The 72,089-nt window shown below is 44.9% G+C and overlaps 2 protein-coding genes and 1 long non-coding RNA gene across 3 annotated transcripts; all 3 read left to right on the top strand.

Annotated features, from left to right (window-relative positions):
- The first annotated feature begins 7,539 nt into the window (after positions 1-7,539).
- On the top strand, positions 7,540-27,345 carry LOC115530017 (uncharacterized). The gene is made up of 2 exons (XR_003973682.1): positions 7,540-8,044; positions 25,902-27,345. It is a non-coding gene; the product is annotated as an uncharacterized LOC115530017 (long non-coding RNA).
- Positions 27,346-67,466: 40,121 nt separating this feature from the next.
- On the top strand, positions 67,467-68,989 carry LOC115529049 (uncharacterized). Its single transcript, XM_030337481.1, has 4 exons — positions 67,467-67,504; positions 67,763-68,452; positions 68,593-68,779; positions 68,875-68,989. The coding sequence occupies exons 1-4, from the start codon at positions 67,490-67,492 to the stop codon at positions 68,949-68,951; spliced, it is 969 nt and encodes a 322-aa protein (XP_030193341.1). The 5' UTR covers positions 67,467-67,489; the 3' UTR covers positions 68,952-68,989.
- An 82-nt stretch (positions 68,990-69,071) lies between these two features.
- On the top strand, positions 69,072-70,829 carry LOC115529985 (uncharacterized). The gene is made up of 3 exons (XM_030339140.1): positions 69,072-69,339; positions 69,596-69,742; positions 69,847-70,829. Exons 1-3 carry the CDS (start codon positions 69,072-69,074, stop codon positions 70,104-70,106), a joined length of 675 nt encoding a protein of 224 aa, XP_030195000.1. The 3' UTR covers positions 70,107-70,829.
- The last annotated feature ends 1,260 nt before the right edge of the window (positions 70,830-72,089 follow it).

The following is a 72,089-nucleotide window of genomic DNA, read 5'->3' on the forward strand; positions in this document are numbered from 1 at the left end:
GGACGCCCACAACCCTGTGTTAACCAACCCCGAGTTGATTGAACTAATGCATAACCGCTGCTGTGGAACCGAAAACTCTGGGTTGGTCGGCACAGGGTCAATCAACCTAGAGTTCAGCGTTAACTCAGTGTTTGTTAAACCTCCGTTCGTGGAACACCCCTCTGCTCCCGGGCTCTGACATGCAAATCCCTTATATGTTTGTTGGAGATGATGCCTACCCTCTGCGCCTTGACTTGATGAAACCATATCCATTCCGCAACATGGAACATCAACAGAGAGTCTTCAACTACAGACTTTCCCGTGCACGCAGAGTTGTTGAAATGGGTTTGGAATATGGGCTAACAGGTGGAGAGTGTTCCTCACTAATATAATGCTTAACCCTGACAAGGTGCAGAAGATGGTTTTTGCTACTGTGTGTCTCCACAATTACTTGCGTCAGGTGAGGTCTGACCCATACACACCTGCAGGGCTGGCTGACACAGAGGACGAAAACCACAGGCTTGTGGAGGGTACCTGGCGAGGAGATGGCCTGGGAGCCATGCTCCCTCTTCAACCTGGAAGATGTGGCAACAGCTCCATGGCTGCCAAAGCAGTCAGAGACAATATGAAAAGTTACTTTGTTACGCCAGCAGGCAAGGTTCCCTGGCAGGACAACTACATTTAGAGTTTTTTAAACTGTTTGTTTATGTACTGATTTAGTTTGAAAATACAAATGGTGTAGCTATTATTCATTTGCTTTGTGCTTCGTTTAAGTACCTTATTTATTTATTTATTTATTTTTGTTACAATAAATGGGAACATCACCCAAAAGAGATCAACTTTGCACATAGCTAATTTTACTCCTCAAGCCACCATCAGGTAACTAATCAAAGTTTATTTTTTGGTAGTCACCACAAATGGACTCATATAGTATCTTTGCATTATAAATGTACATGTAGTTTATTTTCAATAGGTACAAACATTAGAGAATAACAAATATAAGCTATAGGACAATCATTAAAATACAACAAAAAGAAATACATTAAACATCATACATAGTTTATGGGTCTTCATCCAGCATCCTCCGATAGCTGGTGTATGGCTGAAAATTTGTGTCTGTGTATGTGAGAGGAGAGGGGAGTTGTGGCGGGGGGATCTGGCCAGTTGAGGGTGGGTGATAGGGATGTGGCCTTGTGTATGTTGGAGAGGACATGCTGAGTTCAGACTCCTGAGCCTCATATAGAGCTGCCATTATCTGGCGCTTCACCCTTGTTTTTAGTATTGGGTTGTTAATAGTCCTTAGCTCCGCTGCAACCTGTATACCAAAAGTGGTGTCGCTGTCTGTCTGCACTGGCCTGTTTCTATTTTCCGCTATGACTTTAGACATTTGCTGGAGGATGGTGACTTTTTTGAATTTCGATTTCATCAGGTGACTGGACTTTTTTGCGTTTCTTGGCCAGATTTGGAGGCTCAGGAGTACAGGCATGTGGTGGTGTTGTTCCAGAAGAGGCAACTGGCTCCAGATCTTCTGGCAGCTCTGACACCTCTGACGCACCTTCTTCTGCCTCAGAGTGGATCTCCTCCACAGCCAGGCTGTCTTTCACTGACATGTGAAGCTGTAATAACAGGATGAGATGGTATTTTCATATTTATTCTGTTTATATCTGTTAATGAAACTATTTCAAATAAAGTAACAATCAGGAACTACAGTAATAACTACAGCAGTATAGCACCTACACTGGTCTCTGTAGCACGCTGGACGACATGTGCTTTTAAAAAAAATAAGGACTTCAGCATCCACTTCTGTTTGCTGGTTAAAGCTGTGTTCAGTCAGCTCGCTCTTTATTGGTTAAATTCAATATTACGTCACGTTGGAGACTCCCGATTGTCGGCTTCCCCCCCACACAAGACGATTTGACACCACAACGTTCTCCGCCGATAATCGTAAATATTGAACATGTTTAATACTTACGATTATCGGCGCCGACTGATTTCGGAGCCGATTGTCGGCCGAATTTCACTCTTAACACACCACACACTACAAGAGAATCTTATAAAATAATCTTAAGAGCTTAAGATAATCGGGCGATGTCTGTCCGTGATCGGAAGGGGGAAAATCGGGGCAAAATCAGCCCGATTATCTTTATGTGTGTGGCAGGCTTAAGTTAAAAAATAGGAGCACAGGAAAAAAAATGGGGGCACAATAGGTTTTTGTTTAGAACATTTATTAGCGTGCAGAAATTGCACACACCAACAGAACCCACTTACTAAAGCAAAATTAAGACAAATAAATAGACAAGATTACATTCAGGCTACACAAAACAGCACCGATTTTGGCTTCCACCGTACCAGGGTTATTGGGCTGGGTGTGATTTATATAGAAATCGGGCAGCGAGAATGCCTAGTGGACTCGATGTGTTTCACCACAGCATCGTGTTTCAGATTAGGGTTCCCCGTTATAAACAGAGAGGAGCCTGCCATTGCCGATGGGGCTTCCTTACAAAATGTACAGAACATTTTCATGTTCTTAGCATCATAAACTAGCCACCCGAAATCCTTCAACCAGTCGGGGGTTGAATTTGTAGACTTTATCGTCTACCATAACAGCATTAACTTTTTCCACGCAGTCTATTCATAATATTGTATTGACCACAGAAGAGGCAGTGAATGAAGTATTGATTAGACAGCGATTTAGATACCTAATAAACCGTTGGAACACACAAGACTGGTAACCATAGCAACGTAGGTAAACAAACCCTGCTAAACCCTCCCGTAGCGCTCCCCGCGCTACGGCTATCCGGAGGAGCACAGAGCTTTTGGCCGTGATATTGTATATACAATACAATAATATTACATTATATACTATTCTATATAGAGCTCGGGTAGTCGCAAACGGCAGCAATCACTTTCTCCTCCATGCTGCGGTTCACCCCGGACTGCACTGCAGGGAACGGTTGGCCGGTTGAAAACTGATTGGCTGTTACGTAACGCACGTCACTCAGTGGCCACGCTGTTGAACGCTGATTGGCTGTCATCACCCGAATGTCGCGGCAAAGTTTAAATATTTCAATCCACCTGAAATCCACGTGAACGAGCTCGCCCGTGCCGGGCAAAAGTCTCGCGCTGCAAATGGAATCGCTGCTTTGTATGGAATCGTTTCGCCCCTTCGCGTTTGGTGTGAACGCACAGTATAGTGCGCTGTGGAGAAGTCACTCGCACGCGTGCTCCTGTTTTGTTTTTCTCGTTCGCACGCCGAAATATTCACCCGCAAATGCGAGTGAAATGGGCGCACTGTAGAGCCCTGCCAACCACGTACCTATGCGAGGCCGGGTTTTCGGCAATGACTGCAACTAAAACAAAATTGCGCAATAGATTGGACATTTCAAACACGCTAAGGGTGTCACTGTCTTCCATCACCCCCAGATGGAACCTATTCTGTGGCCTCACAAACGCGTGTTAAGTTCCCTTACTGACATTTTGTGTTGTGCATGTTTACACTTGATAGATGTTACTTCAAGTTTAGTTCAATATATTTATGTTAATAGTTGTTAATTTTTCACTTGTTCAAGTTCACCTTCTTTTTTAAGAGTTTGTTACCTTCAGTGTTCATAAATAACTGGAACTAGTTATTTTAAATGAATGCATGCACAACACTATATGAAAATATCAACAAATTGGCAACCTCTGCGCAACATAACCCAAACCCCCCCCGGCCCGCCCCGACGGTCCGTGACATTTTTTGGAGAATCAAACCGGTCCTTGGTGCTGAAAAGGTTCGGGACCCCTGATTTAGAGGGATTGTACATGATGTGGTCCAGTCTAGCTCTGTCTCTGCCAAACACCATGAGGCCATCTAGTGGTGGGCACACCACTTGGTAAATAGGTAATTATATTTCAATCAGTAAATTATCATATTGAATATATATAATGAATGAATCACACAAAAACACTCACACACATTTCTAAGGCCAATTATATATTAGACACGCCGTACCGATCTAAAGGTAAAGTGGGCTGATATATGATAGTCGCTAAATAGATTGAGTAAGTACAACAGAAATGGGATCAAAGAAATAATAGTCCTTCAGGTTGCAAGGTATTCTGTTTAGGTGTACCTTAGGTGATTGTTGCAGGTTGGAAATTCTTTATTAGGAACAATCCCTTGAGATGAATCATCTCGTTTTCAAGGGGGTCCTATAAACTACAATATGGACATTTTATCGTACAATTCAGCAAGACAAGACAAACAAAACAAAACAAAACAAAGCAAAACAAAACATAAGGACATAGCACATATATCATTGTGTCATAAATCTGTTAAAATGATGGTTATTAAAAACATGAAAACATGAACAGGTGGTCTCTAGATGGGAGGATAGTGCAGTTTTAAACAGGTTGAATGATGTTATGGAGCGAATATGGATTGGTAGATTGTTCCAGTCACAGGGAGCTTTGGATATAAATGCTTTTTTGCCAGATGATGTAGGTGTACTGAAGTAGATTTGTGAACAATGCCTGAGTTGATGTGATGATGTGTATGGTACCAAAAGTTGTTTTAAGTACTGTGGATAATTGAAGTAAATGCATTTGAATATGAATTGTAGCCAGTGCTGGTGTCTTCTTGAGGTGGGAGATGGTAAATTGAGAGTTTCATAAAGGGTGCAGTGGTGGGTCATGTATGGACAGTCGAGGACAAATCTGCATAATTGATTGTAAACTGAATTGAGCGGAAGAAGGTGTGTTTTAGGGGCGGTCTGATAAATTACATCTGCATAATCAAGTATTGGTAGTATGAGTTGTTGAACTAGTCTCTTTCGTACTGTAAATGTAAAACAGTTTCTATTTCGGTAGAGAACACCAGTGCTGAAGTTAATTTTCCGGGCTATGTTATCTATATGGCATTTGAATGATAAAGTTGAATCAAGCCAGAGACCAAGATATTGTTTGTTTAACCCTATGCAGTAGTGTACCATCGAGGTTAGTTTGTGCTTTGATATTCTGATTGGTCCCGAAAAGCATTGTATTTGTTTTGTTGATAAGTGATTTATTTTCTCTGAGCCATTATTCGAGATAATTGAGGTTAAATTGCAATGTTGACTGAGTTTGTAATAGGTTAGGTTGTGACGTGTATATGACTGTGTCATCAGCATAGAGTTGAACGTTGCAACCAGAGAAAATGGAAGGAAGATCATTAATAAATATAGAAAACAGAAGTGGTCCTAGTGTTGAGCCTTGTGGCACACCACGTTCCTGAACTGCAAGGTCAGAAGTTGTGCCCTGAATGACAACACAATGTTTTCTATTGTGCAGATATGAATTAAACTAGAGTAAAGCGTTTCGTGAAATACCAATGGAATATAATTTATCCAGTAGAAGGTAGTGGTCGACAAGGTCAAAAGCCTTGGTAAGGTCAATAAAGATTGCACCGGTCAGTTTACGATTAGCAGATGCAGAGTGTATGTCATTGGTGAGTTTCAGTAAAGCGGTAGTTGTGGAGTGATTTGGATGAAAACCAGATTGAGCAGGTGACAGGATATTGTGTCTGGACAGATAATTAGACAGTTGGTTATATACTAATTTTTCGAAAACTTTAGCTATTGAGCAAATGATTGAAATTGGTCTGTAGTTATTGGGGTCAAGTTGATTACCTGCTTTGTAGAGTGGAGTGATTCGTGACCATTTCCATATGGAGGGGATGTCATGGGTTGATAGTGATCAATTAAAAAGGTCACAAAGAGGGTACATGAGAATGTGTTGAGCAAGTTTAAGAAATTTGGCTTCTACGCCATCTAAGCCGGGACCACTGCATACTTTGAGGTTATTAATTGTGTTCAGGACTTCAACCGGTGTAATTCTCCTGAAGGAGAATGTGCTGTGGCATGGTGGTGTATTGTTAATGACATAGGGATCAGCTGTGGGAGTACAGACTGAGGAGAAATGTTGATTGAAAGCTTGAGCTACAAGAAGAGGATTATGTAAAATTGTGTCGTTGACTTTTAACTGAGTATGATGAGCGGTTTTATCTGGTGCGTTGGTTAATGTTTTAATTTTTTTCCAAAATTGTTTAGTATTTTTATTTTTTATCATTATTTTTTATCATTGTTAAGTGATTCATTGTAATAATTTGATTTAGAGTTTCTGGTCAAGATTTTGCTTTTATTTCTTAGCAATCTGTATTTCTCCCAGTCAGCAGGATCTCTTGTCCTGCGATACACAGCCCAGGCTTTGTCTCTCAGCTTGAAGGTGCTAATGAGATCAGATGAGATCCACGGAAGATGGCTGCCCTTAACTTTAATAGTTTTGAAAGGGGCATGTTTATCAATCATTTTTGTGAATTCTGAGTGTAAGAATGCCCATGCATCGTGAACATTTGATATGATTTGGTACCGGTCCCAGTTAATTGAAATAAGATTGTTAATGAATGCATCAACATTGATTTTCTTGTATTGTCTAATTTGGATTAGTCTCGGAGGGAGCTTAGGTAACTTTATTTTCCAGATGCAAAAGATGGTACAATGGTCACTGAAGCAGTCGGACATTATCCCAGATTTAATGTATCTGTTCGGATGTGAGACCAGAATCCAGTCAAGCAAAGATTGACTTGTAGGTGTGACCCGAGTGGGCTCACTAATTAGCTGTGTTAGGTTCAAATTCCTAATAGTATTTTTAGCTGTATAAGAAGATCTGTCTGCCCAGTCCTTATTAAAATCTCCAAGAAGTGCCAGCTCATTTTTGTCCTTGATGGAGTTAATAGTAGATATAATACACTTGAAGGATTCAGCAGGAGCTGAAGGGGGTCTATAAATGTTTCCAATGGTTAAGTATTTGCTCTCATGTAGGAGGATTTTCACAAAAATACCTTCAAAGTGGACCGGCTCAACTGTGGGCACAACCAGCTTGGAGGCAAGATTGGATGAGACATATGTGATAACGCCTCCGGCCCTTGTAGCTCTATCTGCTCTGTATAGGACATAGTTTGTTAATTTGATTTCATTGTTCGATATCTCGTCATTGAGCCAGGTTTCTGATAATGTCATTATATTCGGTTTGTGTTGTTCAACCCATGGCCTCAATAAATCAATTTTATGTTTGAGGCTCCTGATATTTATGTGTATTATTTTAAGACCTTTTACACTGTCCATATTGGTATAAGTTTAAGAGTACTGTCACAAAATCATAGAGGACTGTCACGACATAACCATAAGCAAAGATCACAAAATATAAAGTGTTAAACACATAAATGACGAATACATATATAGACCAGACAAGCAAACAAAGAACATCAACAAACATATAGACAGGAAGATCAGGTAACGGAAAAAACAAAAAGCAAAAGTAACCCAAGGCCACCACAAATAGCCTTAAACCCATAGGCCCAAGGATGAGGGTGAGTAGCCCAGAGTTAACCAAGCTTCCCAAGCCAAAAATAAATAAAAATATAGAAATAGAGAGAGAGAGGGAGCGAGAGGGAGAGAGACTGAGTCATGTTCATCAAAATCGTCTGAGAGAGTGGAGAGACAGATGAATACATACTTGGTAGATGATTGACAGAACTGACAATGACATCATCAGCACGCGTCAGTGTTCTCAGCAGCTGGTGAAGCATGCCGGTGTTTTCTGTTTTGGAGCCTGGAGAGTGCGACCCGGGGGATCCCTGTGATCCTCATGAAAACTGGCCTCTTCGCCCCCATCCAGCCAGTATGTGATGCGATAATTCCTGTATAGCTTCCCATCGATGTACAGTTTATCAGCAAAAAGGCGAGCCCTTTTGTTTCTTTGCCTCGCCTCTGCCATGATCGGATAAAGAAGCCTGCGTCTTCCATGATCTCAGCTGGAAACTGATCGCTGATGGCATAATTGGTTCCCTTCAGTTCCCCACCCTTGGACATAACAGCGTACTTCATTTTAGAGTCGATGGTTTTGGCCACGATGGGACGGGGCCTCTGCTGGTCAGCTTTGGCTTTACCCAGGCGATGGACTCGGGAAAAGTGGACAGCTCTACTTCATTAACGTCCATTTTCAGGTTACCGGACAGGAATGTCTTTAACAATTCTTCAGATTTCTGGTGAGTTTCATTTTTTACTTCAGCGAGTCCATGAACGATAATATTGTGTCTCATACTTCTGCACTGTAAGTCAAGAATGTCATTAGTCATGTTGACTTTGTCGTGTTGAAGTTCATCTGTCAAGCGTTTCAGATTGTTTACGTCAGTTCTGAGAGAGGCGTTGTCAGCCTTTAGCACCTCGATTAGTGAGTTGTTGAACTCGACAGAAGCTTTCAAGTCTTTGACATAATTTGTCAGTTGTTCGAGTAGATTAAGCTTCTGGAGTTGCTGTTGTATGGCCTTTAAAGACTCACGTATATCGGAGTATGACTCATCCAAGTCACTTGAGACCAGCTCACTTCGAGTGCGTTTGCCGTCGGGTTTGTTGTCCGCCGGCATTATGTTTTTTTTTGGTAAAACGCGTCGATATAAGCTTCCAGTTCCTCTACTGTCTCATCATCATGTAGATCCAGTTTGAGAAATGTTTGGCTGATCTCCGATCAGGTTGTGAAAAATGGCATATTTGGGAATTTTGGTAGAGTGTAGCTCAGCACGTCATGCTGTCGACGCACGAGGAGGGGTGAGTTGGAGAACCATGAATCTGACCAGTCGCCTGGTTTGTGCCAACTAGTAGAATATTGACTCACGTGGGGGCCTAGAAAGACTACTGACAAGCGTAAACATTGGAGACATTGCCATACAATAAAATAAACAAGGAAAAAATAACAGAATAGCGGGTGGATGTGAGTGAAAGATTTTAGGATTTTGACCTTGTGGCAACCCCTTTCGTCGGCGGCGGGGATTCGGGAATTAATCATTGAAGCAGGGCTGCAGTGCAACAGTTTTTATTTCCGGCCACTCACAAAAAGGGAAATCATACACAAACTAACGTTCTTCCGTAATCGGGAATAAGGGTGCGGGACCTCCGGGTCCAGCCCTTCCTCGGGGTCGGCGGGGAAACAGCTCCCGACGCAACCGGATCACTCCTGGGGGGGGAAACGTTCTTTAGTTAACGTCGGGTCAACAACACGTCTCTTCCCGGTCAGCCCTTCTCCCCGTCCCCAGCCCTTTAAGCTCCTCTCTCGTCCCCGTCCCCCAGGTGCCCTCGATGTCCTTGATTGCCTGGGCCCGCTTGATGCCCCCTCCAGTGCAGCTGGGTGGAGGGGGATGTATCTCCCTTCCACCACCCGTCCACGGGGAGGGTGCTGAAGCGGCTGGCCCCTGGCCAACGGCGTGGGGTTGCCACAACTTATGACGCGGGAGTTTGTTCTCCCTTTTGACACTGACTGAACATCCCTCTAGCTGGCAGAAGGGGACGACTCTTCCGGTCTTTCCCACTGTTGTTGATGTAGGGTCGAGAAAACAGCGTGTATTTAACTAGTTAAAGGGATGGTTGGAGTAAATTCACCCTTGGGTCCTTTCCAGCCCCCAGGAACAGTGCATACTTCCGCAATCAATCAGTGCTCAGCGGCCAAGTCTGGTATTGCAGCTGTTTAGGCGGGCTGTGGACGGGTCCCTCGATTCAAGGGGCCCAGAAGTAGATATCTCCGTTCACTCCAATACAAGTGGGGAAGAGTGGCACTCTCAATGCTCAGAGTGGCACTGAGCATTGAGAGTGCCGTTCCACGGCATTGAGAAAAATAAGCCCCTTCAGGTCAAAGCAAGACACCTCCGTTTCGCGTCGGTGTCTGGTTCGCCCTGTCTGGGGTTATTTTCCCGATAATGACCGGCGTTCTATTATCCCTGACTTAACGTAAATATTACTCTATATGTGGAAGGGAAAATAGCTTTATTTGTAATTACAATATTATGCTGCTGAATTTTCAGAGACTCCAACAGATATTTCATTTTGCTGCTTTCATGGGAGCCAGACCACTCTCTATGGGAGCTCAGCTCCACTGGCTCCAACCTAACTCGAACCCTGCTTCCATGGTCGGTAAACAATGCGACTGCGATCGCTCAGACCTCTCACTTATGATGCTACAACGCTAACAATGCTGAAAAACAAGAATATTTCTGCTTCTGGTACGTCCCGAAGGCGTGGCTAGGCTCCCATGATGCAGAAGCATATCTCTCCTTGATGTTGCCCTGCGCCATTGAGCTGTTTACATAGGAATGAATGGGCGCCATTTTGGAATCCGGTGTCCATTCTATAATGTGTCCATTGCTGTGTTCCAATATCCATACTATCCATACTTACTAGCCTTAGTTTGAGAAGGGCATTCCAATTCAGATCTAGCGAAAATAAGTGTACTGAAAGGACCCGGATGGTGTTCTCAAAACGGTCAAATCGCGAAGTGTGGATCGATGTACACTTTTCGTACTCAAAGGCAGACATCTTAGCTACGTAGCGGAAGAGGGCGGAGCCAGGCTGAGCCAAAGTCAGTGCATTTTCCACATAGCCTGCATTAATAGTCATTTTGTAGTTTTCATTCTTTGTTTGCAACCACGTGATCAAAATGACGTAAAAAGTGCTTACGTCACGACGGCGGCCATCTTGATAGGGAAACAAGCGAAAACACAGGCGTCTTCTAGCAGCGAACACAATAGTGCGATACAAATGTCTGAATATTTCTCAAATTTAAGCGGGGGGTATAAGGGGAAGATACCAGCAGAAAGTTAACCTGTTAGGTTTCGATCCCTACAAGCTGAAAAAGTCGGATTTTAACGAGGATCATGCCCTTTTACCTAAGGTGACCAGACGTCCCCGATTTCCGGGGACAGTCCCCGTTTTCGGTGATCTGTCCCCGGTCAAAGCTGTCCCCGGAAATGTCCCCGATTTTGACAGTGAATGGGGGAAAAATGCGCGCAGACTCAAACACCAGTTATTACGGTAGTAATTTAACGCAGCACCAGAGAAGACGTCGTATGACGTACAGACGTTATCAGGACGTACGACCAGACGCAGCAGCGTCAACAACAACAATCTAGAGGCGGCAAAAAGGAAAAAGAGAAGATCAGCGGTCTCATAAATGGTATGTTGTGTATGAACTTATTTATTTTGTGTGAATTGGCAGTAGACTTGGCTGTGTGTGTGTGTGTGTGTGTGTGTGTGTGTGTGTGTGTGTGTGTGTGTGTGTGTGTGTGTGTGTGTGTGTTAAAATAAGTGGTAACGTTAAAATAAGTATGATTGTTTATCTGAACTGAAGACCTAACGTAACGTTATAAAAGTCAGTGAACGTTAAAATCATGACAATGTTTTCATATCGGTCATTAGTGAAGCTGTAATGTTAACGTTAGCATGAGATTACCAGGTTATGACATTGTATGTGGCTCTGTTTTGGAAGAGGGGGAGGTGGAAGACTGCTTTGGTAGCATATGATTTTCCTGTAGGCATAGGGACCTGAGACTGTTAAAATAATAATAATGATGACATTATTTATTAATAATAAATTAATTAATAATCAGTCAATGGTTGATAGTTGTGTGTGTTAGGCTGCTGTTTTTTTTGTCGGGCTGTGTGGGTAACCAATGACTGTAGTAGTTATAAATGCAGACCATTTGATTAGCTGATGCCCTGAGTCACTGTTTTATGTCAATGTTTTTAGTAAAGGTATAATAAATAAATAAGTAATCAACAGAGTGAAGGAGAGAAGATGAAAAGAGCAGGAGAATAGTATGGAAAGGCAGAAATATAGAAGTAAACAACAGAGGGAAGCTAAGGAGAGAAGAAAGAAGGGTGAAGAAAAGAAAAGCATTGAAGGAGAAGAGAACAGACGAGAGTTTTACATCTTTTTATATGTTTTGACTTGGTAATTATTACTAATTACATCTTGATATTTACTAGCTACTGGTCTGGCAGCTGTCTTTGCACATGACACTTAACTTTGGAAGAGAGATTTTTTTCTCATGTATTATTCTATATTTGTGTTTTTGACACTGCTGTGCACTACTGATACATGATATTTGTGGGTGCTGATATTTTGATTTATTAACCTTTTGCAGGGGCGCCACCAGGGATGTTGGGCCCCATTAAAAGATATCACACTGGGTCCCACCATCACACACACACAGGCAACGCCAACCATGTGCAGTTTCTGTAACCACACCTCTACCTGTGAAGGCTTCAATTATCTTATTGTCCGATACTAACTTTACAATATGACATTGAGTTGTGATAATATAACACTGTGAAGACATGAAGGAAACATTCTGCATACTGATAGTGTTTGTTTAATTATAAATTTGATTTTCCATTAAAATCCATTAATGATGTTTTTTTATTAACATAACTAATGTTCTAATATTTTTTCAGGGCCCCTGTCAGTCACTGGCCCACAGAATTTTCCTAACTTTTCGCCCACTAAGCTGGTTAAAATAAATGAAAAAGTACTTGTCCCCATTTTTTATTTCATAATGATAATATGTAAGGATTTTTCACCGCCGCATTGAAAATGTCCCCGAATTTCAGTTCAGAAATCTGGTCACCTTACTTTTACCGAGCGTAGATTACGGGTTAAGGGTTTCCTGGTAAAAACAAACTTGGAGCTGCAGGTGCAAAAACTCGCAAAGAACCTCTCACAAATTGATTGAGCCCCAAATCTTACCAGTTATGAAGTGATTACCACAAATACGAGTGTTGGTGAGATTTATTTGTGCCATGTCGCCCCGGTAGATGTTCGAAATCTAAGCCGCTCCTCGGTCAACTCACGCGTCCGCTCACTCTTGATCACTTTTGGAATCCTAAAAAAGCTGCAATTCCCATGCTTGTTTCGCTAATAGCGAAACAATTGAGGTTAGATACGCGCTTTGCGATTGAATGACCTCCACTCTAATGTGACTGAAACAAGTGTAGGGGGGCGCAATGTTGTGATTGCTTTCCTACCAAGATGGCCGACTTCCGGTTTGGTTACGAATTTTAATTAGCTGTGACGTCAGTTGCAAATAGTGTTGCTACCCGTCCCGTTTTTCCCAGAATTGTTCTCTTTTCTCACCAGCTGTCCCGGGAAAAAAAAAAATTCTCCCGGGACACAATTTGTTCTGTTTTTCGGGGGAAAACTCAAACACCTCATTTGATTACTTTCGTTGTGTAGTCTAATACGGTTCCTGTGCTTCTATGGCTCTTAAAATTGTCCCAGTTTTCTTCCCGAATGGGGCGTCACGTGACCGTGACGCCCCATTCTTGCGCTTCTCAGACAGAGCGGGAACACAATTTCAAACATAAACATATTAAAGTGGAGGAAAGTCACTGTGAGTGGAGTCGAGTGCTGCGTCTTCATTTGCAATGGGAGGAGAGGCTGACGAGGAAGGAGATGGAGCAAATAAAACATGCAAGCCACCAGTAGGAAAAAAACGGTATACGGTCAACGGTAATCTGATTTACACACAGACCATTTTTTCCTAAAATATCCATAATTTGCTCATAGATAGCACGGCTAGTTTCATGGGGGTCTTCATAAAATTCCAATAGCCCATATTTTTTCTATTGATTATTTTTATTTTTTATTGGATATCCAGCTGCAGCAGCACAGTAGCATAGCTATTCTTCCTGGAGTCCATAAATGAAGCTATATTACCCATACATTCCGAGTCTCGTACAAACAAACACATACTAATCTAATCAATCACATACGTATAATCAAATACACACACACACACACACACTCACAACACCAAAACAAACAAGAAATACAAAAATATAAATGTTGAAATAATAGCAATGTTGAAAGTTTGTGATCAAGTCTCATGTGATGTCTCTCTCTGTGTTCTAGTCTAGTGTGTTGACATGACTGCTGGACTGAAATCATCTGCTGGTGTAGGCCTACATCCACCCTGGTGACCCCTGAACGAATACATTTATTAACATGACTTTGTTTCCGTCTCCTTTGTCCGAATTGTATGTTCATTGGTCAGTCTGAACTGGTAATAATGGCCGAGCCCTCCGTCCCAAACATTTGATCGAGTGTCCCTTTTTTTCCCAAATCCAAGGTGGCAACCCTAGTTGCAAACGAAGAATAGCTTTTATAGCTTTTTATAGCTGCTAGGCGTAAAGAGTTCACCGCTCAAAGCGGGATGTTTATTGCGGGGGAGGATCCGCGGCGGCAGTCGTGATCGCTGACACTCGCTAACACTGACATCTGAAAATTATCGCACTTAGTAAGTACGGATAGTGTACTACGTTTAAGTGTACTCATGGAAGTATGGATATTGGAAAACAGCACATGGGTCCTTTGCACCATGACATCCTGCCAAATTCCCCTCAGAAGCATTTTTACCCTTGGTCGAACATTGGTGAAGTAGAGTTCTCAGCCGACTGGCGCTAATGGTACCTGTCCTGTATCTCGTAAATTAGCCCACTAATAATGCTTGGAATGTTACCACACTTCGTTAGTAGTACAAATAGGGTCTGTAAAGTTAGAAAAAATAAAACAAGGAATTGTAAAGTAGTTAGTACACCAGGAGTTTAATAAAAATAACACAATAATAACAGCTTCAACTGTCTGCTGCTAACGCTATCCCTGCGTCGATGCCACTTCTGGGATTTGGGGAAAGCGAGTAAAAGTTCTCAGCAAAACTCACAAGTAAACGTAGTGGTGAGTCAATACATTTCTATGGAGTGCTGAATTCACTAGCTTTTTCCTTACACTTTTACTGTCCATGTTCGCTGTAGTGTTCGAAGTCCAAAGATACTTCCAATTTTACACTTACATTTTTTTTTACATTTTTTGGGGGGGTGGAGGGAGACCAGTGCATATACATTGGTCTCCCCCTGTAGATGCCCCCCCTGGGGCATCTGAAATTTTGGAAGGATAAGATCACCAGTGTCACTGCAACAACGTTCTGCCTAATCCCGCAACTCACTTCACGTTAGATACGTCTGCTGTCTCCTGCCATCACAACAGAGTGATGGCAATGGTTTCAGTGATGGGTAGGTGGGAGATGGTAACCAGAAAAAGTGGAGTTGGGCCGGTGCCATGTTCCAAAACCACAGAGGTCAGATAGACATTCTGAATTTCCTTCAGAAAACACAACACTGCTCTAAGAGGATGTTAGGCAAGCGCGCTCTCTCTCTCTCTCTCTCTCTCTCTCTCTCTCTCTCTCTCTCTCTCTCTCTCTCTCTCTCTCTCTCTCTCTCTCTCTCTCTCTCTCTCGCGCTTTTTCTGTCTGCCCTCATCCAATCCATGTGTCTGTCGTCTAGCCTTTTCAAAACAAAGCAGGATTATTTCAACACAGACATGTTGAAATAATCACATGTGCGTTACGGTGAAGATGTGTAGCACACAAGTTAGAACTAGGCCTTTACAGTAACTCCAATACTATGCTTACCTTGAGACCAAGAGCGCACATGTTCTTCTTTATAATCGCTGATCTTCCAGTTGTTCCACAATCAATGCATATTGGGTAAGCTGAGCTTGTCATGCGCCATCGAGAAAATTTAACAAATGTCACCCAATTGCTGGATGGTTCTTCAACGAGGGGATGAGGAGATGCTGGGGCTCAGTCCGCTCTGTTCGGTCAGAGACGAGGAGGTCTATTCTGAACATTTAGATTGCTCCGTAGTACAAATGGAAACTATAGCCTTGTCTTAATAGAGGGCAGGCTAGAGTCATCTGCAGGTAATGGGATTCAACCAGAGACAAACAAAACCGCCTCCCAGCCACGGCAGGTCATCTATTTGGTGGGGAGCTGTTGGCAAATTTCCCACGGCATTAAACGTGCATGCAGGAACCAACCAATGCCTTGACATCAAAATGTACAAAACACTTTTTGTTGCTGTGGTTGGTTTTGGCTTCTAAATTGCCAGGGAATCTTGATTTCATGTCTAAAGGTATAATCCTGGAAAAGTGGAAAGCAGGATTATGCATACAGGATTATACATTCATTTCCATTCAGTGAAATTTTGTTTTTTCATTTGGCTATCATTGATAGATATGTTCAATGTTCAATGATATTAAATACAGATTCATGAAATACTTTGTGGATAATGGATATCATGCCAGAATCGTTCTATCTGGGATACGAAACAAAGCCATCGAAGGCATCAGGATGAAAAAAAATTCAGTGTGACAACTATATTGTTTTCAGTTGATTCAACTTTAGTTCTCCATATAAATATTATAGTTCACAGGTGTCAAAACAATCGAAAGGAACGTCATGTTAATATAGCTCTGCCCTTGGCTCCTGGCAGAGATTGCTTTGACCAGCTGCAATAAAAAATACTTGCTTCTATGGAGTCCCTTTAAAAATTTGCCATCTATTGTGATCCTAACATTGTAAGTAGAAACATTTATTATTTTAAATGAGCGTGCATTTACACTTTTATCTTGGTTCAGGCTAAAAGTACACCACCATATGGAGTCCTTTGTGTTTTCATGGCCTTAAATTATATTTCATCACAGATGCAGTACCTCCCTCCACCAACCGATGTCTCTATCTCTCCATGTCTTCTAAAATTTGCTCACTTCCAATCCGACACCATCCCCCATTCCATTGACAGTGTGTCCGCTTGAAAGCAGTTTTTTCTATCTCTTAGCAACGCATAAATGCAGATTTAAACAAAATGAGGCCATCGGATGAGGCTATGATATTTTTTTTTTTAAATGTTGGCACTGCTTTTCAGAGTCATTCGTGGTGAATGCTGAAAGATAGGTCTTATCATAACCCTTAAAGTAAAAAACCCTAAAAATGTTTTTTTTATGATTTTTATTTTCCACAGTTAGTTGAACATTAGAGGGGCCTTGCCTTCCACTCCCTGTTTTCCCCGTGGACGTTAGCGCTGTGGACGTTAGCATTGAGGACGTTAGCATTGTGGATGTTAGTGCTGTGGAAGTTAGCGTTGTGGACGTTAGCGTTGTGGACGTTAGCGCTGTGGACGTTAGCGCTGTGGACGTTAGCGTTGCGGACGTTAGCGTTGCGGACGTTAGCGCTGCGGACGTTAGCGTTGTGGACGTAAGCGCTGTGGACGTTAGCGTTGTGGATATTTTACATTGGCTGTTAGTGTAGCTCGGCTGAGGACCAGCGGCTGCTCTGAGGAGCAGCAGGAGAAGTTAACATGTTGAATCCCCTCATTTGGCAAGCGGACACGTCCAGATCATAACCTAGCAGATAGCAAAGCTGGGCCCCAAAACAGACCATTGTTTTCTGAGATAAGGGCATTAAAGGGCCGCTAGGATTGAACCTTTGCTGGGACGGGGCCGTTATCATCGACCCTGACAAGACGCAATGGAGCGATTGGAGCGATTACATGGATTATGTGCCCCCGGGCTTTCTTCGCTAGTCCACCTTGAACGGGGAAGTGTGTGCTCACACAGAACCGCATATGACAATGCAAGAATGAGCCAATCATAGCCAGTTCAATGTACAGCCAGTGAGAATGCAGAACCCGCTAAAAGATATAACCTAATAAGCTAATTCAACGGATACTCCAGACATGTGGAAGTGCTTTGGCTACTTGGCTGGTCCCCCGTTATGGTACTTTGTTGTCATGGCAACAGCTAATCTTTTAGCAAGGTGGTCGATAAACAAGCATGTCTGCATATGTGTGTGTGCGTATGTACCTGTGTGTGCTTCAATATGAATGTGCGTGTGGCATGCCATGGGGGGGGGGCTTCCTGCTGTTAATAGGGTCTGAGGGTGGCGTTGATGGATTTCACATGGCAGAGGACCCAATAGACCAAATGATAGAGGCTGCTACGTGTGAGTGGCCAACGACGGCAGGCGGCTGGTTCACTGGTGGGTCAGGTGTTTCAATCTTTAGGAACCTGTGTGTAGAATGACAGGTGAGTCCGGCCAACGACGAGGCCTTTACTAGCTGAAACACTGATGATAAACAAACTGAATCTGTTGGAGCTCACTCTGCTGAAAGCCTCTGAAAGCACATCGGTGTTGGTTTCAGATCAGTCACTCAGAGATACTAGTGGTCGGTTACTACTCTACTAGTGTCTTTTGAACAAACAAACTCATACCGACCATGAGAATTGTTCCTGATTCAAGATCCAAACATTGATCACAATCAAGACTTGTCACGTGCCTGTACATGTGGGCGCACGCTAGGGATGGGTCGGTCGCGAACGATTCTTTCACAACGAACGAATCCCGAAGGCGAACGACGAGACCTGATTCCCAAAACAAGAGAAGTGATTCTTTGATTCTTTTTTTTTTAACATAAGACAAAAATATGGCACTTAAATAAGATATACAAGCGAACAGAGCTCCGTCTCCCCGCGACCTTATATTGATTGAATCTAAAATGTTCTCAAAGATTCAGCCAATGAGAGTACTACAGCAGGTATCAATCGCTTTGCCATGGCACATGGGTAAACAAATGACAAGGCACCGCCGCACAAGTTAACTAATGATCGCTGTAGGCTTCAATATCATGCAAGCACCTTATACGTTTTCTTTTGATTTTGTTCCACAAACACACATGCTTTAATAAAGTATTGTTTTACCTACCATGTAAGTGGTCAAACTGCGTCGTATAGGCCAATGCTACAGAAATTATTATTTTTTGTTTTCCGAGCGCACCGTGACTGAAAACATTTTTTTGTTTCTGTTTTCTTCCCCCTCGTTTCCACCGTGCGGTGCGGTTTCGATTCGGTACGGCTGGGTGCAGCTCAATTACGGCTGGCGTTTCGACCGTCGACAGTACCCTTATGGTAGAGCAGGCTGTGAAAAAGCCTTAAAGGAGCATTTCACCGGTGGAGGCATGATTATGCATTGAAATTGGGTCCTATATGTAGTCGAATAATAAAATAAAATTCTAATTTGGTGCTGTCTTGACCGAGAAAAGGCAGAAAGTGACTTTTGGTGCTTGTGGATTGAAGACAACAACTCCCACCATGCACCACGATTCACAGCTTCGCTGGCCACTCCCGCTGATCTTGATCTCCGCCTATCGGACACCTCGCTGTTCCATCTACCAAGCTGATCCCGCAAGACTGCTTGAAAATCATTTCACACAACATCTCTAGTGAAGAGTATTAGTTGGTGAACTCAGTGAATTAGTCCTCGTTTGTATTTCTTTCGAAATGGTGAACTTTTGTAGCCTGGCACATCCCACCTACCTACTTCCGCTCAATTTTCATTTCACTTCAGTACTAGGTCTGGGTCTGCTTAATGTAAATGCTCATCTTCATCTTCATCCGCTTATCCGGGGTCGGGTCGCGGGGGGAGCAGCTCAAGCAGGGGGCCCCAGACTTCCCTTTCCCGGGCCCCATTGACCAGCTCTGATGGGGGGATCCCGAGGCGTTCCCAGGCCAGTGTTGAGATATAATCTCTCCACCTAGTCCTGGGTGTTCCCCGAGGTCTCCTCCCCACTGGACGTGCCTGAAACACCTCCCAAGGGAGGCGCCCAGTGGGCATCCTTACCAGATGCCCGAACCACCTCAGCTGACTCCTTTCTAAGTAAAGGAGCAGCGGCTCTAATCCGAGTTCCTCACGGATGGCTGAGCTTCTCACCCTATCCCTAAGGGAGACGCAAGCCACCCTTCTGAGAAAACTCATCTCGGCCGCTTGTAACCGCGATCTCGTCCTTTCGGTCATCACACAACCCTCATGACCATAGGTGAGGATAGGAACGAAGATCGACCGGTAGATCGAGAGCTTTGCCTTGTGGCTCAGATCTCTTTTCGTAACAACGGTGCGGTATAGCGAATGCAATACCGCCCCCGCTGTTCAGATTCTCCGGCTAATCTCACGCTCCATCGTACCCTCACTCGTGAACCAGACCCCGAGGTACTTGAACTCCTTCACTTGGGCTAAGGACTCATTTCCTACCCGGAGTAAACAATCCACCGGTTTCCTGCTAAGAGTCATGGCCTCAGATTTAGTGGTGCTGATCCTCATCCCAGCCGCTTCACACTCGGCCGCCAGCCGATCCAGTGAGTGCTGAAGGTCACAGGCCGATGTAAATGTAAATGCGGTCCAATCAGCGAACAGAGGGAGTGGCTGAGAACGATGACGTCTAGGTCGCGCGCCAGTTTGAGTTGTAGTCAGAGGAAGACAATGGAGAAGGATACAAGCGCAGCTATTCGGTCTGTTGTGTGATCGCTGCCGAAAATCGATCAATTAAAGCTGGAGCAAGAACGAGCTTTGCAGAGTTTTGTTGGTGGCAATGATGTTGTGGCGCTTCTCCCCACCGGGTTCGGGAAAAGTTAGATTTTCCAGATGGCTCCATTAGTGGTGAAGGAGCCGGTCCCGTCGCATGACATACGTCACGACCAAACGCTATGCGATTGGTTATGGCAGATCCAGAGTGCCACTGGGCAGATGCAATAATTGAAAAACCTCTACAGACACCCGCCTCCAAGTGAGTGAACGTTTGTCAATTGAGCAGTTCCAGACCTTCTGTACAAATGAAATGAAGTAGGACCAGGCTAGAACTTTTGCATGGTGCCATCTTCTTTGTCAGATCCAGTACCTTCCGCCATTGTACTTCAGTTTTATCAACAGCCTCTGTTAGCTTAACTTCAGACGCTGTGGATGTAATGGTGCGTTTGAGTATTCTCTGCGAACGGACTCGGATCTCGGATCTGACGCCACGCCCACACTTCAAGCGTTTTATAATTTCGCTCGGTCGTTGGAGGATAACATGGACGCCACCCAGAAAGCTGTTGTCGCGGTAGCATTGGCAGAGGACCAGGTGCTCCAAAATAAGTAGGCCATAGGCCTACTTATACATAGGCAGAGATACGGACGCAGTAAGGTATTGCAGTAATACGAGTGATTGAAATTGCCATTTAAACCACCAAAGCGGTCCAAGCACAATGAAAACAGTTCATGCCTCAAGTCACACTGGGCGCAGCCATCTTGAATTCTTTCTCGGAATTTTGCTCGGTCAGCACTGAGTTCAACCGAGATGGCGGGTTCGCCGTCCGAGGAAAAGGGCCATGTTCGTGCGTGTCGCAAGGCAACGTTGTCGGACCTCCGAGACGGATGGATAATAAAACGCTGCATCAGTTTCCCACCCACTGGCACTGCTCTAATAGGTCTGTAGCGTCAGTGGGGACTAGTGCTTGTAGTCTTACGAGAATCCTCCCCTCTTACACTTCCTATTTTACTTCTACGCAAAAATCGTCAAATTGCGTCATCTTAAACAGGAAGTGTTGGAGATCAATACGGAACTCTCCAGTCTCCAGTCAGAAAATAAGGTAATGATTAGGGATGGGCGTGAGGAATCGATTACTCGAGTACTCCTCGTTACAAATGAACTCGGCTGGTGGACAGGCACTCTTGAGTTTGCATATACACACAGACAAGTTTTCTGAAGCAAATGTATGAATATTCTGTGTGGCGCTGTCACACCAAAATTGTACCGGGGGCGAAAAATTGTGCCACCTACGTAATCCGCGTTCGAATGTTGCCAAAGACAAAATAACATAATACAGATAACACTTGTTTTTACTTTATATTTTTATTGTATTGAATTAAGCTAGTAAACCGAGTGTTTAAAGTGTATCATACAAAGCTCCAAACTTGTCGCTTTTCGGCGACAATCGCCGTTTTCTTGGTCAATTTGGTCATTCACGTGTAGAACCGGAGAGTTTTGTTTTGGGGGGGGGGGGGGGTCCGGAATTGCGAAAAATTATTGGATCATTCTTATAATTGACATTTCTCTGGGCCAATCGGAATCTCAGCACTTGCTTCAGAATCTTTCTTATAATTGACGAGCTCTGGGCCAATCGGAATCTTGAAGCACACAGCGCCAACTGAGCTCGCCATTGGATGAGACGGTCGCCTGGCTACTGCGCATCCGCATGCATGCGGCCAAACAACGCAAGAGAGCTTGCGAAACACTCGTCCAGAGGGTGTTCAACGAACGGAGGTTTAACAAACACCGAGTTAATGCTGAACTCTAGGTTGATTTACCCTGTGCCGACTAACCCTGAGTTTTCGGTTCCACAGCAGCGGTTATGCATTAGTTCAATCAACTCGGGGTTGGTTAACATAGGGTTGTGCGCGTCCACGCCAAACCTAAAAAGACGTAAATGTATGGATCATGGAAACCGTGATCGAAATGGCGAAACGGGCCGCTTGTTTCAATGAAATGGAACTTCAGGTTCTTCTGGAGAGCTATGACGAGGAGAAGGACATTATCACAAGAAAAGGGAACGCCTCTGCAACCCGGAGAACCAAAGCCTGGCAGCGGATCGCTGACCGCGTAAATGTGTTAGTTACACGTCAAAAGCATGATCCTTAATATTTGAGCCATGAATATATAAATATCCCAGTTGAGCATTCTTAAAGATCCTACCACATAACCCCTTTCTTCTAAAAGAATATGTACTCCAATGGCTTCCAAGCGGTCAGCGGATCAAGTATAAAAATGAAGTATAAAAAACATACAAACTGGTAAGCTTTTCCCACCATCGTATTGGTATATATTTAAATAAGCCATTTTTTTAAGCCAATCTCGAAAAGGCCGACAGTCGGCAGACTGGATCTGGCCCTCAAATTGTCTTGACCCCGGTGGAGGAGCTGTTAATAAACATAAATTCAGGGCCCCCTGGCATGGAGGGGCTACCTACCTCCTCAGAGAGTCAGGTGCCATACCCCACTGGTTGAATGTAGGTTTTTGTATTTTTATATTTTGTATTTTAGATTTTTTTTGCCTTCGAAGTAACACATGCAAACCATGTGCTTGCCACAGCGCATACTATTCCAAATGTTTCTTTTTTTGGTAACTGGGTAGAAAACCTAATGTGACAGTGACTGATCAACTTCACAGATCAATATGGATTAGTGTGTGTAACGATCAAACATTCTCCAGTGGATGCAAGTCCGTTAGGAATATTTTATACTTTGTGTTGTAAGTGCCTCTCGGCATAGTACTCAGACAATATTGCTCTTTGTATGATAGGAGGCCGATACAAGTCTTGGATGGGTCATCTGAAAGGACTGAGATGTGCTCAGAATCTCCCAACATTATAGCCTAGATAAAACTACAATTTGCAAAAAACGGAGGGCTACGCAAATAGTCTGGAGTGAACTCGATTGGTAGTGTTGGCTATGTAAGGCAATTTAAATATATTAAAGATTTGCGCGAGAATCTATAGGCCTATCTCTCCACTCCAGCAAAAAGTCATTGGATATGCCAAGATGTCGAGCCGTGGTCTTATCAATCGCTCCCGGTGGATTGCACGTATAATTTGCGCTCCGATATCAGCAGTTCTCTCATCAAAAGGGCATGCCATTGTGAACACATGAAATCTCCGGTGCACGCGGGTTTAAATACCCAAAACCGGGTTATGTTTCAAACTTAACCTGCGCAAGACCCGCTCCGACCAGGTTTGATTCAGAGCATATGTTTCTATAGCAACTAACATACCGTGATCCTTTTGGAACGGAAAACCTAGGGTTACAGCAAACCCTGGGTTAACTTACCCGGTTATGTAATAAAACCGGCTTTTTGGAACACCCCACAGGCTAAGAGACAAAAAAAAAAATGGTGACAGTTTTTGTGACATATTTTTTATAAGCTAAGGATGTTTTGACATTGATTTTTGATAAAGTATGCTGAGTTTTGTTAAGTCACACTCAGACTAGTGTCATTTGTATATTACAATAAAAAAAAAATCCCCCGTGACACTGTCACCTTTTTTCCTCTGAGGAGTTTGCAGGTCTGAACCAAAAAATAAATAAATACAATACAAATATAAAGTTAGCAATGCTAATTAATGTCATTTGTAAAATAAGTGTTATCTGTTTAATGTTATTTAGTCTTGTGCCGCTCAATGATGTTCATGAACCTTCTTATGTCATCGTTCGACGCGATTCTCCGTTGTCAGGCCACGTTCGACGCGATCGTCTGTTAACAGGCAGGTTCGGAATTTTTGAACGCAGATCACGTAGGTGGTACAATTTTTGACCCCGGTACAATTTTGGTGTTACAGCGCCACTGGCGCATGCCGTTTGCACAAAGCAAATGAAATGTATCAAATTTCTGTGCAGCGCGTTGCCGTGTGCACAAAGCCAGAATTCAAAAAGATAAGAGAAGGCGGTTAGAGCAAAGCGCAGCGAAGAATTGTTCATTCTTTATAGAAATAGGAGGTCATAAGGTGAAATGTAAAATATGCCAAGCGAAATTGAGCTACCAGGGTACTACAAGTACTATGTGGCAACGTATGCTCCTGAAACACAACGGTGAGTTCGGGAAAGCCGACCCGCAGCAACCAAGTGTTTTGGCCGTTTCACCGCCGCAAGACGCAGCTGTAATCCCGGCCGTGTGTAGAAGATCACAACGCTGAGTAATGTTTTTGTTCATTTGCTGCCGTTTTATTTGCAGCTTTAAATTATTTGCAATGTTTAGGCTCCTTGTGTCGTTTTTCTTTTTAAACCGTTACAGGCCTTTGTTCGACTGATTTCAATTGTGAGACGCATATTCGTTTTTTTGTAAGGAAAATGTGTTTTGAACGTTTGCAAAAATAAATAATGAATACTCTGATAACTGACTGTTTTGAGAATAAGCATTACATGTTTGGTTGGTAATATTGCCTTTCATCATTAGGCCAATTCCTGCTGCAGATGCGTTGCATTCTAAAAATAGATTAGTTTTAAACGAGTATTCGATTGATCCTCGAGGAATTCATTCGATCATTCGAGTTTGGAATTTACTACTCGTGCCCATCCCTAGTAATGATGCACGACCATTCAAAAATATGAGTGGGTTTCTAACGATACAAAGCTTAATGGAAATGGGTGAAGTTTCCCTTTAATTGGCGGGCGTACCCAATACTTAGCAACGGGGGCAGACACCTGTGAGATTCTCTGTCAAATTACGTAATCTGATTTAACGAATGAATCAAACAAACCAATCAAACAAACAAATCATGATAGTGAACGGAACTGAAAGAACTGATTCCCGTAAAATAATCGTTTTGCCCATCCCTAGTGAACAAGTTCAAAAAAATTATGAACTAGCCTTATTTCTCCTTACGAGATTGACCTGGACTCAAAATTATTTTAAAAAAATATATTTTTGTATCTTAATCACCCTCGTCTTCTGCTCTACAAATTTTTACTTTTCCCACAATTTCATAGAAAAGCCAAACGTCCACAGTGTGTGCTTGGAGTTTCCTTGATGTTGTGTGCTTATCAATCGACATTTTCACGATGTGAATGAAGCTTTACGCAGTTCAGAAATGTCAGTGGCTCAACGGGATAATGCCTTGTACTGGTTTTCCTTAGGTTGAGGGTTTGAATCCTGATTATAGCATTATGAACAAGCTGAACATGACATGCTGTCATTGCCACTCATTTAAGAAACACAAAAATGAACAGCACCTGAAATTCATCAGGCAATCAACCCTTACGGCTCATTAGTTTCCAAGAATCAGACACAAGATACAGTATGGCATTAAGGGGAACTTCTTCATTAACCATTTTTCCTTCATCATTAACTCTGTCATATTTATATTTAGTCCGTTAGTGTTCTTGACTACAAATGTTTAATATCCCCAGAATATCAAAGATTTTTTAGCTATATGCTTTGAAGAAAGCCCTTAATTCACTTGAGAAATGGGTGCTTTGAGTTTTCTGGATGTTGTGTGCTTATCCATATATATTTTGACCATGTGAATGAGGCTGCAGTTCAGGTTTATAAGTGGCTAAATGGGATAATGCCTTGTACAAGTGATCCTCAGGTTGAGAGTTCAAATCACGATTTGAGCATTATGAACAAGCTGAATATGACATTCAGCCATTGCTCTGCAGCTCACCTGAAAGCAGAGGCACAGTATTGCATTAAGTGGAACATCTTTCCTTCATAATTATGTCATATTTGTATATCTTCCATTAGCGTGTTCTTGACTTTTTAATTTTGCTTGGACCCCGTTAATCACCGCCTGCGGTTATATTTGTAATTGTAAATGAGGTACAATGGCACTTGGAGGAATAGCATCAGTGCCTGTGTGTGTTTGACCCTCCACTTCTTCATCAGATGATGACATCAGCGCCGGTGTGTATTGGACCCCCTCTGTGATAAGGCGGAGTTGTCCCACCAGGGCCAGAGGTGTCTTGTCTTGGAACTTCCTGAAGCTCAACGGCAATAAACCGAGGCCCTGCTCATCGGCTCAAAATCCAACCTCACCAAACCACAACACACCCCTGTACCCCATCATCATCGACGGATTCCCTGTACCCTTCCCCCCCCCCAAGTCAGGAGCCTCGGCGTCATCCTGGACAGCACCCTCTCATTTGCACCTCACATTCAAAATACCACCCGGATTGCTTTCTTCCACCTCTAAAACATCTCCAGACTCCGCCCATCACTGTCCCATCCAGCACAGAAATCCTGGTTCACTCATTTGTCACTTCTCGCATCGACTACTGCAATGCCCTCCTCACCGGACTCCCTGCCAAACTCATCAACATAAACAACATTGTTAAATAAGCCGCCCGGATCATCACCCGCACTAAATTGTCTGAACATATCACCCCTATTCTCAACCAACTTTACTGACTCCTAGTACATTACCGCATCCAGGACAAAAACCTCCTCCTCACATACAAAGCTCTCCATCATCTAGCCCCCTCCTATCTGTGCGACCTCCTCCAAGAATACAGCCCCTCCCGCAGCCTCCGCTCAAACCTCTGCTGGACACCATCCCAAAACCACGCCTTATTACCATTGGTGACCAAGCCTTCAGCTGCTAGGCACCCAAAATCATTCCCCCCCACACTTAAGGTAGTCAGATTCCATCACAACATTCAAATCCAAACTCAAAACCCACCTGTTCTGTCACGGTTTGGTACACAAGAAACTAAGGTGACTCAAGTGCGAAGCAAAAACAGGATAAGTGTAAGGTATTTATTCCTCATTAATAAAGTTCCAAAAAGTTCAGAAGATCCAAAACGCAAAACACAAAGTCCAAGTAATCCAAAAGGCAAAAACACGAAAACTCAGTCCAATCCAAAAGGGCAAAAACACAATCAAAGTAAATCCAAAGTGTAATCCAAAACTCAGAGTATGAGAACAGTCCAGGGTCAAACAACAAGAAATCCAAAATGTAGGGTTCAAGATCAAGGTCTACTCACATGGTTTCATTGAAGACTCAACAGAGACAGAGTGAAAGAACCAGGCTTAAATACTGTGAGGCAAACACGGCTAAACCAATCACATGACTTAGGTGGAAACAACACAGAGAACAGAAAGACAGAATTGGCGCCATCTAGCGGTCTATGACCCAATAGTCCAACATTATGACATGTTCAAACTGGCATACTCACTATGCACTACAGTGACCCTTGACCTATGTATTCTTTTAATAATGTTTGATGCTGTTATTTCATGCTTTGTTGTTGTTATTTTTACGCTTTTTACTCTATGTAAGGTGCCCTTGGGTGACTTAAAAGGTGCAAAAATTAAAATCTATATTATTATTGGTAGCAATAAATATTGTTTTTTCCAAAATAATGAATTATCCATATGAGGAAAGTTTTTACAATTTTTGTGTTGGTGTCGTTAAGGCCGCAGTCATTTTTCAGATCTCTGTGGTTAATTTATTTAACGTGCACTTTTTATGTTTTCATTGTTGTGATTGGAACAAAATGTCATGTTTCCCTCCCTTTCCTCGCCCACTCAGGCACTATCCGTCTCTCTATGTCCCTGGGAGAGAGCTGCCATTTGCGGCTTCAATCAACCCCTCCCCCCCAACTCTGAGGTTGAAACTGCAAATGTGTTTGAGTGCAAACAGTTATAACCAACACACTTTAATCACATCCAATGGGTAATTCAGGGGGAACAAACAAATCGACATGCACACAAGTGTAAAGTGTGCATGTTTACACAAACCTTTGGGCACACACACCAACGCACCCACACATGCAAGCACACACACACACACTGGGGGGAGATTGTAATACCTGTGTGATAGCCATGTCTTAAAAGTCATGGGAAATTGAATACGGAAGGCCAGGCTTGTTCCATCCCGATAGGTCGGCCCAATCTGCCCTTCTACCATTCACCAATCCGCTGGCTCTGCTCATGACTTCTGACTTCTATAGAGCAGAGCCAGCGGTGTGGTTCTGGAAGTAAAAATCCCATTAATTTTTTCACCATAAATGTTTTGATTAAAAGCCATAATATCGTAACCATCCAAAATATGCTAAACACGAGTCGTTATATTGTGAAACGATGGTATATGCTCCTGCAGAAGCCAGAAGTTAAATACCTAAACATCTATGTTTTAGAAAAACACACATGGCGAAAATCCAGCCGTGGATGACTGCTACTGCTACTTAACTGGATCGCTTACCACAGCAACCAGGATTTAGATTAATGGAAAGTTAGAGAGTTGGTGAAAAAGCTGTAGAGGAAATTAGCTCTAAATGTTGAAGATACTGTATGTTGATATGTAATATATGATAAAGAATCATAAGTCAATGAATATCACAAAAAGGATTGGTGACAAAGCGTACCCTGGTGGAGGCCAACCCCCACTGGGAACGAAACTGACTGGTTTGCCACTCCTTTGGCACTGTACCAGACTCCCACAAAATGTTGAATAGGCATGTCAACCAAGACAGCCCCTCAACACACGGTTGACACAGTGGCGGTTTTAGGTACGGGCGAACCAGGCAGCCGCCCGGGGCGGCATATTTGTGGGGGGCGCCAAATCACATGTGGGGCGCCACGAGCGGTAAAATAAAAATCGCTTGGAGGAAGTCTTGCCCGGGGGCGTAACTGGATGTAGAACCGCCACTGCACAGAGCTTTTCATCATTTCTGGCTGGATCTCATAATTCCCTGGGGCTTTTTGCCACTGCAGAGATGTTTGACTACCACAGTGACTCCACCAGGGAAATTGACGACGAATCACCATCATCCTCTGCCTCTATCATAGAGGGTGTGATAGTCGGATTAAGTGTTCCTTCCAACGTTCGACTACCTCCTCAGTTGAGGTCAACAGAGTCCCATCCTTACTGTACACAGCTTGGATGGTTCCCCGTTTACCCCCGTTCACCTGAGGTGCAGGATGGTCTTCTAGAAACACTTGCAGACCGAAAGTCCTTCTCCATGTCCTCTCCGAACTTCTCCCACAGACGCTGCTTAGCCTCATACAAGGCAAACAACTGTCCTCTGTGATCTATGTCCTCCCCATAAAGACAAAATTTCCCATCAAGATATATACAAAGTGAAAAATGCACAGCATTTCGATTTTCCACAGCTGCCTAACCCAGTCACCAAAGTTTCGCTCCTTTAATTGTGGAACGTCTCCTGGTGGCGGAGCAGTGACAGGGATGTCTCCCTGTCACCCCCTGCAGCTGATAGTTGTCCTCCCCTGCTGCTGTTGTCTGGGGTTAGGTGTTCTTTCCCCAACACCTATCCTGCCTCCCCAGCCAGAGCCAAAAGCTCCCTTTCTAAGCCTTATCTGCCAGGTCCTTTGTTGCCCTCCTTAGCCTCCCTCCGGTCTCTCCTGCATCCCTCAAGAGGCGTGTGGTTGACACCACAGAAACCCTCGGCATCCAACCTCCACTGGGTAGATGGTAGCCTTCCAGCCAGCCTCCCGTCACTCAGCAGCCAGCTCTGAGTACTTGGCCTTACGTTCGAAGGCGGCCTCAATCCCTCACTCCTGTGGTGAGCTCGATGAGGTGCACAGATCTTGCCTTGGTTGACCACACAACTATGTCTGGTCGTAGAGATGTGGTGGTGATCTCTGTGGGGAACCGGAGCTGACTGTTGATGTCAACCCTCATGTTCCACTCCTGGTCGGGGGAGAAGGGCCTTGATGTTTCTCTTGGCCTGGTGTTTCTCCTTACCCCTCCTTCTGAAACAAAGCTGATGTGGTCCTCTGCTGATGGTGGTTCTTTGTTACCCTGTCGACACACCTCCAGCACTTCGGCTAACTTTCTCAGGACCTGGTCGTGGCGCCATCTGTAGCGCCCCTGTGAAAGCACGATCTTGCAGCCTCATAAGATGTGCTGGAGGCTTGAGTTGGGGGCATTGCAGTGTGAGCAGCCTTCTTCGTTCCCAAACCACTGGGGAAGGTTCCGAAGACAGGGAAGCGTGTCATAGGATGAGCGAATGAGGAAGCTGAGTCTTGCCTGTGGATTCTCCCACAGGTCTGGCCAACTGATGTTCCGGTTAACAACTCCCTTCCAGGTTGTCCAGGTTCCTTGTCGGCCCTGCGACATAGCCTTGACCTTGTAGCGATGTACAACATAACACTCACACTTAAATACAATAAAAACCACAAGTAATATCAGTAAAACAACAAGACAAGCAGACCTCCAAAGATCCCATCGATAAAATAAACCTTTTTTTAAACGTTCTGAATTGTTATCGCGCCATTAGAAAATGAGCAATTACTCAGATTAAAGCGAGGCAGATGGGAGGCAGTGGAGGAGGATATGCAAATCCTACATCCCCACGATTTAACTAATTGTTTTCTTCAAATGGTGATTGCAAACGGAATGAAGGTCTAGTTTTTTATTTCTCTTCCTTTTTTTGTTGAGTTTGTTGCGGTGTTCCGTCGTCTCGGAATGAGTTGACTGGAGCAGAAGCAGGGACAATAACAAACCAAATACATTTTGACACCAAGCTGACCAAATGGAGAAAACTGCTGCTAAATTGCAGAGTATATGTAATTAAAATTGTGTAATCTTTGTAAAATCTAATTCTGTGTAATTTATCTTGTTTATATGCAAGTGTATGATTACACTTTCATGATGACTAAAATCACTGGCTATAATCCATACACAAAGGGATTTGATATATTTTAATAACGCTCTAAAAAGGCAAGAGAAGGGAAATCATAAGTTTAACCACTTACCAATGCAAGAGTCTCACTATCATAAAACCATACAGTGCACAAAAGCAATTTGTTGACGCCTGCTCTAGCCAACACAACTCTCTCGAGCTCTCAGCGAATAAAACATTTCTTTCATCCATTTGAACAGGGAGTTGGTAACGCTGGCATCCCCCTCTGTAACATCATGCTTTATTTTGAAACAAAGAATCCTTGCCATCCCCCACCCTGGGGCAGATTATAGGCTAACAGCTGCAGAGCTCTCTCCAGCCTCCCAACCCCACCCAAGACCTGGACGGATGGAGAGGAACTGGAGCCCCCCACCTGATGATGGATATGGTAAGAGACAGAAAGCTCATAAAGACTCTTGACCAGGGAACACAACTTTTCGAATTAAAACAGAATTCATTTGAAGCCATCCGTGGAAGCGAAAGGGGATGAAGGAGCTTGTGTTGTGTTGCCAGGGGTGTTTTTCAATTTTCTTTGGGCCGGTGTCCTGGGGCCCGTTTCAGAAAGCTCGTTAACCCTGAGATGAGGGAAACTCTGTTTTTTCAGTTTCACAAAGCCAGTTCAGCTTTACTCTGAGTCAGTTATCCAGGCAACATACTCCGTGAACCTAACCTGCTCGCTGGCAGGTTTTCTTCAACTAACCCTGAGTTTCTCCTGCTCTTAAGTTGAGGCCTGCAGACTGAAGGCAGTGGCAGACATGGCGTGTCCTTTTATTGAAGAGCCAGTTGATGTCGAGCGCAGATACTCTGCAGAAATATCCGTCGGGAGAGGATTATTAGACCCCGATTGGATGTTTTATCATTCCCTGATGAGTACCTGTTTGAGCGTTTCCGGTTCTCTGCATCATCAATAATTTATATAAACAATATTCTCAGCCCTCACATCGCTCACATGACACATCGTGGACACACTCTCAGTTCCGAGCAAATTCTTCGTATTGCACTTCGTTTTTTTGCCAACGGCAGTTTTTTGTATAACGTCGGTGATGCAGAGCATGTGTCCAAGGCAACTGTCTGTCGGGCTGTCCGAAATGTGACACTTGCACTGAAACGGCTACTATGTACGTTTGAAGTGTTCCCAAGTCACAGACCCACCAGACTTCTCAAAGAAGAGTTCCATAGAATTGCAGGTATCAGTCTAAGCAGTAATTCATTTATGTCATAAAGCTTTGAGACTTGAAGCACTAATCAGTCAATTTGATATATTTTAGGGTTTCCAGGTGTGATTGGCTGCATGGCACTCACATTCCTATCATAGCTCCTTCAATAAATGAAGGAGATTATGTGAATAGGAGATTTGTCCACAGCATTAATGTACAGGTAGGCCTAAATAGTAGCCTTTAACATTCCAAATTAAATATACTTCACTATACAGCTAATTACTGTTCTCCACTGTGAAGATCATATGTGATGGAGCCCACATGATTAACAATGTGGAAGCGAAGTGGCCTGGGTCTGTGCATGACTCACGAATGTTTTGTGAGTGCCAGATTTGCCCGTGGTGAGTTTATATACAGTATAAAGTTATATCCTATGATCAATATTTTGTTTCCTCCTCTTGCAACTGAAACAATAAACGGTATCTTGTATTATCATAGGAGAGTTCGATGGTTACCTACTCGGAGACAGAGGGTACCCCTGCCAGCGCCATCTGCTGACCCCTACCCTGACCCTGAGCCTGGCCCCCAGCAACACTACAACTTGGCTCACTGCAGGACACGAGCCAGAGTGGAAATGACCATAGGGATACTCAAGGCCCGGTTCCAGTGCCTTCGAAGGCAAAGAGCTTGTGACATTATAGTGGCATGTGTGGTTCTCCACAACATTGCCACTATTAGAGGAGAACAATGTCCTGCTCTTTCCCCCAATGATCCAGATATTAATCTTACCACCCTGCTGATGCACGAGATGGAAGAGCTGTTAGAGACATGATATGCTTCAATCATTTCTAACTGACCCATCACCTCCCCAATGTTAAAGAATCACAATATGCATCTCATTTTATGAGGTCACCTTTATTTCCTAGAAGGCCAAATTTTGCACAGTTGTTAATCCTTGGTTGTTGAAACAATTAAAAATCATCCAGCTGTGGGCACGTCACCCACCTTTAACTGATGGTCCAGCATTTGTATTTCCATTTTTGTCTTTGTGATCTGCAGCCTTATATGGTCCATTTCCAGATGCAATTTGTTGATTTGTGCTTGCAAATATACCTTATAGAGTTGTTTCACAGGAAGCTATACGAACAGAAATGACGTTGAATTTCCCAATGCCATGTCTACTCAGCGTCATTGTAAGTTGTGGGTCAATGCTGAACAACATCTTACTGAGGTAAGCTGTTCTTGTTAGGGTAGCGTTATCTGCTGGACCCAAGAGCAGAACACAGAGTTGTGCTCGGCGTAGGGAAAGGGCTAGCCGTAGGGAAAGGGCTAGCCGTCCCATGTCTTCAGCATTCTCTGGTCCCTCTCTTCCACACCTACCGAGAGCTGCTCTCCCCCAACCTGTGCCACGAGCAGTATCTGAAGGGGAGCCCATGCAGCTGGGGCGCACCCGACTTACCCAGGCACAGCGCCTCCAACGGATAAGGACCAGAGTTTGTCTGTATTGTGCCCTGCCCGGACATTCCATCTCCGCCTGCCCCTCGCTGCCAAAAGACGAGGCTCAGCAGTGAACGTTGGGGCCCTGTTGAGTCACACCTCGTCCTTCCCAGTCCCCAACGGTTCACGCACCCAGCTGGATGCTACTCTCCTGTCCCTCGGCCACCCCCTTTCAGTGCCCGCCATGGTGGATTCTGGGGCTGAGGAGAATTGTATTGATTCTGGGCTTGCTTCCCGAGTTGGCATTGCGTTGGAACAGCTCCCCTCTCCCTTAGACGCAAACGCCTTGGGCGGCCAACACCTTGCCCGCATTACTCACCGAACGAAGCCCCTGGAATTGATTGTTCGGGAAACCACCATGAGACTCTTCAGTTTTTTGTCATCCTGTCCCCTCTGACTCCCCTGGTCCTTGGTCACCCCTGGCTCAGGCAGCACAATCCCCAGTTCGACTGGTCTGCTGGCAAGGCGGTGAGTTGGAGCGCCATTTGTCTTTCGACCTGCTTAAAATCTGCCCTGTTCCCGGTAGAGGGGGGTGTCCACTCATCCAAGGAACCCCCCGACCTGTCCTTAGTACCAGTTGAACCTCCGGTAGAAATTGGCGAAACCGAGAAACTGCTGCAGCTTCTTACGTGTCCCGGGAACGGTCCAGTCTGCCACCGCCTTGATCTTCTCTGAGCAGGTCCTCACCCACCCGCTCTCAATGATGTAGCCGAGGAAGGAGACAGAGGTTGCACTGAACTCGCACTTCTCAGCCTTTACATAGTTTATTCTCCAGCAGCCGCTGGAGAACCTGCCTCACATGATGGACGTGTTCCTCCTTGTTGCGGGAAAAAATGAGGATGTCGTCTATATAGACGAAGACAGAGCGGTTGAGGAAGTCCCGGAGGACGTCATTGACCAGGTTCTGGAACACAGCGGGGGCATTCGTTAGACCGAAGGGCATTACAAGGTACTCGAAGTGGCCAAGGGGGGTGTTAAAGGCAGTCTTCCATTCATCTCCCTTACGGATACGCACCAGGTGGTATGCATTGCGTAGGTCCAGTTTAGAAAAGATAGCGGCGCCCTGCAGAGGCTCGACCGCGGAACTGATGAGGGGCAAGGCATACTTATTTCTAACATTGATGTTATTGAGACCCCGGAAATCAATACAGGGGCGAAGAGACTTATCCTTCTTGGTAACAAAAAAAAACCCCGCACCAACGGGAGAAGACGATGGCCTAATGAGGCCAGAAGAGAGCGAATCCTGAATATACCCCTCCATGGCCTCCCTTTCAGGGCGGGACAAGTTGTACAGGCGACTACTGGGCAAAGGGGCACCGGGGAGGAGCTCAATGGCGCAGTCATAGGGACGATGGGGAGGCAAGGAAAGTGCACGACACTTGCTGAACACCTCTCCAATGTCGTGATATTCAGGGGGTACTAAGGACAGGTCGGGGGGTTCCTTGGATGAGTGGACACCCCCCTCTACCGGGAACAGGGCAGATTTTAAGCAGGTCGAAAGACAAAAGGCGCTCCAACTCACCGCCTTGCCAGCAGACCAGTCGAACTGGGGATTGTGCTGCCTGAGCCAGGGGTGACCAAGGACCAGGGGAGTCAGAGGGGACAGGATGACAAAAAACTGAAGAGTCTCATGGTGGTTTCCCGAACAATCAATTCCAGGGGCTTCGTTCGGTGAGTAATGCGGGCAAGGTGTTGGCCGCCCAAGGCGTTTGCGTCTAAGGGAGAGGGGAGCTGTTCCAACGCAATGCCAACTCGGGAAGCAAACCCAGAATCAATACAATTCTCCTCAGCCCCAGAATCCACCATGGCGGACACTGAAAGAGGGTGGCCGAGGGACAGGAGAGTAGCATCCAGCTGGGTGCGTGAACCGTTGGGGACTGGGAAGGACGAGGTGTGACTCAACAGGGCCCCAACGTTCACTGCTGAGCCTCGTCTTTTGGCAGCGAGGGGCAGGCGGAAATGGAATGTCCGGGCAGGGCACAATACAGACAAACTCTGGTCCTTATCCGTTGGAGGCGCTGTGCCTGGGTCAGTCGGGTGCGCCCCAGCTGCATGGGCTCCCCTTCAGATACTGCTCGTGGCACAGGTTGGGGGAGAGCAGCTCTCGAAGAGAGGGACCAGAGAATGCTGAAGACATGGGACGGCTAGCCCTTTCCCTACGCCGCTCACGGAGGCGGTTATCCAGCCGGATGGAGAGGGAGATTACTTCCTCAAGGCTGTCTGCCTCACCCCTAGTAGCTAGCTCATCCTTAATTGGCTCATTAAGGCAGGAAAGAAAAAGACCTCGTAGTGACTGGTCGTTCCAGCCCGAGTTGGCTGCTACTGTCCTAAACTCCACGGAAAATTCGGCTACACTGCGGGAGCCCTGACGTAGGGACATAAGCCGCTTGGCGGCGTCCCCTCCCTCGACTGGGTGGTCGAAAACCCTCATCTCAGAAACAAATAAATCAAAGTCACCAGCTCGGGATCCACTGTCCCACAATGCAGATGCCCACGCTAGAGCATTTCCCTTAAGCAAACCAAAAACAAAAGCAATTCTTGACCTATCAGTTGGGTAGGTAAGAGGTTGCTGATCAAAAACTAAGGAACACTGGATTAAAAACGCCCTACATGTCCCCATGTCCCCAGCATAGCGCTCAGGAGCAGGAATGAAAGGCTCACGGGCCTGTGACGGCTGAGCCAGGGGAGCAGGAACAGGGGGTGGTACCGTTGCCGGCGGGGAAGTCGTGGTGTGGGAGACCAGTAAGTCCAGTTGGGCGCCCATCTGCGTGACCCGGGTAGAGGTCTTTAAAAGCCTCCATCATTTCCCGGAGAGCTTGGCTGTGTTCCCCAACCCGGGCGCCTTGAGTGGAGAGAGCTTGGCGGAAGGAGTCCATGTCCGCTGGGTCCATTGTAGGCCAGATCGTTCTGTTAGGGTAGCGTTAGCTGCTGGACCCAAGAGCAGAACACAGAGTCGGGACAGGAGTTGGAGTGACGGTGAACAGGTTTATTTAGTTCAGCTAGGAATGAAGCAGGAGGTTGGTTGGAGTGGGGCGTATCGGGCTGGAGGGAGTGAAGACTGCAGGCTGGAGGTGATGATCCAAAAACTATAGGTGAGAGAAAACAAAGGTGAGGCACGAGAATTCCACAAGAGAGATCACTAGAGAGATGCACTGGAGCCAGTAACGAGTAACCACCACGGTAACACGAAGTACGATCTGGCGATGACTGCAGGGAAACCAGGTGTATTTGTAGGAGAGTTGATGAGACGATGCAGGCCAGGTGTGAGCAGTTGAGTGGCAGGCAAGGCAGAGACAGACAGGGGGCGTGGCCAACACAGGAGCAGAATACACAGCACCACAACAGTGGCCATGACGGTTCTGTGGAGGTTGATGGACCTTCTTCCTCATTGTAATTACCAGCATTGCTCTGTTAGAGAGAAAGAAGTTGCAAGTTGTATTGTGGAACACCACTATTAACTGAAGCCAAAGTTATTAAAAAAAAAAAAAAAAAGTGTATACTTCAACAGGCCTCTCTGCATCTTCCCTCTCTGTGGCAGCTGTTAAGGTGTCTTCATCATCCTCCTGTAATGAAACAGAATGTTTGTTATATTCTACCCATTATGAAAAATCTGTGGAATATTAAGAGTACTTACAACAGCATGGAGGTCTGTTATGGCAGAAGGCTCCACGCGACAGTTTACACCATCAGTAACTGGTAGAAGATGAAGATTAGACAGTTGATGATTACCCAGAAAAGTGCCCCACCTAATTAAAACATTTTTAACAATAGTGTGCAGGTCCCATCACAATTTTTCAAACTCTGAGTCACCTTAAAATAGATTGATATCTGAAAGCAAACGCAGCCAATTGCAAAGAACTGTAGCCTACTGCTACAAGAAAAATCAGTGTGCCAAGTTGTGTCTAAGATGAATGGGTGGCCATTACTGAGCGAACACTAGAAAAAGGATTAACGTACATGCCATTAATTTGAATAACTTACCTCTTATGTAGGCCCCTGTGTCCTGGGGCGTGGTTGGGTCCCCCCAGAGATGCCCTCAGCAATGGGTCGCCCACTGTTCTGACTGAGGGCCATCTTCTCAGCCTCTGTAAGAGGTGGTGGTGGTGGACCGCCACCTGTTTTGCGGGCCTCAGCCTTTTTTCTGTTGGCTATAATGGAGGTCAAATTTAAATACATACAGGAAACACAACTTTGGAGACTTGTATGTATAAAAGCCATTTAGGTGTTGCTTTCATATAGACAATATTAAATACTGGCAGTGTTGGGATTTCTCTTTTTTTAGCAGATTTCCCTGATTACTTAAATATATCCATCACATGTTGAATGTAGCCACTAAATGCTGTTTAATGAGGGCAGGCTAAACAACATCACAATTGCTTGTATTTATTTATTATACCTTACCTGTTTGAACTACATTTTTATATTTCATCTTTAGTTGCTGCCAAGTCCGTTTGGTGCCTGTTGGGTTGCACCTGTGCACACAGACACCCATATGGAATATAATTGTTGAATAAGTGGAACATTCAAGGCAAAACTTTTTTTTTTCTCCAATTAATACTCCCACACTTTTGCTGCTGCCACAGTATTGCTTATTTTAAAAAAATATATGCCTATTTTCTGCATACGCAGTCATTAATATTTCCAACTCCACTGGGGAGAAGTAGGAGGATCGAGGCTCTTTACCACTTGTTGCCATGGTGAATCATGTTGTCTGCGTTCCATTGATGAAGGCTTTTTATATCCTCATGCACGGGCTTCATTCAGGGTTACCTTGACCTTGAGTTGATTGAACTAAGTGTTATCACCTGTTCTGAAACACAGCTCAGAGTTGGTCAACCTAGAGTTAAGGTTTTAACTCAGAGTTTGTTGAACCTGCTTTCTGAAACGGGCCCCAGGTCTCCAGCTTGGTATCCTCTCCTAGTCCATATAGCTTACTTCTAAAAACATCAAAATGTTTATTTTTTGGATACGCCACACTGATTTTTCCAACTGTTCCATAGGCTTTATTATAAGTGACCCCCAAACTCATTTTTAATGGTTTAGTTTAACCATAAGTAGCAATGCAGGTAGAGTGGGAGTCAGATATGCACATCAAAGCAGACACACTAATTTCACTTAGATTTTTTTTTTTTAAGGTACCCCCCCCCCCCCCCCAACACACGCGCATATGCAAACATACACACACAGACACAGACACACACACACACACACACATGCACACACTCACGCTTATAAGGCTGCCTTTCCATCGGCAGGGGTGGTTTGGTATGAATAGGTGCGCAACGGATCGCGTTTCCATCGCCAAAAGTGGGTTCCGGCCTTTGCGGGATACTCCTCCGTTGGGGGTACCAAGCGGTCTGAAAGGGTGCCAACAAGTTCGAGCTACACACGCTGTCCGTGAATTGGTCGACAGAATCGTCACTTCCGTGCAACCGGGGGATAATAACAAACAAACACAGTATTCAAATACAGAAATTCCAAAGATTTATTCATTAGCAGGCTACACTGTGTCCTGCTATGAGGTCACGAAGCTTACGTAGCTGCTGCGGCTATCGCCATCCGGCTATACCCCGCCCTACCATAAAGGGTACTGTCGGCGGTGGAAACACAAGCAGTAACTGATTTGTGCCTTACCGCACCTACACTACCGAACCTTATCGTACTGGGCCTAACCGCACTGCCCGGTGGAAATGCTCCATTTCTGCATCCCACAACATCAAACATTGTCTCCTTTCACTCCCTAGTGTGCTTGCAAATTAATACAAAATGCACCCTGTCAAAAGAGTTTAGGACAGATAACTGTTTAAACCCAACTGTCCCTTCTGTTTGGTATGCGGTTATGATATTGCTGCTGTGACGGATTTAGTGTTGTCTGATACGTTGCCGTCGTAGCCTAGTGTTTAGAAACATTTCTTGCCGCACAAAGGTGTAATAAGTTTGTTAAGACGTGTTGTGACACAGCCACATGACTTTATAAGTGTTTGAATAATGGCACACATTGTATGTAAATGAAAGTGCCCAGTTAACATAATGTTTTAAATCCTTGCAAGGTTAAAGGTTGGGTAGGTGATTTGCTTTTTTGGCCATTTTTGCAAAATTACTTGAAATCCTTATCATAACCCGCTTACAGCCATTGAGTTAGAAGTACTGACATGAAAATTAAACAAGTCAATCATCTGTGGAACGGGCAGGGCTCGAAAAACTCCAGCCAATCATTTCCATTGCCACCGAGTTGCATTGGACAGTAAGTACGTCAATCAAACGGTCGTACTGCACTCCCCCTCCCCCGCACCCCGCGCGCGACCCCTTCGTGCAGTGCTCGTGACCCAGAGCAAGCTCCTGTTTGTTGTTATCCTGCGGTAGCTACTGGAACTAGTTAATCCACATTTGGACCTAGCAGTAGAAGACAATTTCCATGGCAGACAAGACGCCACCATCCCCACCACCACCACCACCACCACCAGCAAAGAGAAGGAAAACTCTTTTTCAGAGAGTAATTGATAATAAAAACGCTGAAAGAGAAAAACTGAAATCAAGAATAATCCTAGGCGCTGCTTTCGAACGTTGGCGGCAACTGAAGGACGAGAAGGGTCTAAAAACCGATGCTTGTGTGGCGGTTGACCTAGTTTCAAAGTTTATACCGTACTCGGTAATACCGGTGTGGAGACGAGTGTATTACTCGGTGTGAAAATGTCCACACCGCGGCAACCCTAGTGAAAACCAGGACTTCCAATACAATTATATGAAACAAACATACATTTTCTAAAAATAGTAATGATTTATGTGACCGTTTAATGTTTATAACATCTGGTGCAACCATAGCAGCGAGAACGTATTCTCAGCAGGGGGTGCTGGGGAAAAAAAAAACTCAGCCTGCACTAAACTCGCAACTCGTTACATTGATAAAAAAGATGTATAGCAGCGCAGCTCAATTACACCAGTGCATGCGCGCAGGGCCGTCGGACTGCGGGGACAAAGGGGACAGTTGTGGGGGGGCCCAAGGCAGAGGGGGGGCCCATGACCAAAAAAAAAAAAAGATTTTTTTTCTTACCTTTTGGCCAGTCCCCCCCCCCCCCCCCCCCCCCCCCCCCCCCCCCCCCCCCCCCCCCCCCCGTCAACAATCGCTCCCCCCCCCCCCCCCCCCCCCCGTCAACAATCGCTCCGGACCCCCCCCCCCCCCCCCGTCAACAACCTGGCGCAGGGGGGCCCATCAGTACCTATAGTATAGGGGCCCAGGATTTGGTGCTACGGCCCTGCATGCGCGCACAGTTGAAAATCGATCGTTCACATCCAGCTGCTCACAGAACAAGTTTAGCGCACCACCGCTACCCTCACACTTTTTCATATAACCTTTTTTCAGCACTAGGTCATATGAGCATTAAATAAATGCTGCGTCTCAAAATGCCTTGGACAGCAGCGAGGATGACTCGCTTTGCCACGGGACGAAACAGTTCGGAGCGACCACAGCCAGAGCGAACACAGCGGGGCAGAGGAGTGTCAGGAATAGTCTTTGGTGTACACATCAGTACGGCCTATTAGCACTACTGTTTAGTGGCCATGCAGTGTTTAATTCGATGTCTTTTTATTTTCGTATATTATTTCAATGAATACAATTTATTTATTCATAAAAACCGGATCTGGTCTTCAAATCTTTTTTCCAAATATAGGTCGTCTTACAATGGGGTTTGTGTTTATATTCGGACCAATACGGTACAGCGGGCGCTCACATGACGTTAAGCATTTCCTGGTGTATAATGTGACGCTTCAGAACCTAAAATCCCGTTTCTCCCCGTTGACACGACAACACATAACCGGCGTTTTCAGAAATCTCCACTTTGGCCGGAGTTTTTAGAAATGATCGTTTTCTGTGATAAGACAGGGCCTCGGACAGGGGGTGTTGCAGCACCCCCAGCACCCCTACTTCCCGCGGTACTGGGTGCAACTTACAGCTGAATGTAGTGCCATGTTGTTAAACGAAAACCTACCCTAGCCTGGCTCGCTCTCGCGCATCTCTGTTCGCGCTCGTGCATGATTGCACGTCCAGGTACTTGGAATGGGTGGAGTCAGAGTCAGCGTTGAAGGAGAGGGGGTAGGACCATTTGAGTTGTGTGTTTTCAAAATCTGCTGGCGTTTCGCAAATCACCTACCCAACCTTTAATAATGTTTTGGGTTACTTGTTAATTGGTTTTGTGTGTGTTTGCCGATCTAAAAGCCATATAATGCAGGCTACATGTGATTTTCCTGTTATGACATTACCAAAAGGTTACTGGGACTTTAAGCTAGGTGACCTCAGAGGGCAAGGGGAGGAGTTACGGACAGGTACCAGGAAGCAGGTGAACAAAGGAGAAATGTTTGGTGTGGACCAGGGAGGTTGGGTGGTGAGTTTGGGAATGCAGTGTTCCTGGAATCTTAAAACCCCACTAAACTCCTGAGAAGGACACACCGGAGGTTTAAACAAGATGGCACAGCTGTATTACTGACCTTCATACAAGAAACTATGCCAACACGAGTATTCATGGGGTATATGAGTTTTCCGGTGAGAGAGTACAGACGACCTCCATTGCGATGTTACAAATGCCAACGTTTTGGGCATACGGCAGCTGCATGTAGAGGGGACAGGAGGTGTGGAAAGTGTGGGGGGGATCATGACTTCAAACAATGCCAAGTTGAGAAAACAAAGTGCTGCAATTGTGGTGGAGACCATATAACTTCCTTCAGGGGATGTGGGTCACATAACAGTTGTGGAAGTGGAGAAGGTTACAGCTGGGGAGAATATGTCTTATGCAGAGGCAATAAGAAAAGTAAAAGGCACGGGGGACGCTAACAGGCCAGTGGGGACTAGTGCTCACCAGCGGCCAGGAAAAGGGGATACAAAGCAGATAGAGGAAAAACAGTCACTTCTGGCTTTCATGGTAGAGGTGGTGTGGGCAGCAAGAAATATAACCAAAAGGTCTGATGCTATTAAAATTGTGGTGGAGGCGGCTGAAAGGTTTCTTGAGGAGGTAGAAATGGGCCCAGAGGAGTTACACACATTCATGAGGCAGAAGCTTGAGGTGCAGGAGAGAGTGAGGGAGAGAGAAGGGAGGGGCAAAGGCAGGAGTGAGGGAAATGGTAAAGAAGGGGAAATGGACATGACTGAATATGAGGATACTTAATCTGTTGATGTTTTATTTAATGCAATGGAACGCAAGGAGCCTAATCGCAAATGGCCAAGAGTATAAAATATTTGTGGATGTTTTTAATGGAGAGTATAAACCAGCTTTACTGTGTATCCAGGAAACTTGGCTTAAACCTTGTTTGGACTTTGTCGTGCCAGGGTATGAAAGTATTAGACAGGACCGAAGTGGGAAAGCAGGAGGAGGGTGTGCAACGTTTGTAAGGTCTGATGTGAAGTACCAGAGGGTGCAAATTAAGTCTTCTCTAGAGTGTGTGGTGGTAAAGGTGTGGGAAAATAATAAGTGGGTAAATATAGTTAACTTTTATAATCCCTGCTTGCCAGTTGACATAATCGATTTGGAGGAGATTATGGAACAGATAGGGGCACCGATTTTTTGGCTAGGTGACTTTAATGCACATAATCCTTTTTGGGGAAGCAGAATGAAAGATACAAATGGGAGCACAGTGGAGGATTTTATGGACAAACATGGGTTAGTACAGGGATGGGCAACTCGCGGGCCGCATACGGCCCGCGTCCTCACTCAGTCAGGCCCGCACATAATTAAAAAAATAAATAATTTAAAAAAAATAAATAAAAAAAATAATAATAATTAATCGAGTTACAGAAAACTCGGTCAAAAAAGATCAGAAGAATTCATAGAATTCAAAGGCAAACCCATGCGTCTAGTTTGCTTAGAAACGATAGCAGTCATTAAAGATATCCACTTAAGTCGCCACTACAACTACTACAACTGCAATGAATATCATGCTTCTTGGGGTTGAGTTCATTGAGTTGTTGCACTTAATGTTGGGCCACTGTTTTTCAGTTTTGTGGCATCATTGAATGATGATGTATGTGCCCTTTGCACTGATAAAAATACCAACCATTCATGTGTCTTATTGGGCATGGAAAACGAAATGAATGTATGTTGGTTCAATTAACATACCGTACATAGGTTACGATCCTGGAAGATTTTTTAGGTAGTGGCCATCCCCAAAATGCACCAGAATACAGGAATCGTATCTACCAAATTCAAAATTGTGTAGCTTCCCTCAGCTCACGTTTAGTTGAAGTGTGCAGTCATGTGGCCCTCTGATGGTTATGATGAAAAATGTGGCCCTCTTTATCATGAAAGTTGCCCATCCCTGGGTTAGTATGTATGAATGATGGCAGGCCAACTAGGTTTGAAATTAAGACGGGGGTAGGTTCATGCATAGATTTAGCACTAGCATCCAGTGAATACGCAAGAGTAGGAGAATGGGACAATATGGACAGGTGCTCAATGGGTAGTGATTACTTTCCAATGCTTTTGAAGTTTGGGAAAACTTTGTTAACTGATGATCAGACTAGACCAACATATTTTAACTATGGGAAGGCAGACTGGGAGAAGTTCTCTAGTAAATGTGATAATGGCCTTGACAGTGTGAATGGAGAGGGAACAATAGATGAGTGGAACAATAGTTTATGTGCAATGATATTAAGTAGTGCATATGAGTGCATCCCTTTAAAGAAAAACCCTAAAACTAGAGTAAGTGTGCAATGGTGGAATATGGCTTGTGATAAAGCAGTTAGGGATAGAAACTGTGCATATAGACTATTGAGAAGGTGCCCAACAGAGAATAATGCAATAGAGTACAAAAGGCTGAGGGCTAAGGCAAGAAGAGTAATTAAGGTTACAAAAAAAGAGTGTTGGAGAGGATATTGTGGAAAATTGGGCGTGGATACATCGGTTGGAGACATATGGGCAGCAGTTCATCGTATCTCAGGAGTGGTAAGGAAAAGGAGAATGCCAGTATTGGAGGAAAAGGGAGTTATAGCAAAGAGTGATATAGAGAAAGCAGAAATGTGTGCAAGTAAGTTTAAGGATGTACATAGGGGAGCAAACATTGGGGAGGAAGGTATTAGAAAGAGGAATGAGACGCTAAGACAACATATTTTTAAACTTGGGGTGAATGACGATAATGCTGATTGTGTTAATTTGTACTGTTCAATTGAAGAGCTGCACAGAGCCATAAATAAAGGGGGGAAAACAGCACCAGGGAAGGATGGCATAAGCTATGAGATATTTAAAAGAATAGGTGATCCAGTGGTGGAAGAAATGTTAGCACTTATGAATACTGTTTGGAAGGAAGGAAGGCTTCCATTAGCCTGGAAGCAGGCAGTGGTGGTCCCAATTTTAAAGCCAGGGAAAGAAGCAGAGCATCCAGGGTCATATAGACTCATTGCACTAACAGCAGTGATGTGTAAAATAATGGAAAGAATGGTGACGGATAGGTTAGTATACAAACTGGAGAAGGAGGGGTGGTTCACACTAATGCAAAGTGGGTTTCGCAGAGGAAGAGGTACCATGGATTCTGTGATCTCCCTGGATTCGGATGTAAAGAAAGCCATGGTTAATAAAGAGGGAGTAGTTGCAGTGTTTTTGGATATTGAAAAGGCTTATGACTAGAGATGTCCGATATTATCGGCCCACCGATATTATCGGCCCGATATTAGCATAAAAATGTAATATCGGTCAATATCGGTATCGGATTTTTTTTGCCTTAAAAACGATTTTTTTTTTTTTTTTATTATTTTTTTTTATTTATAGCTCAAATAAATGTTTTCAAAATTGTGCAGTACAGTGCACACTCTAATTGACTCATATTTGTGCATTTATTCAATTAAGGTTGCTGAGTTTTAGTTAAAGAAACATACTGCTATGTTGCACATAGTTGTTCAGGTACAATGTTTTATCATTTGTGAAGTCAAGTTTGCCCTATTTGTTGTGGGCATTGTCAAGATTATCTCAGGGAGAGTGTAATCCAAACTGTTGTCTGAGACCATTAAAAAAATAAAAATAAACATGGCACTTTTCCCATAAATTAAGTTGAAGTATTTTTCTTATTTTGCACAGACAATGTTAACATTTGGAAAGCCTTGTTACATACAAGAATGCATCCAGTGGGGCATCACAATAACATTAAGCATGTTGTGTTAATTCCACAACAGGAGATATGTAATGTTACCTAAATTAGGTTTGAGGAAAAATAAATAACCCAAATATCGACATCGGTATCGGCTGATATCGGAATCGGAAATTTAGAGTTGGACAATATCGCATATCGGATATCGGCAAAAAAGCCAATATCGGACATCCCTACTTATGACATGTTGTGGAAGGAGGGGCTCATCATTAAGCTGTACGATGCAGGGATTCGAGGGCGTATGCTGAACTGGGTACAGGACTTTTTAAAGAACAGGGTAATTCAGGTTAGGGTAGGGGAGGCGATGTGGAATGGCACATGCGTTGAGAATGGAACACCACAAGGAGGTGTAATAAGTCCGGTTTTATTTAATGTAATGGTGAATGACATTTTTAAAGATATTGGATCAGGGTTTGGTTTCTCATTGTATGCAGACGACTGAACAGTGTGGAAAAGAGGCAGGAACATCAAACACATAACAGAGAAAATACAGGAGGCATTAAATAAAATAATGGACTGGGGAAGCAGGTGGGGATTTAAGATATCAACGGAAAAAACAAAATATGTTGTATTTGGCAATAAGAAAACTGTGTGTCAAGGTTTAGTAATGTATGGGCAAGCAGTAGAGATGGTAAAAGAGTTTAAATTATTGGGAGTAGTTTGTGATGAAAGATTGACTTTTAAAAAGCATGTAGATAGCATTTTGAGCAAGTGTGAAAAAGTTAAAAAATGTCATGCAGTCCCTATCAGGAAGTTTGTGGGGTGCTGGCCAGGATACACAGATAATGATTTACAGGGCAATGGTCAGATCGAGGATAGATTATGGGTGTTTGTGTTATGGGACGGCAGCAAAATCAATTCTCAAGAGACTTGATGAGGTGCAGGCAAAGGCACTGAGAGTTGTCTGTGGGGCCTTCCGTTCCACCCCAATCGCAGCTTTGCTTGTAGAGATGGGGGAGACCCCATTGGGTATCAGAAGGTCTAAGCTGGCAATGCAGTATATCTGTAAATTAAGGGGACATCAAGGGTAGAATGTGGGGCATCTGGCTTTGGAAGGTGCATGGGAGTGGGGAGGAGCAAGAGTGAAAAGGGAGTGTTTCATTTTTAAAGTTAATGAGGAGATGGGGAGGATGGAGTTTGGGGAGGAGGGGGTGGCCCCTATAGTTCACTGGCCAGCAATACCACCATGGGTTCTACCAGTGCCAGAGATAGATCTGAGTGTTTTGGCGTATGAGAGAGCTGCGACATTTGGGGGCATTGTAAGGGAAAGGTTAAACAACACTTAAATAACAACGCAGTACATTCAAATTTACACTGATGGGGCCCAAGACCCAAGAACTGGGAAGTCTGGGTTTGCTTTTTGCATCCCAGATTTGGATGTGAGCAGGTATAAGCTACTGTCTGAGGGGGTTTCAGTTTATACCACAGCGCTGCTTGCTATAATCTGGGCTATGCAGTGGGTGGAGGAGGTGAGGCCAGGCCCAGTGGTGATATGCTCTGACTCTGCATCAGTGCTGATGACCTTGAAGGAGGGAGGGCTTGGAGCCAGGTCGGATCTCATGGTGGAGCTTCTTACCCTGATGTACAGGATTGAGCAGGCGGGAGAGTTACTAGGGTTCTTGTGGGTCCCAGCCCATGTGGGGATAGAGGGGAAAGGCTAGCTGATGGAGCAGCGAAAAGGGCTTTAAGAAGGGAAAAGGTGGACGTAAAAGTGAGGCTGGGGTTAACTGAGTGTAGGTCAATCATAAAGAGGAACATCATGGCTGTGTGGCAGGAGGAGTGGGATCGGGAAAAGAAGGGGAGGCATTATTACAGCTTGCAGAAGTCAGTCACAAGGAGCCAGTGTTTTCTGGGAAAAGAGAGGAGGCATACAGTCATGATGACCAGACTGAGGTTGGGGCATTGTGGACGAGCATGGGACTTACACAAAATTGGGAAACATGAGGATGGACTGTGTGGGGAGTGTGGCAAAAACCAAACAGTGGAACATGTCCTGATGGAGTGTGCAGGACTTGCTCTAGAGAGGGAACGGCTGTATGCAGCGGTGGGCACAACACCCGTTACTCTAAAGTCAGACACACTCCCCGTCTCCTGTGGTGTCCCCCAAGGGTCAGTCCTCGGACCCCCCCTTTTCACTGTCTACATGCTTCCCCTTGGCCGTGTCATCAGCCGGCATAGAATATCTTTCCATTGCTATGCTGATGACACCCAACTTTATTTCAAAATCAACCCAGCATCCTCTGACACCCTGCCATCTTCCACACTCACCACCTGCCTGGGGGAGACAAAGGCGTGGATGAAGGAGAATTTTCTGCAGCTTAACAGTTCAAAAACTGAAGCCATTCTCATTGGCATCCCACATCAGACCCGGTCATCCACCATTACCAGTATCACCTTCGCCGGCCACGACATCCACCTTTCTCCATCAGTCACCAACCTTGGTGTAATAATGGACCCCCACCTGACCTTTGAACTTCACATCAAACAGCTTTGCAAAAACTCTTTTTAACACCTAAAAAACATTGCAAAACTCCGTCCATCACTCTCTCTCCCAGATGCAGAAAAACTCGTCCATGCCTTTTGTCTCCACCAGGCTGGACTACTGTAATGCTCTTCTTGCCGGGATCTCCAACAAAAACATCCAAAAACTCCAATACATTCAAAACTGTGCTGCCCGGATCCTTACAAGGACACGAAAATTTGACCACATCACACCAATTCTCAAATCCCTCCACTGGCTCCCTGTCCCATTCAGGATTGATTACAAGGTTTCCCTACTGACCCACCAGTGCCTCCATGGTAATGCTCCTATTTACCTGAAGGAGCTAATCACCCCTTAGCCCACTTCACGACACCTCCGCTCCGGTCAGGCAAACCTCCTGCAGATCCCAAGGACCAAACTCCGAACCATGGGAGACAGAGCTTTCTGTCACGCCGCTCCCTGTCTTTGGAATGCTCTCCCTGACCACCTGAGAGCACCACTGACCCTGGACACTTTTAAAAAAGGCCTAAAAACCTACCTTTTTAAAAAAGCCTTTCATTAGTTGTTTCCTTTTTAAAAAATTTAACTTCAACTTTTCTTTTTTTTTCTTATGTAGCACTTTGAGATTGTTTGCTCAATATAAAGTGCATTACAAATAAAATTCATTATTATTATTATTATTACTCTGAGGAGCCTTCTGGGTCCCATCGGGGACCAGCGTGGGATTGTAAAAGCTGTGCTGGAATTTATGGCGGCCACTCGACAGATAAAAATGGACTGATTGCGGTTTGGAATTTTGTTTTTGTTTTGATTTTTTGATTTTTTTGTCCTGTGGATGGCAGCAATGTGCCGCAAAGGCATACAGCCTGCCGGAAATTAAAGGAAGAAGGAGAAGAGAAGGACACACTATCCGCGATGTTTGAGCCTGCCTTGCCGGTGAGATCCCTCCATTTTTCTACTGTTTTTGTGCAATGCATTGCTGGTGGTCTATTTTTTTGTGTGTTTTTGGTGGAATACTTTTTGGTGTTTTTGGACTTTTTGGGTTGTGTGTGTGTGTGTGTGTGTGTGTGTGTTGTGTGTGTGTGTGTGTGTGTGTGTGTGTGTGTGTGTGTGTGTGTGTGTGTGTGTGTGTGTGTGTGTGTGTGTGTGTCATGGTCCACCCCTGGTTTTCCCATTCACCTGCCTGCCACCCTAATTAACCCAACCACCTCCACTCCCTCTATATAAATCCACTCTCTGCACTCAGTCTCTGCATGATCGTCTCTTGATACTCAGAGCTTTCCCGCGACTCCAGAAACGTTTCTCCATCGCTGCCTGTTACCGAACCCTCGCTGTCTGACCACCCGCCTGTTGTCGAGTCCCCGCCGGCCTGTCTGCTCCCTGGTTTCCGGCTCCTCGCCTGCCTGCCTGTCTGCCCTCCGACCGTACCCCCCAGCCTCCCTGATTGCCTGCCGGTTCCCGAACTCTTGCCTGTCCCCGTTCACTCTGCCTGCCCGACCCTGATCATCTGTGCGACCAATAAAACATTTGGGGCCCTATTTTAGCAGTCTGAAACGCAAGTGGGAAGCGCCAAGCGCAAGTAGCTTTGTGGGCGGTTCTATGGCGATGTCGCTAGTTTACCGGCGCGAAAAATGACTTCAAATCTACAAAGAGTTTGTCTGAAGTAGCCTGATTACCCGTAGTTGTTGTTTGGGCGTAACGTGCAATAAACCAATGAGAGTGCCAGCTCCCATCCCCTTTAAGAGCCATGAGCGCATTTGAATCTGACGAGTTGATATTTTGACAGTGCATCTGCAGTCTCCGATGAGACAGATGCACATGAATTTCAAACTTCAAATGGATGTTTATGGCCAAATAATATAGCCTAATTCACACATGGAATAAGGATTTCTTCCAAAACTTCCAATACTGAGTCCTATTTAATGTGGTTCTATTTTATGATATACACAATACATTATAAACATTGTTTCTTATCAGTATTGTATGCATTATCGTTATCGACATGTGTTCCTAATATGCATGTGTCCCCCCATTAATATAATACTTGCCATGGACTGTATTATGCGTTACGTGTTCAGTTTGCGTGTGTTTAAACAGATGGACGCACAGCGGTGGGAGATGTGTAACACACACAACACACACGCACCCGCATTCATTCATTCTTTTAACACTCAGTCGCGGTAAAACAATGTTTTCTTACGATCAAATACTCATCAATCCTAAAATGTATGGGCCTGTACACAATGTCTGTCAAGGAAATGTGTTTGCTGTACGGTGTTGGCAGATGCATTGATTTGAAGGTACAACTTATTACCGCTGTATCAGCTGTTCTTTCCCAAATAATTTCCCAAGAATGTGTGGCTAGGTAGATGAGGGAAGCAAAGTGTATGCGCGAGGTGCACAAGCAACATTATGCATGCGCCCTTAAAATAGCATCTGAACGCGCCACTGACTTTAAACCAGGTATTTCCTGGTTTGTGGCGCAAGTGGTTTCTGAAACTGCAAAATAGCACCAGGAACGTTTGCGCCAGAACACGCCTCCTCCTTTCGCCGAGCCACACCTTGGGGCGCAAGATCATTCCCTAATTTACCGACGTGTGGCGCAGGAGGGAAAAGAACGCTCTGCCCCAGTTGCAAACTAGCAACGACACATGCTCCAGTGATTAAGTCAATTGCGCCGGATGCAAGATAGGGCCCTTGGACTGCCCTGTCACCATTGTCAGTCTGTGCACTTGGGTTCTGCCTAACCCCCCCGTTACAGTGAAAGTGAGTGTGTGATGTTGTGTAAGTATGTGTCAAAGGAGAAACCCCCTTTGGCACGCCACCAGGATATCCTACACGTGCACATCTACACACCTACCCACACACTGGGATATGTGGATTTTATTTTTATCTGTGGGATCAATGCAGTAAATAACTTCACTCTTCAGACTGACAGCCCATAGAGGACATTTCATACCAGCATGGCTTGGAAAACAGCTCAATAGTCTGAAATACAATATATATATTTAAGCATTAATCTTTTAATTATTAAATTAAGGTATTTAAACAACATTTGCGTCTTTATTTGCTGTTTGTATTAATATGACATAACGATATTTGCTGTTCAACGCCTTTTCTGATTTCTTCAGCTGGCCTGCACATATTTCCTGTTCTATTGTGTGCTTCGTTCGCTCTCAGCCTCGCTCCTCCTTTTTTGCCCTTTAAGTCTCTCGAAATGAGAAATATACATTTAATTCCATGTGACACTTTGCATGTGTGTGTGTGTGTGTGTGTGTGTGTGTGTGTGTGTGTGTGTGTGTGTGTGTGTGTGTGTGTAGATAGGTGTGTATGTGTATTTGTGTGTTATGCACAACAATACCCATTTGTGTGCCGTTGGAGTCTTTATTGCTTGAAGGTCAGGAAGGAAATCATGGTGCATACTTCTACATTTCCTGCTGTCTTGATGACAAAAGCTCTCTGGTAGTGGGTAGATATTTCCCCACCTGTGGCACTACCACGCAGTGGATGTAGTGGGGGTGAAATCCCATTCCTTTAGAGGTAAGCTTAGCTGCAGTTATTCGCCAGGTCAGAACGGTATGTACTGCGGCGCACCAGGGCCAAATTTATCTAGGCTTCAGAATTTCATTATTCGACTAGAAATAACCGTTCATAATGGTATTCATTTGACACTCCACTGGTGCGTGTCCTGGTGAACCTCCCATTAGAGGGCCCTAATTAATCATAGTTTGTGTGTCTGTGTGTGTTACTGTGAGTATGAAGCTTAATGTAATGGAGTTCCCGCAAAGAGAGTCAACTTTTACCCTGTGCATTTGCGTGTGTGTGAATGCGTGTGAGTAAATGTGTATGTAAGGGAGAGGGCTATTTGATTGGGGTATGGATTTAAAAATAAATTTGCTCCACCTCAAATTCGCAAAGGCCAACCAATAGGTTGGCTAAGAACACATCATCATAATTTCTGAATAAATCCTGGGACGATGCTCAAAGGCACGAAAAGTAGGCAGGGGCTCCATAGTAATGGCCACCCTATAGTTGGTCCACTGGCAGCCATGCTGTAGACTCTCATTCCACCTCCTTGGCAACCCCTCTTAGCCACATTACTCCTTATTAGGAAACCTTAGTTTTGCCACCTCTTCCCACTACACATGGCTGGTTACACCAAAAGTAGTTTTTATTAAATAAGACACGTCAAATTAAGGATTATTGTGGATTGAAACAATATTCTTTGAGAACTAACATTTGAAAACTATTTGATAATTTTTTTTCTCCTAGTCTTTTATTTTATGATTTAGTCATATTATTGTTGCTAATCTTGTTGCTACCGTGTGCTTTCCTTTTTTGCGTAATAATCATAGTTCTCCCTAATCTATGCCGTTTTCACACGTCCTACTTCTTTTCTCCACATTTGTCAGGGGTTTCGACCGTGAGGGTCATTCACACTTGATGCCCGATATGCGTACATCGATGTCACTCAGAAACTATTAAGGACCCGTCCACACGGAGCCGAAACGGGCAAACAATCCGGTTTCGTATTATGCGGTTCAGGAATATCTCCGTAAAGACAGTCATTGCGAAACCGCATCGAGCTGCAGAAACGCTGTAGTAAATAATCTACATCTGGTTCTCCACAGAAAAAGTGGAGCGCATCAAGCCTGCGCGCATACAGCCTGTGCGCTGTATGCGCGTGACTGAATATGACTGAATATCCTCGCGACTGACTATACAAACATTCAGTCACAAGGAAATTGAGCAGAAATACTTTTTAATGTAAAGTCAGAAATTCAATTTATCAAGGGGCTTTATTTAAAGCTACAAGAAGAATACAAATAAAATAATGACATGCAAATGCAGAATGAAGCGTCATCAACACGCCCACAGAAATGGTGTGAAAGGCCGACTTTCTACTCCTCATTCACACGTACGGGAATTAACATTTCCGCCAGCGAAAATACTATCTCAGGGGTAGTATTTTTTTTTTCTGATGTTTTCAGGTTACCAATGTCAGGATATGTCGTTCACACATATGCCCCGTCGGGAGAATTTCGGGAGAAGAGTCGGACTTGCATGTATGTGTGAAAAAACAATACAATTAATTTGGTTTTTCCAGCTAGAAAACCATTTTTGAATGCTGAAATAATATTGTGTCGTGACTACGGCAAACCTTTGTCAGACTCGGTTTTATAACTCCCAGAAGTTTAATGATGACTATGATTTGGGGGAATAGAAGCAATTCAACACATTAAGAAGGGAATCATCAGACTTGGATCCAACATTAAGGGCTGTTACCTCCTACCTTCCTGTTGGGCTCAAACACAGAGTAGTTGTGTTTGAGACCAACAGGAACACCTTGCAGTTATTCTTTACTATCTCCCCATCAACCACAGCTCCTTCACCCTTGCCTATTCTACCTTTTGCTTCTGTCTTTTGTCCTTTCTCCGACTTCTCTGACTTTTCTCTGACTGTTCCTTTTGATCTCTCCCTTCCTCTCTTTCTCTCACTGTATTCCTCTAGGTCTCTCTCTCCGTCTCTTTCTCTCCCTGTATTCCTTTAGATCTCTCTCTCCCTTTCTCTCTCTGTCTTTGTACCACTGGTGCCCCCCCCCTTCCCTTCTCCCCCTCTCTTCCCTACACCCCGTTCTCTTCTCTCCCTCTTCCCTACACCCCCTTCCCTTCTCTCCCTCTCTCTCTGTATCTCTGTACCACTCTTGCTCCCCCCCCTTTATTCCCTACACCCCCTTCCCTTCTCTCCCTCTCACCCTCCCCTCCTTCAGGTGATTTTCTCTCCGTCTGCCTAATGATACATGCTAATTGTTTTCAGATAGCTTCTCTCCATCGCCGCGCTGCGCCTCCCTTCTATTCTATTATGTGTGCTGGAGCGCGGAGGGAGAGAGCGGAGGAACGTTCCCACAGAAATTGTTCAGAGGTACGAGTCAATACGACTAAATACAATAACCACGTCCCCTGAACTGCTTGTGGGACTCTGTGGAGCTCGGGGTGGGTTAAACAAAAGATATGAAAAGTGTGTTGATTTGTTTGTGTGGTTTTTTTGCAGCAAAATGTGACAGTATATACACTCACCATTTTTCATAACATGTTAGCAATATAAAAATTGTCAAGTTTTGTTTTGATTTAACTTCAGAGTATGCATTCATATTTTGCAGATAATCAAGCTTTTAGAATCCAAATAATACATTTTAAAGTGTATGGGTGAGTGGGCCTTCTCTGTTGCTTTTAAATTTAAACAAGACATTGATTTGCAATGTCAAATCAATCACTTTTTTCAAAACTTTAGATTCTACTGCCCCAAATCTGGGATTTTAGACAATTTGCATTCTCTTCCACTCTTTTTGCCAAACTGTTAACACATTCTCACTCAATAAAACACATTTTGTACCTCAGCAAATTGGCACGGGCAGGAAGGGGGCAGGAAGATTTTAACACAACTTAAACGCAGTGATCATAATTTACTCCACAAGGCAAAACGGGGACGAGGAGGAGGAAGAGTAGGAGTAAGAGCTGGTCTACGAGGAAGAAGAGAAGGAGTTGGAGGTGGTGGAGGACGTGGAGGAGTAAGAGGTGGTGGTCTACGGGGAGGAAGAGTAGGATTAAGAGGTGGAGGAGGAGGAAGAGTAGGAGTAGACTTTATTGTCCCCAAGGGGAAATTCTCGATCACAGGTATGGACGGCACTCCGACAGTTAATAACAAGTGGACAACAAACACAACAAAAATAACATGCCGACAGAATATATAGACAAAGTGGGACTGGCGTGCATTTATCTTGGCCTTTTGTTGAGGGCTTCTGTGGCTGCCGGCACTAGGCTTTGGCCATAGCGAACTCTCCTGCACAACAGGGACCTGTACCTGCGTCCAGAGGTTATAATGGTGAATTGGCAGTTGAGTGGGTCTGTGTAGTCCTGTGCTATTGTAAATGTGATGTGTGAGATGGCCTTGAGATTGAGCTCTGACAGTGAGGGGGTGGGGAGACCAATTCATTTGACAGCTATGTTTGTGACACATGTGAGTTTGACCCGGTAGTTGACAGTAAGCATGTTAAAGAAGCAGGTGGAACAGTAGAGCAGGATGGGCTGGACATTACTCTGATACAACAGCAGGAGGACATGGGGGGTAACATAGAGTCCTTTGAGTTTACGGATGGCATGCAGTCTTTGATGGCTCCTTTTTTGAATGTCCCAGTAAGAGGTGGTGGAGGAGGCAGAGGAAGAGTAGGAGTAAGAGGTGGAGGAGGAAGAGTAAGAGTTAGAGGTGGTGGAGTAGGAGGAAGAGTAGGAGGAAGAGATGTTCTATGAGGAGGAACAGTAGGAGTAAGAGGTGGTGGAGGAGGAGGTAGAGAAGGAGGAAGAGATGGGGGACGAGGAAGAGTAGGTGTAAGAGGTGGGGGACGAAGAAGAGTAGGAGTAAGAGGTGGTCTACGAGGAGGAAGAGTAGGAGTAAGAGGTGGTCTATGAGGAGGAAGAGGAGGAGGAAGAGGAGGAGGAAGGGGTGGTGGAGGATGAGGAGTAAGAGGTTGTGGAGGAGGAAAAGGAGGAATAATAGGTCATCTACGAGGAGGAAGAGTGGGAGTAAGAGGTGGTCTATGATGAGCAAGAGGAGGAGTAAGAGGTGGGGGACGAGGAAGAGTAGGAGTAAGAGGTGGTCTATGATGAGGAAGAGGAGGAGTAAGAGGTAGGGGAGGAGGAAGAGTAGGAGTAAGAGGTGGTCTACGAGAAGGAAGAGTAGATGTAAAAGGTGGTCTAAGAGGCGGAAGAGGAGGAGTAAGAGGTGGTCTATGAGGAGGAAGAGGAGGAGGAAGAGGTGGTGGAGGATGAGGATGAAGAGGAAGAGGTTGTGGAGGAGGAAAAGGTTGACTAATAGGTAATCTACGAGGAGGAAGAGTGGGAGTAAGAGGTGGTGGTGGAAGAAGAGTAGGAGGATGAGGAAGAGAAAACCCAAGAAGACGGATTTCAAATGGAACTGGACTGTGATAGACCTGTTCTTGTTTGTGGAATGAAGGAGCAGAACAAAGAGTACAACCCAATTTAAGCAGGTTCTTTGTGGCAATCGTCTTTAGGACTTCCAGAGAGGAGAACAGGTATTTACTTTTTTCACTGTATATTGTAAGCCTGAGACCTGGGGTCTGTTTTATGTGATAGAGATCACGATCAAACAGGGTTTATAGAGAGACGAAATATATCAAATAGTATTAGTCAGTTACTAGAAATAAAAGACCATTATGATACAGAAGAAAAGGCAGGACTTGTTTTTATTGCCAAATTTGAAAAAGCCTTTTATAAAGTGAATAAGGAATTTATTAATAGATGTTTTAGGTATTTCGACTTTGGAGATTCTATTATAACATTGATCAAAGTAATGTACAACGGGGCAACCAGTAAAGTAATTAACAATTGATACCTTTCAAAACCTATCACTCTTGAAAGAGGAGTAAAACAAGGATGTCCTCTATCTCCGAACCTATTCATCATAGCCATTGAAATATTGGAAGAGAGAATAAGACAAACAAATTTCGCTCTACCGTGTGAAATGCCAGTGAAATGGACGGATGGAGAGCCGTTGATGTATAGGTATCCATATACCAGAGAATATGAAAGAAATATCCACTCTTAACTTTAAAAACAAATTAAATAAGCTCTTTAAAATTGTACAGCCCTGGCAAGGGAATAAACTGACCATCTATGGTAAACAACCCTTGGAAATACACACTGTCACAGTTTACTTATCTAATGTTAGTACTACCAACACATGCAGAAACCTTTTTATAAAGAATATAAACAAAAAATATTCAAATTTGTATGGAAAATGGCTGAACTTGAAAGCTATGAATCAATCATTAAAGGCCTCCCTCAACCCCAAATTGTATTTCAACAAGGAATGGTTCTCTAGTAGACTTGTGGAAAATGCTCATCCGATGTTTGAAAAAAAAAACAATTTCCATTCTTACAAGTTCAACCTTCAAATTTTTTTGTGATGAAAGATATTTTTATCCGAATCGTCTGCCTTTCTGAAAGAGGCACTACAAAGCTGGCTGCACTTTCCACCCCACATGACATTTTGGCTATGGCTGAACTCTAATATTGTTACGCTGCCTCCTGCTAAGCCGTCCAACACCCCCATCTAGTGGTCGCTTGACTCCACTACCCCTCATTCTTCTGACACATCTGCCAACAATCTTCACTCCCTACTTCAGTGGGGATCTCCATTATGCCGGCGCCAGTTTGTCGTTTACAACTACCCACCAAATTATCTCCTGCCAAGGGGCTCTCCTGGGTCAAGAAGGCCAGATCCTGCAGGATTTCACCTCCACCCTCCGTGAATTGTCCCCATCTGTCAACTCCCAGCCCCATGTAACCCCGGAACCATCAGTCCCAGTCCCTAGCCAATCGGCTTCCCCCTGGGAGCCGTTCATTCCAGCCCCCGAATGCTACGATGGAGACCTGGGATCCTGTCGGCCGATTCTCCTCCAGTGCTCCCTCGTGTTCGATCTGCAGCCCCAGACCTACCCCACCCCAGGCGCGTCGTTAGACCTGGGCATTCGAGGTTATAGCCCCGGATCTTTTGGGAATAGCCCCGGATCCCTGTGCCGTAAAAAAAACATAATGCTGAAAATAGCCCCGTAGAGATTACTTCTTTGTGATTGAATTACCAGCAGCCACAGATGCAACATTGTAGCGAGTGAAAACTGCAAAATTCTGCCGTGTCCATGTATGGGCAGATTTAGAATAATTTGTTGCAAAATTTTGGTATTCTTTCTTCTCTATGCATAGCGCATCTCGTCGATATTGCTGTTTCGTGCTGCTAGCCTTTAAGCAAGATCAGATTGTCGAGTACAGTACCAAAATATCTTTGGTAAGATGGATATAAGAAGAGAGACCCGCAGTGAATTCAACCCGGTCCACTTGACATCGGGTAGGTGCATGACAGTGGTACCGTAAAACTTCAATAGCCCGGGCTATTATTTGTTTTCTATCACTAAACTTTCGCTCAGCAACGATGGGAAATAGCCTGTCAAATGCATTATTTAAACCAGTATGAATATTACCGTAGGCCTACATGTTTACCAGGCAATTGAATAACGCCTGCACACACACACAGGCACTCACGCACGCACACGCAGAGTGGTAATCGGGAGAGTTGGGAGAATTCCCTGTGGTCCGTTAACGTTTCGGGGGGCACCGGGTCAACGTCGCAACCAATTCGATTTTGTCTAGAGGGGAGTAACTGAGTGCCCCCTCCCGAAGTGGTACAGCCCAGGTCTACATGTTTACCAGGCAATTGAATAACGCCTGCACACACACACAGGTTAACGTTTCGGGGGGCACCGGGTCAACGTCGCAACCAATTCGATTTTGTCTAGAGGGGAGTAACTGAGTGCCCCCTCCCGAATTGGTACAGCCCAGGCCTACATGTTTACCAGGCAATTGAATAACGCCTGCACACACACACAGGCACTCACGCACGCACACGCAGAGTGGTAATCGGGAGAGTTGGGAGAATTCCCTGTGGTCCGTTAACGTTTCGGGGGGCACCGGGTCAACGTCGCAACCAATTCGATTTTGTCTAGAGGGGAGTAACTGAGTGCCCCCTCCCGAAGTGGTACAGCCCAGGTCGGCCCTGAACTGCGATTGGTCAGAAAGACGTAACAACTAATGACAACATTGAACTCTCATGCAGGCTCGAACAGAGTGACAAACAAACACACACACATAGTTTTTCACCCACTCAGTATCCAGCTTGTTCCACGCTTAAGGGCCCGTCCACACAAAGCCGATTTCATGGCGAAACCGCAAAGGTCTTGTGCGGTTCGGCCTTCCGTCCACACGAAGCCGGCGAATCCGCTGACCGAAACCGCAAACATCTGAAACCACCCTCGGAGGTGGTTTCAAATCTACCCGGTTTCGTTTTGGATTTGTGTGGACGCCTGAAACCGACTGAAACCGTAAACCATGACGTCATCGCCCCACCCCTCAACCCTCTAGCCAATGACTGTTAAGCCCGCGGAGTCTCACCCTTTATGCGCATGCTCGCCTCTTCTTATTATATATTTTTCTTCTGGATTGCTGTAGCAGAAGCAGCACCCCTTATGGGCCTGGAATGTGTACTACAGCGTTTCTACAGATCTACCCGGTTTCGCTTGACTCCGTCTTTACGGAGATACTCCGAAACCGGATAGATTCGAAACCGTTTCGGCTTCGTGTGGACGGGGCCTGAAGCACCCAGGCTACTATGCGGCGAGCTGGGACTCTCATGTTCTCCCCTGCAGTGTATTCCTTGTCCGCATCGCCTGCCATCCAGTTGTCATACGATTCATGCAGACTGGTTTTGAACGGCTGATTCCATGGATGTACTTTGCGTGTGCCGTGTTTTCCGGCCGATGTGGCGAAGCTGTATGGTTATGCTGTTGAGAGCTTAAATAAATGCACTATATAAGTTGACTATGAACAATTATTGAAGTTTAACATTTTTTTCAGCAAATTTGACAACTGAAAAAAAAATTCTGACTTGTACATTAAAGGCCCACTATGCAACTTTTTTAGCCAAAATTACATTAAGTATGCAGGTTGAGAGTTATGCTGATGGTTCTGCATCCATTTCTGGGTCGATTGGTGGGTGTGTCATTTTCCCATGTCGCCTCTACAGTGAAAAAGCGCATATGCAACTTGATGTGTTCGGACCGAGCGCACCCGGATGTGACGCGGCGGAAGTATCCTCGAAAATGTAGTCAGATTGTAGTTTCGAAAATGCTTTACGGCACAGACACACACCCAAACATGGCACCGGCTAGATATAAACAGCCAGTTGCGAGGCAATTGTTGCATTCATCATGGATCAATCGACTAATGGTACGGCCACACCAACCACGTAACGCGCCTAACCTGACGCTTGATCATTGTGTGTCACAAAAATGGTTCAACGCGCCCAACGCGCCTGTGGCTGCGCTAGAGTCCGAGGTAGGAAACCCAAACGCCGCCGTGTTTGGGTGCGTGATAGAGTTTAGATCGGGTTAGATTAAATAATCTCGGATATAAATAACGATCTCATCTCATCGTCATCCGTTTTTCCGGGGTCGGGTCGCGGGGGGAGCAGCTCAAGCAGGGGGCTCCAGACTTCCCTTTCCCGGGCCACATTGACCAGCTCTGACGGGGGGATCCCGAGGCATTCCCAGGCCAGTGTTGAGATATAATCTCTGCACCTAGTCCTGGGTCTTCCCCGAGGGTCTCCTCCCCACTGGACGTGCCTGAAACACCTCCCAATGGAGGCGCCCAGTGGGCATCCTTGCCAGATGCCCGAACCACCTCAGCTGACTCATTTCTAAGTAAAGGAGCAGCGGCTCTAATCCGAGTTCCTCACGGATGACTGAGCTTCTCACCCTATTGCGAGACGCCAGCCACCCTTCTGAGAAAACTCATCTCGGCCGCTTGTACCCGCGATCTCGTCCTTTCGGCCATCACCCAACCCTCATGACCATAGGTGAGGATAGGAATGAAGATCGACCGGTAGATCGAGAGCTTTGCCTTGCGGCTCAGCTCTCTTTTCGTAACAACGGTGCGGTAAAGCGAACGCAATACCGCCCCCGCTGCTCCGATTCTCCGGCCAATCTCACGCTCCATAGTACCCTCACTCGCGAACAAGACCCCGAGGTACTTGAACTCCTTCACTTGGGCTAAGGACTCATAAATAACGATAATCGGGTTAAATAACTTCACATGGTGTGTTTCCAGCATTCGTAGTGTTGATCAGCAAAGAAATAGTCCGCAAAGACGTCGAGGTTGCTTAGCAACCAGAGACTCTGTCCATGCAAGTGAACGGAGCGTTCACTCTTCGTCATAACTATCAAACCAAACATCCTTCACATTCACCGAGCGAACATTATGAAAGTAAAATGCATATTTCTCGCTAAAAATGTTTCCATAAACGCATTTAATGGCATAACTATGTTAATATTTCCACCCAGAATAAAGAAAGATGTCGGCCGTATGCTTCTGTGCAAGGGTCACTACTCTCTGCCAGTGACGTCGGGTCAAGCTCCATGCTGATTTATGTTTATTGCAATACAAATACACCATTTTAAAAATGTATAACCTTGCCTACACTTTATGAACATTTACTTCGGACATGGCTCCACGCATTCGCCGGCTTCTTTGAAAACAAATGCACATGGCTCGCGTAGAAGTGCATGGGGAAGGGTCGTCAACGAGTTGTTACGACAGTGTTGTGAAATATCTACTACGAAGCTGTAGGGGGCGCTGTGTAGAGAAATGTGCGTGCCAAAACCAAGAAAACAGCGAAGAAATTCCCGAAGTTGCATAGTGGGCCTTTAATGGGCAAATTTAGAATCATTATTTGCAAAATGTTGCAAATTTGATTCTCTATGCAAATTGCAAAGCCCATCATGTCGATATTGCTGTTTAGTGCTCTAGTTTGCACAGATTCAGGAGACCCGCAGTGAATTCAACCCGGTCCACTTGACATCTAGGCGCATGAGTGTTTATTTGGCTACAGGCTTTTCTAATGTCTCATTTTGGCTGCTGTATGTGGTGCACTTTCCTATCCTTAACGTAAACATTAACCTATTCAGGCCTGCCCCGACGTGAGTCAGACATGACGATTTGTCTTTCCTTTACTTCTCAAACTACGTGACAATTGCATGTTCATCAGCCCGATTCTTAAATTTCCTCGGGGGAGAAACCCCCAAACCCCCGTTTTAAAAGGACTAACTTCTGGGCTACAGCCCCGGATGTTTTCAATTGCTAGCGACGCTCCTGCCCCACCCTATCGCCTACCTGATTGGCTCGTTGCGGGGTGAGGCACTTGCTTGGACAACAGCTGTATGGATACAAGGTTCCACAGCCTGCTTCAATTATTCCGCTTTCACCGAGGAAATGAGGGTGTTCGATCATCCGGTCCGGGGCAGAGAGGCGTCCCAACGGCTCCTGTTTCTTCACCAAGGATCCCGCAGCGTTGCCTCCTTCGCGGTCCAGTTCCGTATCCTTGCAGCTGAGAGGAACTAGAACGAGGAGGGGTGGAGCGCCGTACCCTTCCGGTCAACCTGCTCACCTCGGGGTATCACCACGAGTCCCTCTCCCTCCTGGTGATTACCTGCCCCTTCTCCCCAGTCGTTCTGGGGTACACCTGGCTTAAGACCAACAATCCCAAGATCGACTGGGGAACTGGACGAGTCATGTCTTGGAGCACACACTGTCTGTTCCACTGACTGCGCCCTGCCCAGTCTCCTCGAGCGCCGGAGCCCGGGACCAATTCCGGAGTACCACGACCTATGGCGCTCTTCAGTAAATCCCACGCCTTGTCCTTGCCCCCCCACCATCCTTATGACTGTGCTATTGACCTCCTTCCCGGGTCCCCCCTCCTAAGCAGCCGCCTGTTCAATCTCCCGCCCTGAACGCATTCCATGTATGTCGGGGAATCCCCCGCCGCCGGAATCATCCGCCCGTCCTCTTCACCTGTAGGAGCGGGATTCTTCTTTGTGTGCAAGAAGGACCGCTCTCTCCATTTCTATATCAACTACCGTGGCCTGAACGATGTCACCGTCAAAAATAGATTCCCCTCATCAGTTCCGCCTTTGTCCCCATCCACGGAGCCTCGTTTTTCTCCACGGAGCCTCGATTGGACCTCTGCCACCTGGTCCGCATCCGGGAGGTAGACGAGTGGAAGACTGCGTTTAACACCCCATTGGGCCACTACAGATATTTAGTTATGCCCTTCGGGCTCACCAACGCCCCCGCTGTCTTCCAGTCCCTGGTTAATGATGTCCTCCGGGACATGTTGAACCGCTCTGTCTTCGTCTACATTGACGATATCCTGATCTTCTCGAGGTCCTTGGCGGAGCAAACGGCTAACGTCCGACAGGTCCTGCAACAGTGTCTTGAGAACCGACTGTATATCAAGGCGGAGAAGTGTGAGTTCCACGTCCCGTCCATCTCCTTCCTGAGCTACATAATTAGCCAAGGCCAGGTAAAGATGGATCCATCCAAGGTCTCTGCGGTGGCCGAGTGGCTCTCTCCGACTACCCACAAGAGACTGCAACAGTTCCTAGGCTTTACTTATTTTTACAGACGCTTCATACACGGCTACAGCAAAGTCGCGGCACCCCTCACGACCCAGACTTCCACCAAGAATTCCTTGACGTGGACGCCGGGGGCCGAGACAGCCTTTCAGGGTCTCAAGGAGCGGTTCTTATTGCCCATCCTCGTTCAACCCGATCCCTCTCTCCAGTTCGTTGTGGAGGTCAACGCCTCTGACACCGAAGTGGTTCTCTCCCAGCTCTCCCTCCGACCACAAGCTCCACCCCTGTGCCATCTTTTCTCGCCGGCTGTCCCTGCCGGAATGAAACTATGACATCGGCAAACGCAAGGTACAAATGCTCCTGCAACAAAAGGTTGAAGACCTGGAGTGTTAGTACAGTAAAGGAGAAAAAAAAATTACTACATCTCTGAAATCCAGAGTGCCATCTTCTGCAGGAGGATAGGAAGTGGAACAGGCCTTCCTCGCAAGAACATCATGAGGCTTGATGACCCAAGACGGCTCGGCCTGCTTGCCCCGGTACAGCAACCACCAACATTGTCAAGTGTCCCAGGGAAACCTTATTGTAGAGATCCCCCAAGAAGATGCTTCATAATATAATATACTTGTATACAGAACCAAACCAAAGTGTATTATTGAACAACTACTGGTTCAAACATCTGTTATATAAAAAAAGGAAACATTTTAAAAGTACAAAAAATGTTTATTTGCAATTTTTCGTCTAATCTAAACGTCCAGGCGGCGCACCCTGAAGCCCGTAGTGGTCCCTGGGGTCAGGAAATATGTCCCTAATCCTCCAGATACAGCAACTGGCTATCACAACTCTCCATCCAACACCCAGGCGGCCATGCTGCCACAACACAAATTGTCTACAGGCTGAGTGCCTGAAATGTCTCTGCTCGGTTCTGGGCTCTCATCAAGAGCAAAGCTATCGTTCCATGCAGCCCGGTCCAACCGCAACACCCCATCGTCCAAGAGGTAATACTGCTTGTACGCCATGGTACTTATGCAGTGCTGCGGGGACTGGCGACAGCATACTCTCTATATCAGAATCCATCTCCCTGCAATTCCGGCAAATGCACCAGTGAGGGAGAGCTCCATCTGGTTCAGGGTGCAGGGGTTCCGCCAGCAAGGACAGCACGTCGAACATCATCCCTGGGGACCTGTTCAGGATTTTCTCCAATTACTGGTGCTTCTGGCCAGGCTCCAGGGAGTAAAGTGTTTCCTAGAAAGAAAAATCCAAAAAAAGAGGTGTGAAATCTGGTATATCTGATATCTTATTGGGTTGTCGAGAATTGTAAACAGTAAGCATTGTAGTTGTAAACAAACCTTTGTCTCTGCTGTGGGCCGCTTCTGGAGCTCTTCCAGCCTTTTCTGGCTTTCAGAGTCCAGGTCCCTTTCAGGTCTTTGAGATCTCCCCCGTGGAGTTCTGGGCTTTCTAGGTCTAGTGCCTATAGCCTGGCGTGCGAACCCGGACGACGCGGTCAAAGTTGATTACGGCAATATATCATACAATGACCTGATGTAAATATGACGTTTCAAGCCTACCTTTTTTGAACGAATAAATTACAACTTAGATACTACACGTACTTCAGCAATGCATAAATGTACGATTGCTGCTCAAATAGTTCATGCTATCGTTATGTATTATGTTGGTCAACACTCTTACACTGATCCCCCTTTCCATCTGAGACCCAGGAAACGGGGAAAGAGAGCTGGCGCTCTGGTTCGGCTTAAACGGCGGAGGCATCGATCCCCACTAGAGAGCATTCTGCTCTCCAACGTCCGCTCGCTGGTCAACAAGCAGGACGAACTTTCCAACCTCATCGAAAGTAGACAGCTCCTTGCAGATTGCTCGGTTCTGTGCTTTACCGAAAGCTGTCGCCGACTCCGCAGTACAACAAGACGGATTTACCCTCCATCGCGCCGACCGAAGAGAGGCTTCACAAAAGACCAAAAGCGGCGGTGTATGCTTCTACGTGAACCAGAGATGGTGCACAGACACAAGTCATCTCATGGACCTGTTCTACGGTTCTGGAGACGCTCACCATAAAATGCAGACGAGGGACTATATACATAGGCTTCGATTACGCCGGGGAGACGTCCCCACCAGATTTCGTCAAGGTTCATTTTGTACCCACCACACCAAAAAAAAAATCGAGTTGAATTATTATGGATTATTACACGGGTCTTCTCAATGCAGTGGAACGCTCTGTTCACTTGCATGGGCTCTTCACAATTCCGGCGTTGCTAACGTATAATTGACCACTGTCAAGGAAAACTGAGGACTTTTTGCCTATAATGACGTCTTTGGTACCACTCCTCAAGTAGTCCGGTAACTTTTCAACCCCAGCATCTTCGGTTGCTAGGCTACGTCAACGTCTTTGGCGGACTATTTCTCTGCTGATCAACACTGCGAATGCTGGTAACAATTAAATTGTACAAAGACACACCATGCGAAGCCATTTATTCGTTTGGCACGTAGCCGTGTAATAAGCAGGATAATGTATAGAACGTCGCCGGTCATTATCGAAATTAAGCCCCTTCAGTGGGAAGCAAGACACCTTTAATGCGGGTCGGTGACCTGTTCGCCCTGTCTGGGCTTATTTTCCCGATAATTACTGGCATTCTATACATTATCCCCTACTTATTACACGGCTCTTCTCAATGCTGTAGACTGCTCCATTCACTTGCAGGGGCCTTCCTAACGTTCAGCTGTCAATTATTTAAGGAAATATGTCAAGGTGTTGATGTTATATGTCAAGGAAATTGTTGTTTTTTGCCTCTGATTCACGTAATCTGTATCACTCTGCAGTCCGGTAATTTATCAACCCCAGCGTATTCGGTTGCTAAGCGACGTCAAAGACTTTGGCAAACTATTTCTCTGCTGATCAACGCTACGAATGATAACAAATACATTGGAAAAAGACACAGTGTGAAGTTATTTTTTCGATTTGGTAAGTAGCCATTACTAATAATACCAATACTCTTTGGCTGGGATGATGAGGCATCCGACAATCAAGTCATTTTAGCCTGAATACATAGGTAAAAAGCACCAGAGCAGGTTGCTAGTACCATGGACAGTATCAGAACGATAACCTGTTGAACTAAATGGATGTGGTAGGCTACACCACGGGATGCATCTGCAGACCACTGCCACATAAATAAAGGTAAGACGCGATATTTATTGCTTAAAGGGATAGTTCGGAATTTTGGACATAGGGCCTGACTCCCAAGTGAGCATTGGTATTCTATATCACTGGAGACAGTTTTCAACACATTTTATTCAGTCCTTCTAGTTGCGGAGTTCTCTCGTGCTAGGCTAGCGCAAGTCAACGGGAAAAGCTAGCCTGCTATTAAAAACAGTCTTACCCACTCCGCAGTGCACCCGAGGTCAATCAATAATAACACCAGACTATAGATTTAAATGTCTGTGTTAATAGAATAATGTTAGAAATAAAACTAACCTTGCATCGCATGAATCATCGAGGGACTACTTTCTCAGCAGCAGCGGAATTTTACTTTGCGCCAGTTAGTTTTGTAACCGAATCACGACCGAAGAACGTAAACAGAGGAGCGTGGGACAGAAGCGCAATTGAACGAGTAGGCAACATGGTGGTTCAGTGTGCTTTCAGAAATTGTACAAATAAACCCAACAGATGGTCAACGCAAAGTTTCCACCAATTTCCAACCCGAGACCCAGAAAGGACAAAACTGTGGCTTGTTGCTGGAGGCTTGGACATTAAAAGCACCGGCGGAAACTGCGCGCAATTGGAAGATTTGTAGCGATCATTTCAGACCGGACGACTTTGAGAAACCAAGCAACCTCAAGAGCAAGGCATCGCTGAAATCGAATGCGGTGCCATCCGTCTTTTCAGATGCACCAACAGCCACTGGTGGACAGGTAATAACTTTTGGTAGGCTACTCTAGCTAATAAATCTTGCCCCTTTCATAATGTTAGCCTACTGATAGATTCATGATGACAATGTTAGCGGACATTAGTTACAGTTCAATGCATTTTGGCGAGTCAGTGACAACGTTAGCTAATGGTATAGCTACACACTTGGTACCTGAGTGGCTAATTGCTAACTTTAGGTAATTGCTGATAGAAAAGTTTTGTCTGCTCCTAATGTGTACATGCAAAACTTCCCTGGCAGAGAGTTCACATCAGGACGTGTGTGTGTGTGTGTGTGTGTGTGTGTGTGTGTGTGTGTGTGTGTGTGTGTGTGTGTGTGTGTGTGTGTGTGTGTGTGTGTGTCAGAGGGAGAGGGGGAGAGAGAGAATCTTGCAAACATTTAGGATATATTCCATAACAAGAGCATGAGTTTATGCTAACGTTTTGTACTATAACTTTTGGGCTAAAAGTATTGCATTGGCAACAGAAGAGATTTATATGTGATTTATATGATTGTTTCATTCATATTGTGATCTGTGACAACTGTATTTTCATTGCATTCATGTTTTTTGTATAGGTGACCCACAGTGCAGCATCAGGCCAGCCGAAGAAAATCCAAATGCCATCAGCACTAGTAAGAGATTGAACTCAAATAAATACTGGTAGCTGTTTGACATTTATGACTTCATACACTGATGACAATGATTATACGCTCTTATAAAAGGACAATGCAGTGTAAAAATGTAACAATTACTTGTCTGATTCATGTTCACAGTTTTACCTGGTCTCTCTGCCCTTAGGCTCACCGGCAATAGACATCTGTTGTCCACTCCACAATTGAAACAGTAGATATATTTGCATATTCATTTGAATTTTGTTGTTTCTAAATAAGGAAAAAACAGTAGCTGAAGATGACAACCCACTGGATCTGAGTATGAGCTCAATTGAGGCCTCTCCAAGTCATCCAGTTGACAGTAGCTTTGTTCCACTATTCAGCACATCAAGCTCCTCCAGCTCTGACATACCTGACATACTCTCGGCTGCAGGAACCAAGAACTGGTCAGAAAAAAAATGGATAGTAAACGAGTCCAAGCTAATGCAGCTCTTCACAACATGCCAACAGTGTGGAGTGTTAATTGAAGAGGAAGACAAGAAAGTGACCACTAGTGGGACCCGCATACACATCAAGTGGAGCTGTATGAAAGGACACTCAGGTGAATGGGAGTCATGTTCTCAACTGCGTGGAATGCCCGAAAACAACCTGCTGGTTGCCTCATCCATCCTGTTCACAGGTTCAACTTTCACGGAAATCTTTGATTGGGCTGAACTACTGAATCTCCAAATTACAAAGAAGACTACATTTTACTCCCTGCAATCCACCTACCTCATACCAGTGATTGAGTATGCATACCGTGACCATCACGAAGAGATGATGAGCAATCTACAACTACAGACAGTTGGTGGAGGGATTTCAATCTGCGGTGATGGTCGTTCTGATTCACCTGGATTTAGTGCAAAGTACACTACATACAGTTTCATGAGTAATGCAACACAGGAAATCATCATGGTGGATTTAGTTCAGGTAAATAGACAGAAATGTTTATAATGCTTGTCTACTCTCATTGCAGTTGTATGTTTTTTTTGGGGGGGGGGGGGGGCAATTGAGTGATTGGTGGAAGGTGAAGTAGTCGCTCATAACGTACACTGATTGTCATTACAAGGGTTACAGAGGCGACCAGTTCACCAGCCATGGAGACCCTGGGGTTTCGAAGGGGTCTGGACCGTTTGCTTCAGGCAGGAGTTAGAGTGGATGTCATCACTACAGACCGCTCTCCTTCTATCAGGAAGCTTATGAGAGAGACCTACTCTGACATCCAGCACCAGTTTGACCCTTGGCATGTTGCAAAAGGTAAGCTTTTTACTAAGTGCAATCATTCTCTGTTGAAACCTCCCCCGCCCCCTCTTCTCTCTCATCCCTACCGTCATTGTCCTTTTATTTCTTAGGACTGAAGAAAGTGGACTGCGGCTGCAAACAACAAAAAAAACAACGATCTGCAGCCTTGGCTAAAGGCTATTACTAATCACCTGTGGTGGTCTTGCCAGTCATGCGGGGGTGATGCAGAGGCAAGTTCATTCAATGTTTTTTCTTGTTTTCTGTAATGATTTTTTTCTTATTTTCTGGACTTGGGGTTTTTGGTATAATGTTTGTGTGTGTCCCTGGAAAAACTGTGTTTTGGCAGGAGTTGAAACGCCGCTGGACGTCCGTTCTCCATCACATTTGTGGCATACATCGCTGGGAGGAAGACGGACAGGAGAGGACTTGCTACCACCGGGACCTCACTGAAGAGCAGCAGAGAAGGAAGAAATGGCTGCAAACCGTCTCTGCTGCATTCCAGACACTGTCGGACCACGTACTGAACAAGAACCTGTTGAAAGACCTCAACCACATGACTCTCTTCCAACATACAGGTATGTCTGCTGCTACCAATTAGTTGAGCATTTACACAACTTAAAATATATTTTTGTAATGCTCTACTTAAAATAACATGCTGCCATGAGTGCTTTAGATATTAGCACATCTGCCATTGAGAGTTTCTACTGTGTAACCGTTTGCGATTGAATGAATAAGGGCATAGACTGTCCAACATCGTCATACAAACTATTTTTGAATATAAACATTCTGGATACCATTCACAAGGTAATAACCAACTAATATAAACTGCAGGAGCCCTGGAGGTGTACCACAGTGCAATGCTGAAGTACACTGAAAAGAGGCTTCACTTCGCCTACAGCTCTATGAAGGCACGCACCCTACTCTCTGTGATGGACAACAACGAGAATGTTGGCCGTCAACAAGCAACGACCAGTGATGGTAAGCATACACATAATAGATAACTGCAAAATTGTAAGCCTTCTTTAACAAGTGCTTGCCGAGTCTCGGTTTGTTTATGTTGCTGTGCATTTTGTCTCCCTCAGGGACTCCGAGATACAATTTGGTTTTTCCCAAACAATCTAAAAGATGGGTTGCCAGGAAGAGGTACGAGCCAACCAGGCAGACATTCAGGAAGGATTTGGTGGAGCGGGTCCTGGAAAGGCGCATGGATCCTACTGTGAAGTTTGCAGATCCACATTTTTATATCCAGCAACCAGCTACTATACCCGACAACATAGCTACCACTCCAAGACCGGACAAAGATCAAAGTATTGCAGAGCACGTCTCCCGTTTTAAAACATGATTAAAAGGGGAAAATGAAAGTCTAACTGGAGTTTAGTGTGGTGCTAAATACTGTCTGCAAACATTAGTAAAAAGACAAAAAGGTCAACAGCAAAACATTTATTGAACCATATACGCGTACATTGTTGTTAAAATGTTACCGTAAACAATCGTAATGTCATCTGTAACCAAATGTATGTCTTCTTTTTGTGTTTGATGTAAAGGATTTGTTGAAGTAGCAAATGTTTTCTAGTAGACTACAGTAGTGTTGTGTTCAAAACAATCTCAGAGCATCTTGTGCTTCCCTGAATCCAACATATTGTCCAGCGGCCGAAGGGTATTTGTTTCGGATGCTGGTCACTACACAGGATGGAAGAACACGTCGGTTTCCTCTTCCCAGCTGTGTTCCTTTCAACCCCCACTCAAGAACGATTCTGTAAGCCACCAATCGGTACTGCCTAAAACAAGAAGGAATACAAGTTAGCTTTTGGGAGCAGGCTCTTACAAAAGACAGCTAAACTATGGTAATAGCACACAAAGACAATGGCCCTACTGCTGTTCATGGTGGTAGACTGATTTGCTGAATTGATCAGGCTAAAAAGCCTACGGCCTATGTCTATATAGTAAAAAAATTGTCCAAGCAAGTCACGCTTGTGTATTTCATTTTTGCCTTTAGTCCTGGTAGGACCTTTTTAACCAGAGCAATATTGTAATTAAGAAACTTCTTAGTTAATAAAAAAGAATAGCTGGCTAGATATTCTAAGCTTTCTCCATCAGCCACTCTTTAGACGGAGGCTGTGGTTGTAGGCCCCTGCATCAATGGTAAAGAGCCTAGCCTATAATAAAGCAGACTTGGAGTCCATGTATGAACATACCATGTATAATATTTGATTGATTGCACTTTAATAAATCAATTAAATTATTATATATGGTATGTTCATGCATGGCAACACACAATTACATTTTGTTTGGATTGCACACTTACAACATTGACAACTGGCCGTTGGGTCCAGCAGGTCTGGGTCTTCTTTTCCAATTTATTTTATCAAAGGAGAAGAATGTTTCCAGCACGCCTCGATTTAGAAGGGGTAGAAAGTCCTGGTGCTCGGTAATGCAGATTGCCCTGTCTCGGGGGGCGCTATGCCCAGACACATCGAGATCCTGAATGCTAGTGTCCAGCTCCAGCTCTTGCATCTGTGGAATGACTAAGTCCCACTCCCTGCAGCAAAAGCATTCGTCCCCTGTCGGCATTTGAATACATTTTCTGCACTGGCACCACCAGTCTCCCGTTGTTCTGTCCCGGTTCTCTACTGCAGCTCCAGCGGGGACGGTCTCTAAAGACACTCTTTCTCGTTCTGCCCTTTGAGCATCCATCTCTCTCAGTTCTTCATCCGTGTATTCCGGCTCGAACATGTACGGTTCGTTGGATACAACAAATTCCTCATTATCGTCGTCAAAAGCAGATGCATCGCTAAGCCCTCCAAACGTGGCCATATCTTTTTAATTGAATACGCTAATTCCTTCGTTCACTGTACTCGGCGTTTGTAGCATTGACAGCGACAGGTAAATAAACTAGAGCCGGTAACCTAGGTATCAGTCCGCCGCTGCCGTAGCCTACTACCAGGAATATAACACTGTTGCTGAGACCCAGCAATTCCCTCAAAATGCAATGCAATGCAAGGTTGGTTTTATTTCTAACATTATTCTATCAACACAGACATTTAAATCTATAGTCTGGTGTTATTATTGATTGACCTCGGGTGTACTGTGGAGTGGGTAAGATGTTTTTAATAGCAGGCTAGCTTTTCCCGTTCACTTGCGCTAGCCTAGCACGAGAGAACTCCGCAACTAGAAGGACTGAATAAAATGTGTTGAAAACTGTCTCCAGTGATATAGAATACCAATGCTCACTTGGGAATCAGGCCCTATGTCCAAAATTCCGAACTACCCCTTTAATATTTGCTGGTGCTGTGGCGAGGTCTTTTGTGTTTTTTGCACTCAAGTG

The sequence above is a fragment of the Gadus morhua genome, chromosome 17, assembly GCF_902167405.1.
Source record: "Gadus morhua chromosome 17, gadMor3.0, whole genome shotgun sequence".
In the NCBI taxonomy this organism is placed as follows: Eukaryota; Metazoa; Chordata; class Actinopteri; order Gadiformes; family Gadidae; genus Gadus; species Gadus morhua.

What these genes read in the sequence shown, in the direction of transcription:
- LOC115529049 (XM_030337481.1), top strand. An exon ending in TCATGGTGGATTTAGTTCAG is followed by an intron (nt 68,453 to 68,592) that starts GTAAATAGACAG and finishes GTCATTACAAGG; the next exon opens with GTTACAGAGGCGACCAGTTC. An exon ending in CCCTTGGCATGTTGCAAAAG is followed by an intron (nt 68,780 to 68,874) that starts GTAAGCTTTTTA and finishes TTTATTTCTTAG; the next exon opens with GACTGAAGAAAGTGGACTGC.
- LOC115529985 (XM_030339140.1), top strand. Translation starts at nt 69,072, where the DNA reads ATGTTTGTGTGTGTCCCTGGAAAAACTGTGTTTTGGCAGGAGTTGAAA. An exon ending in GACTCTCTTCCAACATACAG is followed by an intron (nt 69,340 to 69,595) that starts GTATGTCTGCTG and finishes TATAAACTGCAG; the next exon opens with GAGCCCTGGAGGTGTACCAC. An exon ending in ACAAGCAACGACCAGTGATG is followed by an intron (nt 69,743 to 69,846) that starts GTAAGCATACAC and finishes TGTCTCCCTCAG; the next exon opens with GGACTCCGAGATACAATTTG.